The sequence below is a fragment of the Perognathus longimembris genome, chromosome 7 (assembly GCF_023159225.1).
Source record: "Perognathus longimembris pacificus isolate PPM17 chromosome 7, ASM2315922v1, whole genome shotgun sequence".
Classification (NCBI taxonomy): domain Eukaryota; kingdom Metazoa; phylum Chordata; class Mammalia; order Rodentia; family Heteromyidae; genus Perognathus; species Perognathus longimembris.
The window spans coordinates 81,602,878-81,663,244 of NC_063167.1; the positions used below are offsets into that span (position 1 = coordinate 81,602,878).

At 42.3% G+C, this 60,367-nt stretch overlaps 2 protein-coding genes across 3 annotated transcripts; one reads left to right on the forward strand and one right to left on the reverse strand.

The window, feature by feature from the left end:
- Window positions 1-1,925: 1,925 nt before the first annotated feature.
- On the reverse strand, window positions 1,926-34,007 carry Dbt (dihydrolipoamide branched chain transacylase E2). Its single transcript, XM_048352041.1, has 11 exons — window positions 33,877-34,007; window positions 28,544-28,667; window positions 22,443-22,518; window positions 19,603-19,784; window positions 16,818-16,939; window positions 13,378-13,594; window positions 12,737-12,903; window positions 9,471-9,548; window positions 7,175-7,366; window positions 6,984-7,055; window positions 1,926-2,261 (listed from the first exon to the last, which is right to left on the reverse strand). Exons 1-11 carry the CDS (start codon window positions 33,925-33,927, stop codon window positions 2,094-2,096), a joined length of 1,449 nt encoding a protein of 482 aa, XP_048207998.1. The 5' UTR covers window positions 33,928-34,007; the 3' UTR covers window positions 1,926-2,093.
- A 2,225-nt stretch (window positions 34,008-36,232) lies between these two features.
- Window positions 36,233-55,557, forward strand: Rtca (RNA 3'-terminal phosphate cyclase). Of its 2 annotated transcripts, XM_048352043.1 has the most exons (11): window positions 36,233-36,349; window positions 36,456-36,556; window positions 38,074-38,217; window positions 40,469-40,592; window positions 41,869-41,927; window positions 43,785-43,926; window positions 44,250-44,374; window positions 45,700-45,758; window positions 49,886-49,980; window positions 53,338-53,442; window positions 55,213-55,557. In XM_048352043.1, exons 1-11 carry the CDS (start codon window positions 36,305-36,307, stop codon window positions 55,312-55,314), a joined length of 1,101 nt encoding a protein of 366 aa, XP_048208000.1. In that variant the 5' UTR covers window positions 36,233-36,304; the 3' UTR covers window positions 55,315-55,557. The 2 variants fall into 2 exon arrangements, with proteins under 2 accessions (XP_048208000.1, XP_048208001.1); XM_048352044.1 differs by lacking the exon at window positions 36,233-36,349 and having other exon boundaries at window positions 38,059-38,217.
- Window positions 55,558-60,367: the final 4,810 nt, after the last annotated feature.

The following is a 60,367-nucleotide window of genomic DNA, read 5'->3' on the forward strand; positions in this document are numbered from 1 at the left end:
AACCTAGGGCCTCGTGTATCCGAGGCAGGCACTCTTGCCACTAGGCTATATCCCCAGCCCCCCAAGTAGTGATTTCTTTCCCTCTTAATGCAGGCTGGACCGTGTTCCTCCTATCTACACTTCCCACACAGAAGACATAAGGGGTGCACATCACCATGCCTAGCTTTTTATTGGTTGAAAAGGAGGAGTTTCACAAGCTTTCTGCCTGGTCTGGCCTCAAACGGCAATCCTCACAATCTCTGTCTCTTAAATAGTTAGGATTACATATGTGAGCCACCACACTCAGCTGAATATCTACATTTGAAAATCATTCCCATTTTGAAAAAAAAAGTTTGTCACAAAATTTCATTCGAACAACTAATTTTGGCATGCTATACTCTTCTTCTTTTTTGTTTTGCCAGAACTTGGAGCATGAACTCTGGGCCTGGGCACTGTTCCTGAGCCTTTGTGCTCAAGGTTAGTGCTCTACCACTTGAGTCACAGGGCCACTTCCAGCTTTTTTGGAGTAGTTTATTGTGGATAAGAGTCTTGCAGACTTTTCTGCCCAGGCTGGCTTTGAACCTTGATCCTCGGGATCTCAGACTCCTGAGTAGTTAGGATTAGAGCTGGTGCCCAGCTTTTTTATTTACGCCAGCACTGAAGCCTGAACTCAGGTCCTGGGCATTATCCCTTAGCTTTTCAAGATTGGCACTTTATAATTTGAGCCACACCTCTAATTCTGGCCTTTTTGTCATTAATTGGAGATAAAGAATGTTATGGACTGGCCAGGTTGGCTTTGAACCATGATCCTCAAGTCTCAGCCTCTCCAGTAGCTAGGAGTAAAGGCACAAGCCATGGTTACACAGGTTAATTAGAATCATCTTCATGCTACATATACATTTACATATACATACATTAATAATGTTGTAATGGGATTAGGATTTGAACTCAACACCACACTTGCTAGGCAGGTGCTCTACAGCTTGAGCCATGCCTCCAAGCCTGGTGGTATTTCTGATTAAAGTGAACCTTTAACAAAACGATCATGTGAAGTCTTCATTTCTGTATAAAATTTATTATTTCATTTTCCTGACCTTGATTTCCCTTTATCTCCACTTATCACATTCCTCTTCAGGATAAGAAGAATGAAATAGACTCTAATTCATTTTCTTGAGCCATGTTTTAGCTGAAGATCCAGAAAATGAAAAAGTAAATTAAATGTAGCGGCTGCTATCTTTAAAGTGCCTCCCTATCACGAGTGACTTTGTTGCTTTCCAACAAAATGCTGAAGCACTGTTAAATTCTAACAGCATATCTATTTAAAACCAACATCTTTAACATGTTACCAGTTATAAACCTACAATTAAAACCAGGTTATAATTTCTCTTGGAAAAGGTCAAATTTTCAGAAATAAAACATTTACAAATGATCCACAATAGACCCCTGGGTATCTTAAAAGATCAGGATAATTGCACTTAGGAAACAGTTCACATGATTGTAGGAAAATGGAAAATATTTCTGTATGTATGTAAATTGTTTTTTCCAACTAAATATAATTTAAAAGCTTCAAAAACAGTTATTTAGTACCAAATAAAGAAACAGGGCAAATACTGTATGCATACAGTGACTTGTCTCCTAGTAACAATTATTTTTCCCCGCAGTCATGGGGCTTGAACTCAGGACCTGGGCACTGTTCCTGAGCTTCTTTTGCTCAAGGCTAGCACTCTACCACTTGAGCCACAGCACCACTTCTGGCTTTTTCTGTTTATGTGGCACTGAGGAATCGAACCCAGGGCTTCATGCATGCTAGGCAAGCTCTACCACTAAGACACATTCCCAGCTCTAATTTTATTTTCTTGACCTTGACACAGACTTCTGCACCATACTACACTACAGAGCTATACTCTGACCTATATAAAATGAGAAAGCCCAGGGAAATCAGTCCACCATTATTCATTTTCCACAAAAGTTTACTGAAGAGTAGCAATATTGTGCGTTAGAACCCCAATTGCATAATACAAGTCATTTCTGGTACAAATTGTAGTGAAGAATCTAAGCTTGGCACAGGTAGGCTTTGCATCCTCCTGGGAAGTTCAAAGATGTCTTACAAGTGTTCATTTCAGATCGAGTAGCATCAAAGCTGGGTTTTCTAAGTAGGACTTCCACAAGTTGGAGAAGCGTGACATTGTAGCACCGTCAATAATTCGGTGATCAGCTGACCAGCTCACGTTGACTATGTGTGCTTTATAGACTTCTCCTTTCTGGCTAAATCGGGGAAGAGCCTAGAAATAAGGTGAGCAAAGAAACAAGGAGTGAATGTTCGGGCTGGGGATATGGTCTAGTGGCAAGAGTGCTTGCCTCGTATACATGAAGCCCTGGGTTTGATTCCCCAGCACCACATACACAGAAAACTGCCAGAAGTGGCTCTGTGGCTCAAATGGCAGAGTGCTAGCCTTGAGCAAAAAGAAGCCAGGAACAGTGCTCAGGCCCTGAGTCCAAGGCCCAGGACTGGTTAAAAAAAAAAAAGAAAAAAGGAGTGAATGTTCACCCACTCAAAAGCTCGGGATCAGATGACAATGGTGTAAGCTTGAACAAACCCTCTGCCCTAGAGGGAGGAAGAGGATGGCTCTCAAGATTCTGAAAATGCTAGCTCCCATTTGTCACACCTGGGAGGACATATCCCAAGCTGTCAGTTTCTCCACGGTGCCTCCTGTCCCTCAGGGTTTCCATGCGTACCTAAAATACCATCTCAGAGATCAAATATTTAGCAATTTTTAATGAGCACCTATTATAGGCTAAGTACTATTCCAGGCTCTAGGGAGACACAGACACCTAAAACACTTAGGATATTAAGGCTCCTCACTGAAGACAAGGAGGAAACAGATCGCATAGATGCCTGAAGCAGGACATGGCAGGGACAAGACCTGGAGTGTTGGAGGCAGGCATGGTCACAGTGCAGGGAAGGGTAAGGGAGGGAGCTTACAATTTATCATGAAAACAAAAGCACAAAGCAGAGGTGAGACAGAGGAGGGAGGAATTAAATAACATTTGTCTTTATGCAATGAAAGTCACATTAGATCATAATTAAGATTGGTTCTAAGAACTGTGCTTCAGGTTAGTGCTGGTGGCTTATTCCTGTAGTCCTAGTTGCTCGGGAGGCTGAGACCTGAGGATCAATGTCAAAGCCAGCCTGGACAAAAAAGTCTGAGGCTCTTATCCGATTAACCAGCAAAAAATTGGAAGTGGAGGGCTGGGAATGTGGCTTAGTGGTAGAGTGCTTGCCTAGCATGCACTAAGCCCTGGGTTTGATTCCTTAGTACCACATAAACAGAAAAAGCCGGAAGTGGTGGTGTGACTCAAGTGATAGAGGGCTAGCCTAGCCCAGGCCCTGAGTTCAAGGCCCAGGATCGACAATAAATAAACAAATAAATAAATCGAAGTGGAGGTATGGCTCAAATGGTAGAATGCCAGCCTTGCACAGGAAAAGTTAAGCAAGCCGGGTGCTGGTGGCTCATGCCTGTAATCCTACTAACTCAGGAGGCTGAGATCTGGTGATAGCAATTTAATTTTTCTTTTTCTTTTTTTTTTTTTTTTTGCCAGTCCTGGGCCTTGGACGCAGGGCCTGAGCACTATCCCTGGCTTCCTTTTGCTCAAGGCTAGCACTCTGCCACTTGAGCCACAGCACCACTTCTGGCCGTTTTCCATATATGTGGTACTGGGGAATTGAACCCAGGGCTTCATGTATACGAAGCAAGCTCTCTTGCCACTAGGCCATATTCCCAGCCCTGGTGATAGCAAACCATGAGACTCTAATTGACAATAAACTACTGAAAAAGCTGAAAGTAGCACTGTGGCACTGGTAGAGCGCTTACCTTGAGCAAAAGAAGCTCAGGGACAGCACTCAGGCCCAGAGTTCAAGCCCCAAGACCAGCAAAAAAAAGAAAGAAAGAAAGAAAGAAAGAAAGAAAGAAAGAAAGAAAGAAAGAAAGAAAAAGCTAAGCAAGAATGTTAGGCCAGGGGGCTGGGGATATGGCCTAGTGGCAAGAGAGCTTGCCTCGTATACATGAGGCCCTGGGTTCAATTCCCCAGCACCACATATACAGAAAATGGCCAGAAGTGGCGCTGTGGCTCAAGTGGCAGAGTGCTAGCCTTGAGCAAAAAGGAAGCCAGGGACAGTGCCCAGGCCCTGAGTCCAAGGCCCAGGACTGGCCAAAAAAAAAAGAATGTTAGGCCAAGTTCAGGCCTGAATACTGCCACACATACACGCACACAAACACACAAATGATACTAACAGTAATAAATAACAGTTGAAAACTTATTTTTGCCTGAAGCCAAAGAAACAAAAGGAGAAAAAGAAATCATTGGTGAAATGATTAAAATACTTATTAAGCAGATTCTCATGGACAGATGTTCATGTTGCAGTATTCCTAGCAGCTGAAAAAACATGAACAACTGAAATACTCATACACAGATGGACTGATTAAACAAAACATGGATTACACTGGCCCTGAGCTCAAGCCCCAGTTCAGCACAAAACAAAGCCCCAAACACAGTATACATAATAGAACATTATTTAGCCTTCACAAACAAATGAAATGATGATCCAATCTATACCATGAACTTTGAAAATACAGTAAGAGAAGTACACCAGACCTCAGGGGAAAAATGTTGTATGATTCCACTTTTATGAAGTACCAACATAGTCAAAATGAAAGACAGGAAGTAGAGCAGGAGTTGTGAGGGTTGAAAAGTGGATGGAAAGGGGGAACTGTTGATCAGGGGGAACAGAGTGCAGAGGAACGGGGATGGCTGTACCAGACTGGCAAAGTGCATAATGCCACATAATGTATACTTTAATGGTTAAGATGATAAAATTCATATTACATTTACTTACATATATACATATATATCTATGTATATACATATTGCCCAGCCATAAATATATGTATGTATATATATACACACATATGTGTGTATGTGTGTATATATATATGATGTGTGTGTGTGTGTGTGTGTGTGTGTGTGTATATATATATATATATATATATATAATACACAACTCATTTAGAAGGAAATATCTTTTTTCTTTTTTTTTGCCAGTCCTAGGGCTCGGACTCAGGGCCTGAGCACTGTCCCTGGCTTCTTTTGGCTCAAGGCTAGCACTCTGCCAACTTGAGCCATAGCACCACTTCTGGCCTTTTCTATATATGTAGTGCTGAGGAATCGAACCTAGGGTTTCATGTATATGAGGCAAGCATTCTTGCCACTAGGTCACATTCCCAGCCCCCTAGAAGGAAATATCTTAAAGGAAAGGTAAAACTAAAACTTTATCAAACCAGTTTAAAAGTTTGGAAACAAGGAAACCAAACTCTGGCAAATGCTGCCTGTGGTTGGAAAGCAAATTATAGCAATTACCACCCAGAGAAAACTCTTGGCTGGGAAAGAACAAGGTGTTTCCTTTTTTCCCTACTTTCTCTGTAAGAAGATAAAGCAGACTTTAAGAAGGGTGAGGGGCTCACAGCGAGTCTAGCAGTGGAGACAGGGAGTTTGAGGCTAGCCTGTGTGCATAAAGTTCATGAGACCTCATCTCAACCAATGAAAAGCTGAACAGGGTATTCAGCTTTCCCACCTATCATCCTTACTAGGTAGGAAATGTAAGTAGGATTGTGGTCAAGACTGGCCTGGGCAAAAGTCAAGACTCTATCTAAAAAAAATAACCAAAATAAAAAGGGATGGGGAGGCGGTCTGGGAATATGGCCTAGTGGCAAGAGTGCTTGCCTCATATACATAAAGCCCTAGGTTTGATTCCTCAGCACCACATATATAGAAAAGGCCAGAAGTGGCGCTGTGGCTCAAGTGGTAGAGTGCTAGCCTTGAGCAAAATGAAGCCAGGGACAGTGCTCAGGCCCTGAGTCCAAGCCCCAGGATTGGCAAAAAGAACGGATGGGGCATGGCTCAAGAGGTAGAACACCTGCCTAGCAAGGGCAAGGCTGTGGTTTCAAACTCTAGAATCCTGTCTCTATGTCCCCTGCCCCTCTCTACACTCCCACCCCCCAATTACAGGTGGATCACACTTGCAATCCTAGCTACTCAGGAGGTTGAGATCTCAAGATCAAGTTTCAAAACCAGCTCAGGCAGGAGAATCAATGAGGTTCTTATCTTCAATTAATCAATTAAAAAAGGGGGGTGCTGGGAATGTGGCTTAGTGGTGGAGTGCCTGCTTTGCATGCATGAGGCCCTGGGTTCAATTCCTCAGTACCACAGAAACAGAAAAAGCCAGAAGTGGTGCTGTGGCTCAAGTGGTAGAGTGTTAGCCTTGAGCAAGAAGAAGCTCAGGAGGGAGGAGGAGGGAGGAGGAGGAGGGAGAAGGGAGGAGGGAGGAGGGAGGAGGAGGAGGAGGAGGAGGAGGAGGAGGAGGAGGAGGAGGAGGAGGAGGAGGAGGAGGAGGAGGTAGAAGTGTGGAAGCAGAAGTGTGGCTCAAGTCATAGAGCTTCAGCTTTGAGTGAAAATGCAAAGATCTGAGTTCAAGGACACACACACACACACACACACACACACACACACACACACACACACACACGAAGCAGATAACATACCAGGTAGATCCTGGGGCTTGAACTCTGGCCCTAGGCACTGTCCCTGAGCTTCTTTTTTGCTCAAGGCTGACACTCTACCACTTGAGCCACAGTGTCACTTCCATCTATGAGTTTTGGATGCCATGTGAAGTAAGAAGCACATGGCTAGGCACCAGTGGCCCTGTAATCCCAGCTACTCAGGAGGTTGAGATCTGAGGATCTCAGTGTGAGGCCAGCTCAGGCAGGAAAGTCCATTTAACCACCACAAAGCTGGAAGTGGAGCTGTGGCTCAAGTGGTAGAACACTAACCTTGAGCAAAAAAGGTTAACGATAGGGGACAAGGCCCTGAATTGAGGCCCCAGGACTGGCACCAAAAACGAAAACCACAACAGCCTGCTTAAACGGCTCATAGTTATTTAATACACATACCTTAATTGATCCAAGGGCCCCGATGGCTACTTCGGGGGGCAGAATCACTGGTTTGGCATAGGTACCACCAATCTTCAAGAAAGAGCAGAGAAAGCGGGTTTTCAGGAAACATTTGGCAAACCACTATTTTTAACTGATCGTATAGTTACAAACTTAGGTGATGGGTTATGAATCTGAGCATGTGGGCTCACCGATCCGATGTTGGAAAGCGTAAACGTCCCTCCGGTGAGGTCCGTGGTGCTCAGCTGACCCGATGAACCCAGTTTCTGTAGGCGGTTCAGCTCCACAGCGATCTCAAATATGGAGCGGACCTGAATATTTTTCACGTTAGGGACAATCAAGCCCTGTTCAGTATCCATTGCAATCCCAATGTTATGAGAAGCCTAAAAGGAAAAAAAAAAAATATATATATATATATATAATTTTTTCACAAATAAAAAGGAAAGGATATACTTTCATTTTTACCAAGCCAGGTGTCGCAGTGCACACCTTTATTCCCAACCCTTAGCGAGCTGAAGCAGGATAGCTAGCAAGAGCTTATCTCAAAAAATACCAAAATAAAAAATATAAAGCAAGCTAGGTGCTGGCAGCTCATATCTAGAATCCTAGCTACTTAGCAGACTGAAGTCTGAGGATCTTGGTTCACAGTCAGCCCAGGCAGGCAAGTCTGAGACTTTTTTTTTTTTTTTTTTGCCAGTCCTGGGGCTTGAACTCAAGGCCTAATCACTGACCCTGAGCTTCTTTTGCTCAAAGCAAGCACTCTACCAGTTGAGCCACAGTGCCATATCTGGCCTTTTCTGTGGTACTGAGGAATCAAATCCAGGGCTGCATGCATGATAGGCAAGTATTCTACCACTAAGCCACATTCCTAGCCTCTGTGAGACTTTTTTTCTCCAAGTAATCAGCAAAAAACTTCAAGTGGAGGTGTGATTCAAGTAGTAGAGCACAAGCCTTGAGCAGAGAAAGCCAAGTGAGAGTATATAATGTAAGGAGTTAATGTAGAGGAGAATAAGACTGACTCCATCTTAAATTCACTGAGAACTCACCCACCCTTGAGAAATGAAAACAACTGACTAGCTTGTTACTAAAATGTTATCTCCAGTGACAGCATCCCTGTTGGAAAACAGCCAGTCTTCGTAAGCACCCCGGATTCCAAGAAAAGTCAAAACTACCCCAAACTGTTTGGCTAAGTCACTGCTTACTATACAATTGTGTAGTCTGCTTGCTCACCTGTGTTGTGGTTTTTTCCTTTATAAGCCCAGCCTAAAAACTGATCAGGGGTGGCAGTTACAGCTCCCGAGTCTGTGCTATGGCCCTGACCGGTCAGCTTGCTTCCCTATGCTTGGCGTGAAATAAACCTTATTATACTTTAGCTTTGTGCCAGTCTTGTTCCTTTGATCACAGACCCTTATCATATAACCCTGAGTTCAAACCCAGGACCAGCTCCCAACCCACAAAAAAACCTAATAAATAGATAATGAAACTATTTTCGCCAGAATAGCAATGATTTAAAGAAATTCTTTCAAAATAATTTTGAAGCCAAGAGCTAGTGGCTCTCACCTGTAATCCTAGTTACTCAGAGGCTGAGATCTGAGGATTGTGGCCAGCCCAGGCAGGAAAGTCTGTGAGACTCTTATTAATCCAATTAATCACCAAAAAGCAGGAAGTGGAGATGTGGGTCAAGTGGTAGAGCTAACTAGGTTGGAGCAAAAAAATAAAAAATAAAAAAATTAAAAAGCTCGGGGGACTGGGAATATGGTCTAGTGGTAGAGTGCTTGTCTCGTATACATGAGGCCCTGGGTTCAATTCCTCAGCACCACATATATAGAAAATGCCAGAAGTGGCGCTGTGGCTCAAGTGGTAGAGTTCTAGCCCTAAGCAAAAAGAAGCCAAGGACAGTGCTCAGGCCCTGAGTTCAAGCCCCAGGACTGGCCAAAAAAAACCAAAAAAAAACAGTTCAGAGATAGTGCCCAGACCCTGAGTCCAAGAGAAGCAAACATACACATACACACAAATTTAAAGGTTTTCCTTTCTTTCTTTTTTTTTTTTAAATATAAGCTTATGCTGGTAGATGTGTAAGACACATATTATTGCTAGAAATGTTGAGTGGTATGGCCTTTCTAGAAAACATTTGACAACCTGTACCAATATCTATAAAAAGTTATGCTAAGGCTGGGTGCTGGTGGCTCACACCTGTAATCCTAGCTACTCAGGAGGCTGAGATCTGAGGATCATAGTTCAAAGCCAGCTTCGGCAGGAAAGTCTGTGAAACTCTTATCTCCAATTAACTACTAGAAAACCGGAAGTGGCACTGTGGCTCAAAGTGGTAGGATAGCACCCAGGCCCTGAGTTCAAGCCTCACAAATGACAAAAAAAAAAAAAAAAAAAAAAGATTGTGACTTGAAGTATGATGAAGTATCTCTAACCTATAAATATATTTGTATCATATTCTATTTATAAAAAGTATTTTTACAACACATAGCCAACCTTGTATGTTACATTCTGGCAGTTTTCGTCCACAGAAGCATTAAGGATGGGAAACTGTAGCAATCCCAAAGAAGCAGCCTGTTTACCAGAAGAGAACACAGTGTTAGCACTTCAATTCAGGAAAAATATGGGATTCCAGTTAAAAAAGAGGAATACTGGAGAGAATTCTGATTTATGTTAAGTAAAATTTCAAGATTCCATGCTCTTAGGCATATTACTTCCCTTGTTACCAACAACCAAGATGAAATTAGGTCACCCTGATCATATAAGGATAAAAGATAAGGTGGTCAGTTAGCTTGTAAACATCAAAGTAACTATTTAGACTGTTAAGTGTCCAAAGGAAATGTCTCAGTTTTGAAGAGTGATTTCCTTATTTCATGTAGTCTTCAGATTTTTATGAGTGGCAAGCACTGGTGGCTCATGCCTGTCATCCTAGCTACTCAGGAAGCTGAAATCTAAGAATTGAGGTTCAAAGCCAGTTTAGGAAGGAAAATCTATGACTCTTATATCCAATGAACCTCCAAAAAGCTAGAAGTGGAGTTGTAGTTCAAGTGGTAGAGAGCCAGCCTTGAGCTAAAGAGGCTCAGGGACAGTGTTCAAGTCCTGAATTTAAGACCTCAGGATGGGGGTAGGGGAACAAAGGGAGGGAGGAGATTTCCATGGGAAGCAACCATCCAAAAGTACACAGTGATTAAAATATAAAAACGCAGGAAAGTTGTTTCCCTGAGCAGGAAAAATACACAGCAAGGACAGGATTTCAAAGTGCCCTGATCCAAAGGGAATAGTGTTCTACCTGGTACCCTTGGCCAAATGAAGCGCAGAGCTGGTCCCCTTGGGCTTTAGGACCTGAGTCTTCCTCTGTGTCTTGCCTCAGAGCCCCCCATTCCTTGTCGTTTTCCTTACGATCACTCCTCTCCTTCCCATCGTGTGCTGATTTTCCTGTTTCCCTAGCACAAAATGTTCTTGATAGATTTTCTGTCCATCCATAGACCTCACAAACAAGGTTTGCACATTGCATTCAGCAGTCATGCCTTGTATTAAATTTAAAAGGTTGTAAGACAAAAAATGCTTAAAATAATCCATACCCCCAAAGCCCTTGTCCAGTTCCATGAAAATTTCTTTAGCTGGGCGCTGGTGGCTCATGTCTGCAATCCTAACTACTCCGGAGGCTGAGATCTGAGAGTCAAGGTTCAAAGCCAGCCTGGACAGGAAAGCCCAAGAGACTCTTATTTCCAATAAACCAGGAAAAAAAAAATCTAAAAGTAGAGGTGTGCTACTAGTGGTAGAGTGCTAGCCAGAGAGGAGGGGGGTGGGGGGGAAGCTAAGGGACAGTACCCACACAGAATCCCTGAGTTCAAGCCCCTGGTATTTAGCACAAAGAAACAAAACAAAACAAAAGAAGAGTTCTTTACTCAATTTGTAAGGGTTTGTAACAAGAAAAAAGAAAAATCAAATCCTTGAATTAAAGAGAAGGGAAGATGGGCACTGGTAGCTCATGCCTGTATTCCTAGCTATTCAGGAGACTGAGATCTGAGGATCACAGTTTGAAGCCAGGCCAGGCAGGAAAAAATCTTATCTCCAATTAAGCTGCAGGAGCTCAAAGTGGTAAAGCAACAATACCTCAGGGGCAACACCCAGGCCCCTGAGTCCAAGCTCCATAACCTACTAAAAGAAAAAAAAAAAAAAAAAAGAAGGGAAAAGTTTTGACTACACAGAGGGCTTTTCTGGGATTAGTTAGGCTAGGGTTGCGGGAGTAGATCACTGGAATATAAATACAATTAAACGATTTGTTGTAGGGGCTGGGAATATGGCCTAGTGGCAAGTGTGCTTGCCTTGTATATGTGAAGCCCTAGGTTTGATTCCTCAGCACCACATATATGGAAAAGGCCAGAAGTGGCGCTGTGGCTCAAGTTGGCAGAGTGCTAGCTTTGAGCAGAAAGGAGCCAGGGACAGTGCTCAGGCCCTGAGTTCAAGCTCCAGGACTGGCAAAAAAAATAAAAAAGACTTCTTATAAATCTTTGGTTATAGGACTTGGAATCTTCTCTATGTATGAAAACAAAGGTCACACTTAAGAGTGTAACACAAAGATTCAAACAAGAAAATGCAAGAGTCCAAGGATGAGGTTGTTTCCCCCTGTGCAATATTTTGTATTCATTCTTTATTTGCAGTACTGGGGTTTGAACTTAGAGCTTTGTGATTTGCTAGGCAAGTAGCTCCTATTTTTGCTTTAGTTATTTTCAGATAGGATCTCAAATCTTTTTGTTCAGATCCTCAGACCAAGAACCTCCAACCTGTGCCTCCCATTAGCGGGAATCACAGGCACACATGGCCATGTCAGGCTTTTGTTTTGAATATGTTCTCATTAACATTTGTCTGGGTTGGCCTAGATCCTCCTGACTTCTGCTGCCCGAGTAGCTGGGATTATAATAAGCATGTGCCACTGCACCTGGCCATTTTGTCATATTTTATAAATGTTCTAAAATGTATACGCTAGTTGAGAGAAAATATCCTAATTTGTATTTTCATTATATAGATTATTTTGTTCAGATTGGAGCATTTTAGAAAAATGACAATAAAAGATATTCCAGGGATGGGGAAAGAGAGTAAGCAAGGAGATTATTCTGTATAAAATATATTTATATGAAGAAGTGACATTGATCAAGATGAATTGTATTCATGAGCTGCTTTGTTAAGTGGCAACTCCTCTGTAAAACTACTCAAAGATAATATAAGATTTAAAAAATATTTGTGTGAACTTTATTTTTTAAAAAGAGGGATATTTCACATAGTAAAAAGCTGTCCCATCTATACTTCAAGGGAGACTAAGGATCATCAGCAGGCAGTAAGAAGAACTGGGTCTAAAACACAGAGGTAGCTACTCAGCTTCTTGGGTAGCTAGGATTACAAACATGAGCCACTGGATGCTGCCTTTCAACTGTGAAATTTTTTATTTATTTTATTTTTTTGCCAGTCCCGGGCCTTGGACTCAGGGCCTGAGCACTGTCCCTGGCTTCTCTTTGCTCAAGGCTAGCACTCTGCCACTTGAGCCACAGCGCCACTTTTGGCTGTTTTCTATATATGTGGTGCTGGGGAATTGAACCCAGGGCTTCATGTATACAAGTCAAGCACTCTTGCCACTAGGCTATGTTCCCAGCCCCTTAACTGTGAAAATTTTTATGACACAAAAAGTAATGGCTAGCACCTTGTTCTAGCTCTTGGATATAAAAGTCCTACTGAAGCCTTGATCAAGATGAATGAAATCTCACCTTTAAGAAGAAGGGCATAAAGGTGAGCTTAATTCCACGAGCCAAAGCGATGGGTTTCAACTCTTCCCGTAGCTTAACGAGCTCAGTCATGTCAACCTCATCACAGTAGCCGAAGTGAGGGATCCTCAAGGCTGCAGTCATGGTCTTCACCATGGCCTTCTGAAAACCTAGAAAACATCCCGTCATTATGTACAAATATTATCATTTTTCACTGTCCAGAAACTAATAGTACACAGGCAGTGTTTTTTGTTATAGCTATGTTAACTGATCTTTTAAAAAATGTATATGCTAAATTAAGTCAGGCACTGGTGGCTCACACCTGTAATCCTGGCTACTAAGGTGGCTGAGCTCTGAGGATCACAGTTTTAAGCCAAATGAGATAGGAAAATCTGGGACAAAGTGGAGCTATGGCTCAAGTGATAGAGCACCAGCCTTGAGCAGAAAAATTTAAGGAATAGTGCACAGGGTCTGAGTTTAAGGCCCAATAGAAGCACAAAAGAATAAAACACAAAATCAAAACATACTGCAGAATTTGAATTTTTCCTTTAGTAAGAACAGAAAACATCCCATCCTAAATATTCATCTGTAGATTCTTACCAAATAAATTCGCCACTGCCTTCTGTTACTGTTGTCCTGATTACCTGTGACAGGCTGGGTCTTGTCTTTGCCTGTGATGACTGGTGGTGAAAATGCAGGTGAAGGGACAGTCCTGTCTTCTGGTTTGGATGCAGGCAGTATGATTTCAGCTTTGGGTGAAGGAGGCAAAATGGCTCCTGTCTGCTTCTCCAAATAGTTGAGAATATCTTCTTTAAGTATTCTGCCATCTTTTCCTGAGCCAACAACTTCACTCAGCTTGATCTAAAAATAGAACACATTTTCCTGCTATCAGTGAAGTTTAAACATGGAATCCAATCAGTGGAAGGTACAGCTATCTCTTTGCCCAGTAAATTAAAGGAAATATAGGGTTTGAACTCAGGGCTTCCTGCTAGGCAGATGCTCTACCTTGAAACCATGTTTCCACCCCCCCTGCCTTTTGACACTGATTATTTTGAGGTAGGGCCTCATTAGTTGCACAGGTGTGTGCTGGAACTACAACCTGCCTACTTTATGCTATCCATTATAGCTGACAGGTCCAGCTTCTTCTGCTCAGCTGGCCTGGAACCACTGATACAACCCATTCCAAGCTCCTACTTTACTGCAATGGCACACACATGTCATAGCTCCCAGCAGGTGGTTTAGAAGAAGTCTTGCCTGTATGCTTGGGCTGGCCTCACATGGCTAGCCTCCTTTCTCAGCCTTACAAATACCTATGATTATAGGTGTGAGGTACTGGCCCTTGGCTATATTTTATGTCTTTTACAGCAATGTAGTAACTGACAATTTCATTTGATGATCTGAATAGCCTAGTTTTCATATTATGGTTGTCATCATATTTGAACACAATTATAAAATTTCATGAAAAGTAGGCGTGAGTGCGATGCTGCATACCGGTAATATAAGCACCTAGGAGGCTAAAGTAGGAGAACCAAAAGAGTTCAAGGCCAGCCTGTGATACATAAGCAAGATTCTATCTCAAGAAACATCAACAAAAAATAAATCCATCAAAAGTATAACACGGGATGTAAAATATCACAAGAAATGTACACACTGCCCTACTATGTAACTGTACCCTTTTTGCACAACACCTTGTCAAAAAATTTGTGTTCAATTAATCAAATAAATTTTTTTAAAAAGTGTAACACGATTAATATTAGCATTTGCCCAAAATTGAACATATATGTATCTTCTAGATTTGGGGCCATTTAAGGAAGCCAGGCATAGTAGTGTAGGCCTGTAATACCAGCACTCTGGTGGCAAAGGCAGGAGCACTACGAGTCTGAAGTCAGCCTGGGTCAGTTATACAGTTAATTTCTGTCTTAAACACACAAACAATGAAACTCCAACACCTCAAAGAAGAATGCATCCGAGATGATTTTCTTCGAATAGTTCTCTGATGGCAGGGTAACTGGCTGGCTGGATGTGAACACTCTTCTATTACCCATTTCTAAAATGCAAGCTTTGGCTTTTCTCCCACTGTAACTTAATTACTTTCCTCAGAAACAGATGGAAAGTCTGCATTATGGAGCTGTGGAACTAGACAGGTTCATGACCCGATTCCCAGTTCAGCTACTTTACCTGATTTTGAACAAGGTGGTGGACTTCCTTAACTCTTCTCATGAGTAAATGGTGGTAATTCTCACAGGCACCGTGAAGGTGGTTGTGAGGATTGGAGATGAAGTGTGTACAATGCCTGGCACATACATGTTCCCACAATCAAGGCAATGATTGGTCAGGCAATGTGTTAATGAGGGATACCATGAGTTTTGCAGTGCAGACCCTGCTGTTAAATTCTGCTCCACTGCCTTACTAGTCGTGTGCTGTCAGACTAGTTACTTTATCTCTGTCAGTCTTGGAACACTGCCTATTTTACAAGTTAAATGAGATATTATGTAAACACAAATGGCATGGTCAGGGGCTGGGGATATGGCCTAGTGGCAAGAGTGCCTGCCTCATATACATGAGGCCCTGGGTTCGATTCCCCAGCACCACATATACAGAAAACGGCCAGAAGTGGCGCTGTGGCTCAAGTGGCAGAGTGCCTGCCTTGAGCAAAAAAGAAGCCAGGGACAGTGCTCAGGCCCTGAGTCCAAGCCCCAGGGCTGGCCAAAAACAAAAAAACAAAAAAAAACAAAAAACAAAAAAAACAAACAAATGGCATGGTCAGGTAGCCACCTTGCTTACATTTTATCCTCCACAGGGTCAATTATCTTGCTATAGTTTGGATCTGGAACATTTCTTTAAAGGTCCATGAGAGGGCTTGGTTCCTAGTTTGGTGTTATTGGGAGGCATGGAAACTTTGGGGTGGGGCCTAGTGGGAGATTTTTTTCCCAGTTACTGAAGGAGAGGACTGTGGGATACAATCCCTTCTCTTGATTCCAGCTATGTGGTAAAATGGGTTTCCTCAGCCATGCACTGCCCCCGCGACGTGCTGTGCCCTCACAAGAGCAAAGAATGGGGCCACTGATCATGAATGCTGCACTTTTTTTCTTTTTAACTTGTTTATCCCAGGTATTTGTTATAGTGATAGATAGCTAACACAGATGGCAAAGGGAATACAAACGGTCAAATTCCCTGCCTCCACCCCCTTAGGTCACATGACTTACTACCACATTCATGCCTCGCCTGTTTCCTTTCTCTTTTATTTCTTATCATAACTTCTTATTCCCTTAACCAGTTTTCACTCTCAATAAAATCAAGTATTCAAAATCCTATCTCAGGGCTGGGAATATGGCCTACTGGCAAGAGTGCTCGCCTCACATACATGAAACCCTGGGTTCAATTCCTCAGCACCACATATATAGAAAAGGCCAGAAGTGGCGCTGTGGCCCAAGTGGCAGAGTGCCAGCCTTGAGCAAAAAGAAGCCAGGGACAGTGCTTAGGCCCTGAGTTCAAGGCCCAGGACTGGCAGGAAAAAAAAAATCCTATCACAAATCCATCTGACCTGATACTAGTACTGGGAAATATTCAATAGTGACTTTTACTATTATTAGACACTAAGAAGACTAAAACCACATTGTTCCATTAAGGTGAAGTACAAAGTTCATGAACCAGGCACCAGTGGCTCACACCTGTCATTCTAGCTATCCAGGAGGCCTGAAATCTGAGGATTGTGTTTTCAAGTCAGCCTGGGCAGAAAAGTTCAAGACTCTTATCTTCAACTAATCACCAAAAAAAAGTTGAAAGTGGAGCTGTGGCTTAAGTGGCACAATACCAGCCTTGAGCAAAAAAAGCTCAGGGACAGTGCCCAGGCCCTGAGTTCAAGCCCCAGGACCAGAACACACACACACACACACACACACGCACGCGCGCATGCGTGCACATACCCCCACCCTCATAATGTCTTCTCATCTCTCCCAGGTGTGCATGTGCTATTATTACTTCTCATGAATCCCAGCTTGAGCCATTTCACTAGCCCACAGAAAGTGGCCTAGTTTTTCAGAGCTAGATATGGACCCTAGATTTAAACAGCAAGACAACTTACATTGTTTTCCATTGCCAATCGGCGAACTGCAGGAGTTGCCAGTGTTTTTTGGCCCTTGATCTCTTGGTGTGTGTGTTCCTCATGGGACACAGCAGGAGTTTCAACAACATCTTCTTCAGAATCTGGCAATAAGGAAACACTTAACTTTAGCAAAAATGTCTGTCTACTTATCTATCTATCTTATTCTATCTATCTATGATCATATTTATCTATCTCCATGATAGATATGAAAGCTTAATGGCCTATAATAACTAAAACACACTGGGTGCCATGGCTCACACCTATAATCCTAGCTATTCAGAAGGCTGAGATCTGAGGAACATGGTTCAAATCCAGCTTGGGCAGGAAAGTCTGTCAGACTCTTATCACCAATTAATCACCAGAAAACCAAAAGTGCAGCTTTGGCTCAAAGTGGTAGAGTGGTAGCCTTGAGTGTAAAAGCTCAGGGACAGTGCCTAGGCCTGGAGTTTAAGCCCCACAACAAACAAAAAAAACAACAAAGAGAGAGAGAGAGAGAGAATTAAATGTGAAGTAATGTATATGAAGAATCCTATAAAAATAATGTATATAAAGAATCCTATAAATCCTATACCCTAAATATATGCCCTAAATACTCCTCTTTCTCCCTCCCTCCCTCCTTCCTTGAACCCAGGGTCTGGGTGCCACCCCTTAGCTTTTTTTGTTTAATGTTGGTGCTCTGCCACTTGAGCCATAGCCCTACTTCTGGCTTTTTGGTGGTTTATGGGAAATAAGAGTTTCATGGACTTTCCTGCATGGGCTGGCTTCAAATAGTGATCCTTAAATTTCCATCTCCTTCTCACTTCCTGCCCAGGGAAGGACTGCAATTTGCCTGTTCTGTTTCCAGTTGTAACTGAGATGAAAGACATATACCACCTCCTCAAAGCTTCTGTCATTGAGATGGAGACTTGTGGACCCTTCTAGCTGGGCTGACTGGAACCACGATCCTCCTGATCTCAGCATATATGTACCACTCACACTTGGCTCTAATGGATTTATACCTTATTGTGTTTTTTTATTTCCATTTTCCTAATTCTTATTTACATTAAGATCTCCTTCATGTACTCATTGGTCATTTGTATGTTGTCTTTAAAGACATTTCCATTCAAGTGAATAATACAAGTGGGGTTTAATGTTGGAGTGCATAGCATGTGCACTCTCTGTCCTTTTATACTATAAAGTTTACACAGGATAGAAACTCAGGTCAATTTTGGAAATGAAGCAATTGTAGAGAATTGCAACACACTGAGAATGCCTTCTCAGGCCAGGACACTGTACTGAACACTCTGAATATAATAAATCTTCAGAAGTTTCTTTTAACATGTGAAAACTTTTCAACAAAACTTCCTCATTTTTCTACCTCAGAAATCTATAATTGAGGGGAAGTGTCAATTTATGTTATTTGGATGTTTATTTTCAAATGCAATTGTTAAATGTGATATTGAAAATTATTTGAACATATATGACAATTAGTAAATATGAATGATGAAAAAAAATTTCAACCTCCTGAATAGCTAGAATTACAGGCATGAGCCACCAGTGCCCGGCTAGGAAAGCTCTCTTAATTAATACAGCATTACTTTCTTACATAACATTTCAAATAATTTCCAAAGTGTTTACACACATTGTTTTCTTTGATGATCACAAAAATGCTATGAGTAAGCAGGGAAGATTTCACTATATTACCTGTGTAATATACAAAGAATGCAATTAAGACTAAATTGAAATGTTATCACTTTTGAGTTGTAGGTGTGGCTCAAGTGGCTGAACATCAGCTGAATAAGCATGAGGCCTTGAGTTCAAAACCCAGCACCAGGGCTGGGGATGTGTCTTAGTGGTCGGGTGCTTGCCTTGCATGCATGAAGCTCTGGGTTCGATTCCTCAGTACCACAGAAAAAGCCAGAAGTGGCACTGTGGCTTAAGTGGTAGAGTGCTAGCCTTGAGCAAAAGAAGCTCAGGGACAGTTGCCCAGGCCCTGAGTTCAAGCTCCAGGACTAGCAAAAAGAAAAAGAAAAAAAAAAAAACAACCACAAACAACAACCCAAAAAACAGTACCAGGAAACAGACAAAAAACCAGACAGATCACTTCTCTCAACAGATCCGATTTGTGTAGTCCTAGACCTACACTCTTGGGTGACTCAGGTTCTAAATGTGGCCATGTTGGAGCTGTGAATATAACTCAGTGGCAGAGTATTTGCCTAGCACACTTGAAACCATGGGTTCAATCCTCAAGATTTTACATTAATAAAGAATAATGGTCAGTAATATTGACCACTGAGCAAACCAAGTAAATTTTCTAATTGTGTCTTTATTTCTTTATTAAGCCAAAATCTATCACATGGATAGACACAATAGGTATCAGATATTTTATAAATTCTACAAATGTGATTCTGAAAACCGATTGTAATATTAATTATTAATGCACAGACTACAGAACTAAGAGCCAACCAACTGGCTACTGCAACTCAAATGCTGCTTCTCAACTTCTGTGTGTGTGTGTGTGTGTGTGTGTGTGTGTGTGTGTGTGTGTGTGTGTGTGTGTTGGTACCGAGGCTTGAACTTGGGGTCTTGTGCTTTCCTCTAGCTTTTTCACTCAAGACTGACGCCACAGCTCCAGATCTAGCCTTTTGCTTGTTAATAGTTACAAGTCTCACAGGCGTTTCTGCCTGGGCTGGCTTTGAACAGCGAAGGGTCATTGTCTGTGGAACCCACTGGCAAAAGGACAGTAGTAACCGACTTGGTCAGCAGATGAGCACATTTCCAGTACCTTTGAAAGCTTCAGTCTCTATGTCCACTAATGGCTTCCCCACATAGGCAATGTCATCTAGGTTATAGTAGAGTTTTTTAATGACGCCATCATAACGACTCGTGATGGTAACCGAAGCTTTATCGCTCTGAACTTCACATATGCTGTCAAACTGGGACACAGTATCTCCTTCTTTCACATACCTGAAAGGAAAAGACATGAACCATAGGGCATTTTTACATGAGGAGTCACCATTGTGCTTGCCCTAATGATGTAAATGCCACACTGAGATCCACAGGGAGCTTCCCTGTCCACAATTTACAGCCACATGGAGCACCAAGAAGTGTTTTGAGATGACAATGGCATCCAGGTTCTCCCTGACATAGGCTAAAATTTTGCAAATCCATTCATGGATTTAAACATTGTATACACTTTCAGGTTTTCTGATTATTTTTTTAAGACATTCTTTTTGTTTGGTTTTGTTTTTGTTGCCAGTCCTGGGGCTTGAACTCAGGGCCTGAGCACTGTCCCTGGCTTCTTTTTGCTCAAGGCTAGCACTCTGCCACTTGAGCCACAGCGCCACTTCCAGCTTTTTCTCTATATATGTGGTGCTGAGGAATTGAACCCAGGGCTTCATGTATATGAGGCGAACACTTTACCACGAGGTCATATTCTCAGCCCTGAAAGACATTCTTAAATTGTTTAAAAGTAGTATTTCATGTGGGGTGCTGTTGGTTCATGTCTATAATCTTAGCTACTCAGGAGGCTGAGATCTGAGGATGGTGGTTCCAAGCTAGTCCAGACAGGAAAGCTTGTGAGATTTTTTTTTTTTTTGGCCAGTCCTGGGCCTTGGACTCAGGGCCTGAGCACTGTCCCTGGCTTCCTTTTGCTCAAGGCTAGCACTCTGCCACTTGAGCCACAGCGCCGCTTCTGGCCGTTTTCTGTATATGTGGTGCTGGGGAATCGAACCCAGGGCCTCATGTATACGAAGCAAGCTCTCTTGCCACTAGGCCATATCCCCAGCCCCCTTGTGAGATTTTTATCTACAGTTAAATATCAAAAAAGCTGGACTAGGGCTGGGGATATAGCCTAGTGGCAAGAGTGCCTGCCTCGGATACACGAGGCCCTGGGTTCGATTCCCCAGCACCACATATACAGAAAACGGCCAGAAGCGGCGCTGTGGCTCAAGTGGCAGAGTGCTAGCCTTGAGCAGGAAGAAGCCAGGGACAGTGCTCAGGCCCTGAGTCCAAGGCCCAGGACTGGCCAAAAAAAAAAGCTGGACTATGTCCCTGGCTGGTCAGCCTGCTTTTTTACAGTCACAGTGTTAGCTCCTGAGTTTACACTGTGTCTCTGGCTGGTCAGCCTGCTTTTTCACTGTCGCAGTTTCAGCTCCCGAGTCTGTGCTGTGTCTCTGGCCGGTCAGTTCTCTTTTTGCTTCCCCAATAAATCCATCTTTTTGCTTGAAAAAAAAAACAAAAAACACACAAAACAAAACTGGGAGTGGGAAGTGGCACTGTGGCTCAAGTGGTAGAGTACTAGCCTTGAGCTGAAGAGCTCAGGGACAGTGCCCAGGCCCAGAGTTCAAGCCCCACAACTGGGAAAAAAAAAAAAAAAAAGCTGGAAGTGGAGCTATGGCTCAAGTGGTAGAGAGCTAGTCTTAAGAAGAAGAAAAACAAACAAACCCTCAGGGCAGTACTCACACCCTGAGTTCAAGCCCCAGGATCAATAATATAATACAAATAAAAAGTGGTATTTCATTCTTTTTGTTTTGGCCAGTTGTGGGGCTTGAACTCTGGGCCTGGGTATTGTCCCTGACACCCTTTGTGCTCAAGGCCAGCACTCTACCACTTGAGCCACAGCACCATTCCTGGCCTTTTCTGATTAGTTTATTGGAGATAAGTCTCATGGACTTTCCTGCCTCGGCTGTCTTTGAACCTCAATCCTCAGATCTCAGCCTCCTGAGTAGCTAGGATTACAGGCATGAGCTACTGGCGTTCAGCTTTACTGTCTTTCTTCACAAGATGTGCACATGCTCAAGAAAGATGTGAGAGAGCCCTGATCTATCACCTCTGATTGGCTCTGTGGAAGCAGAAAATAAAGGTGGGAGGAGGGCTACAAATTGCTAGAGGGTTGAAGGTATGTTCAATGTGCAAACAGAATTTCTTGGCAAAGGGTTGAAGCCTTATTGGCTCAAACTATGTAAGGAAATCTGTCTAATCATTTTGCTAATTATAGGCTTTGGCAGCAGCAGCAAATAAAAGAGAAAACAGACTTTTCAGAATTGGTCTAGGAAAGTCACTAAACAAACAAACGCATGACATTCCACCCACCTCACACCCTAAAAGCAACAACAAAAATCTTGGGAAGAAAAGGAACTGATTTTTTGATTTGCTACATTATTTTTAAATGTCCAGCTTTCAATTTAAAAAATAGACATTCAAAGAAACAGAAAAATATGGTTGAGCTGGGTGCTGGTGGCTCACACCTGTAATCCTAGCTACTCAGGAGGCTGAGATCTGAGGACTGAGTTTGAAGCCAGTCCAGGCAGGAAGTCTGTAAGACTCTTATCTCAAATTAACAGCCAAAAACCAAAAAGCAAGCAAACAAAAAAGCCAGAAATGGAGCTGTGGCTTAAATAGTAGAAAGCCAACCTTGAATAAAAAAGCTAAGGACTCTGAGTTCAACCCCAGTATCTCTGTGTGCATCAGGAAGAAGTCATTAATTAATTACATAAAATGCCTCAATGTATATGTTTTCTCCCAGCATATTATCAACACAAAGTAATTACATTATTATAGAAAGACATTTCTCAACTTGATTCCTTATTTCCATTTACTTAAAACATTTTCAGATTAGCTTACCATTCTTTGACAGTTACTTCTCGGATGCCTTCTCCAATGTCTGAGAGTTTGAACTGAACAACCTGTCCTTGTAGAGCTTCAAAGAGAAAGGAGAAATTATCTCACTAAATATGAATAGATTGCCATTAGTTGTTCTTACATCTAAAATTAGAAAACATTCTCAAGCAGAGCTAAAAGTGGTTTCAAAATTGCCAACATTTTCTCACTTTTTAAAAACAAAGCTATTTTTGATAACTGTTAAAGATCAAAATAATTCCATGGTACCAACCTAGTGACACAGAATTTAGGTTTTCCAAATTCCTAAGTAATATTCCTGGATATGAGAGCAATGTGACTGACATCAGTCACCATGTTCACTACCAGGGTTGATTTGGCTGATCTGGCTGACTAGGCAGGGGCTTCCCCTCCTCTCTCACTGTGAAAGACCAAAGTGATTCCATTTTCAAAAAGAAACAGCCATGTTAGAGTTAAAACTGACTCTGAGAAGATGAGAGTACAGTTGCTGGGAAAAAAACCTCAAGTATGGGCCCAGTAAAAACAACAGATAGGGGGCAAGCTAACCTAGCCAAGGATAAACCATTGCTGTTTTGAAATGTGCAGATGGCCCCAGTCAAGTTTGGACATATCAGGCATTGCTGAAGGTTGACTAATGGGATAGCTGCCAACATGGGAAGCCCCTGAAGTTATTTGTTCACTTGCATAAAAAGTATGCAACCCCCTTCCTCAGGGCCCTCGTCTCTCAGCTGCGTCTGGTGAGCACGTTGGCCCAAATGCGCATTCGCTAATAAACGGCACCTTTGCTTTTGCATCGATCTCAGTCTCGGTGGTCTTTGGGGTATCTGGATTCTGGCACAACTGGTCCACACGCATCCCTCCTGAAGTTGAAGAGGACAAGCAACCGGAGAAAGAGGGACTCTGATGTTGCCAAGAGTGCACAGGTGGCTGTGGTTCTGCTAGAACCCCAAACCAAACAAGCTTTGTCCAAAGTCCTTAGCCACAAACCAGTGACATTAGAAACAATAGTTGTGAACAGAAAATGGAACAAAGATATATACAAAGAGGGACCTGGCAGAATCCTCATTTTATTTTATGAAATGAAAACAATTAACTATCAGTAGCCAGATCTTAGTTAGATCTCTCTTGACTTTCTATAACTTTTTGATATACAGGTGTGCCGGTCCTGGGTCTTGAACTCAGATCCTGGGTGCAATCCTTTAGCTTTTTTCATTCAAGGCTAGTGTTCTACTACTTGAGCCACAGCTCTACTTCAGCTTTTTGCTGGTTAATAAAAGTCTCATAGACTTTTCTGTCCTGGCTGTCCTTTGAACTGTGATCCTGAGATCTCAGCGTCCTGAATAGCTATAAATTCAGGCACAAACCACAGGTGCACGGCCCATTTTTATTTGTATGTGTGTGTCCGCGCGTGTGTGCATGTATGTGCCAGTCCTAGGGCTTGAAATTAGGGCTGGGGTGCTGTCTCTAAGCTTTTCTTGCTCAAGGTTAGTGCTCTACCACTTATACCTCAGCTTCACTTCTAATTTTTTTGGTGGTTAATGAGAAATAAAAGTTTCATGGACTTTCCTGCCTGGGTTAGCTTTGAACGAGGATCCTCTCCTCTCAGCCTCTTAAGTAGCTATGATTATAGGCATGAGCCACCAGTACTCATCCTATTCTTGATGGCTAAAAACAAAACAGCTACACATCTAGCTGACTTGATGGAAATTCTTATATGCCTAAGTTAATTTCTGTCAAATGATCCCTAACACTTCTCTTTCCTCTTTTCATTTTCTGTCTTTTTATATAATACCACAATGCCAATGGTACTACAGGATAAGCACTCCCAAAAGGCAAAGGATTCCTGGTTAATACCTAGTAGGTATGGCTTTCTCACTTTTCCAGACCAACAACACTCTGAACCTATTCAGGAGTGCACCTCTATCTTCAGACTGCCACTAACCATAATTATTTATAAAATACACAATTTTAGATTCTAAAATTTTCTTTGATATATGAGTTAAGATTAATAGTAAACATAAAATACTGTTTGACATGAGTTATTAAATACCTCTTCTTTCCTCACTAACGCTGGGCCCTCTCACAGCTGTTCAGTTTGTATACTGCTGCCTTTCTACAGGGAGTTTGGTATGAGATATTAAAAACTGTGAGAGGGGCTGGGGATATGGCTTAGTGGCAAGAGTGCTTGCCTTGTATACATGAGGCCCTGGGTTCGATTCCCCAGCACCACATATACAGAAAACGGCCAGAAGTGGCGCTGTGGCTCAAGTGGCAGAGTGCTAGCATTGAGCAAAAAGAAGCCAGGGACAGTGCTCAGGCCCTGAGTTCAAGGCCCAGGACTGGCAACAAAAACAAAACCAAACAAAAAACTGTGAGAGCTAGGTGTGGTGGCATATGCCTATAGTCCAGTCACTTAGGAGGCTCTGACTAGAGGATTGTTACAATCCAGAAATATGAAAGCAGCTTGGGCAACATAGCAAGACCCTGTCTCGTAAATAAGTATTACATTTTTTGAGACTCCACATCTTAAATTTAATAAGTAATTCTACTTTTCACAAAAGAAATAATTCCATCTCTACAGAGTGACCATGGGACTGTGACAGTACTTACCACGGTGAAAGAATATGTCTGGGGACAGGGTATGTGGCAAGTCAGCCCAGATGTAAGAAGGCTGTGTGTATCATGTAAAGAGGCTTGAACTTTATCTTAAAGGTTATCAGGAGCCACAGGTTAAAATTAATGTGGTCATAAATTTTTTATAGCTGCTCCCATAAAGAGGTAGAATCTATTTTACCACCTCATAAATCCATGCTAAGCTTACTTGCCTGTATTAACAGAATGTAGATCTGGAGTTGTGCAAATTCAGGGGCCCAGGCCTTGAAGATTTTCATAGCTTCTAGGTTTTCAGAAGCTTCTATGAAGCTTTTTTTTTTTTTTTTTGGCCAGTCCTGGGCCTTGGACTCAGGGCCTGAGCACTGTCCCTGCTCAAGGCTAGCACTCTCCACTTGAGCCACAGCGCCGCTTCTGGCCGTTTTCTGTATATGTGGTGCTGGGGAATCGAACCTAGGGCCTCGTGTATCCGAGGCAGGCACTCTTGCCACTAGGCTATATCCCCAGCCCTTCTATGAAGCTTTTATAGTACCTAAGGCCAAGTACCTGGGACTCACAGCTGTAATCCTCACTACTCAGGAGGCTGAGATCTGAGAATCACAATTCAAAGTCAGCCCAGGCAGGCAAGTCCATGAGACTCCTATCTGCAATTAACCACCAGGAAACCAGAAATGGTGCTCTGGCTCAATTGGATGAGCAATGGCCTTGAGTGAGAAAGCTAGGTGAGTGCTTAGGCCCTAAGTTCAAACCCCAGGACTGGCTCACACACAAAAATCCACCAACAAAATAAACAAGAAAGAGAGACAGAAAGAGAGAGACAGACACACAGACAGAGACAGAAAGACCAAGACAAACAGAGACACAAAGAAACACAGAGGGAGACAGACAGCAACATGTCCTATGTACAACTGATAGACTTTGGTAACTGACTTGATGTGAGACAGGATGCAGGACAACTCTAGGTGTCTAGCTGAACTAGTTATGAGGTAGGCAATACAGGAAGAAGAGATTTATAGGAGACAGAGTTTGGAGAATTTGAATTATGCATAAGACACTAGAATAGAGATGTTCAGCTAGAACTGGTGAGATGTCTGAGCTATAGCTAGAGTCCAAAATTCTCCATGAATTGGTGGGAGTTGAAAGCATGAGTGGAGATGGGACAGGAGAGGAATGGCAAAGAAGGAGACCATCTCAAAAACTGACACTTAAGAGAAGAAGCCAAAGAAGATGATCTTAAAAAGAGAACGAGTGTTGAAAGAAACTAGGTGCACATTTTCAAATTTATTTAATCCTCCCAAGTATGAAGATCTTTGTTTTGCATACTGATACACTGCAGCCACCCTGGAACATGGTGATTAAGCAATAAATACTGAACAAATGGATGGACGGATGAATGAATTCTTACAACCACAGAATAAATGAAATACTATTGTTATTCCAACTTTCCAGATGATGGAATTGGGAAAAATTAAATGACTTGTTGAAAACCACACAGATAGTAATTGATAAACCAGGAACCCACATAAGTTGGGATCCATGTATCTAGGAACTCAAAGCCCATCACAAGTATTTAAGGATGGAGCAGAAAGTTGGAGTTCCTGCTTAAATAGCTTCTACTTTCTTTAGAAAATAACAAAGAGAGGGGCTGGGAATATGGCCTAGTGGGCAAGAGTGCTTGCCTCATATACATGAAGCTCTAGGTTCGATTCCCCAGCACCACATATATAGAAAATGGCCAGAAGTGGCACTGTGGCTCAAGTGGCAGAGTAGCCTTGAGCAAGAGAAGCCAGGGACAGTGCTCAGGCCCTGAGTCCAAGGCCCAGGACTAGCAAAATAAATAAATGTAGTCTTCAATTTTTTTTTTTTTGCCAGTCCTGGGACTTGGACTCAGGGCCTGAGCACTGTCCCTGGCTTCCTTTTTGCTCAAGGCTAGCACTCTGCCACTTGAGCCACAGCGCCACTTCTGGCCGTTTTCTGTATATGTGTTGCTGGGGAATCTAACACAGGGCCTCATGTATACAAGGCAAGCTCTCTCGCCACTAGGCCATATCCCCAGCCCCTAGTCTTCAAAATATTAAAAAAAAAAAAAAAAAGAAAAAGAAAATAACAAAGAGAGATCACATTTAGAAATAGAAATCTTAGCTTGGGAGGTATAGCTTAGTAGAAGAGCACTTACCTAACATACATTAAAGCCCTGGGTTATATCCCTAACAATATGCAAAATTACACATACGTATCTTGAAGAAAAAGTGGTGAAAGTAAGGTTTACTTGTCCAAGGTTGTTGTGGGAGCAGACATATAAAAAACATGGAAGGTCAGTACTGGTTGCTCACTCCTAAAATCCTAGCTATTCAGGAGGCTAAGATCCAGAGAAACTTGGTTCCAAGTCAACTTAGGTAGGAAACTCCATGAGATTCCATCTCCAAATCAACCAGCAAAATGTCAGGCTGGAGGCATGGTTCAAGTAGTATAGTACTAGCAGAGCAAGCTCAAAGCCCTAAGTTCAAATACTGGTACTGGGGGTAGGAGGAGTGAAAGCATGGAAGAATAGAGTTTGCCTGGAACTCCTTGATTTTTCATTGCTCGCATATACTAAGGTTTTATATGTCTGTCAAAAATCTATGTAACAAAAGTCTAGGGAACTTGATAAAATACCAGGAAATCAAAGTTCTTATGCCCTTCTTATATTTAATTCTTAATCTCTCAAGTTATTTACAGAGGTGAGAAAAGTTGGAAATATGATAATTAAATCGTCTATTTAGCCATAGGCTCAGGTGGCTTCATCACCTTATGGTAAGATGAGAGCAAGCAACATGGCAGCAGGTACTAGGTCTTGAAGATGTTCCTGTGAGCTTGACTGGAAGCTCCTCTCAGTGCTACCACACTTGGGAGAGTCAGAGGATGAAGAACAGAATCCCAACAGAATAAAGACACAAGCACTTAAGGAAAGTTGCAAGTTGGAGGATAAAAGAAAATGAGAAATAGATTGACATGGGGAGAACCTCAAGAAGCATAAGGTTTTATTTTGGTAAGCATTCAAATTACAAAAAAAGGGGGGCTGGGGATATGGTCTAGTGGTAACAGTGCTTGCCTTGTATACATGAAGCCCTGGGTTCAATTCCCCAGCACCACATATACAGAAAATGGCCAGAAGTGGCGCTGTGGCTCAAGTGGCAGAGTGCTAGCCTTGAGCAAAAAGAAGCCAGGGACAGTGCTCAGGCCCTGAGTCTAAGCCCCAGGACTGGCCAAAAAAAAAAAAAAAATTACAAAAAAAGAAATAGAGAAACAAAGAAGCAAAGAAAGAAAAGACAGACAGAAAAAGGAAGTGGACCTGTAGCCCAAAGTGGTAGAGCACTAGCCTTGACCAAAAGAGCTCAGGGACAGCATCCAGGCCCTGAGTTCAAGCCCCAGAATGACCCCCCCTCTCCTCCCCCAAAAGACATTATTTCCATGTGCTGTTCTGAGATCACACTTACCAGCATATGTTTTTAGGAAGCACCGTGGATGGCCATACTTGAAGGAGGGATATCGGACGAAACATATACATTTTGGCTTCAAAACGTGCACATTACTACAGGTTTGAAAATAGCGAACATAAATCTACAAGTGAAAAACAAAAATTGCCTTTATAAGTTAACTTAATTGCTTCTTATAATTTCATTTTTAATTATTTTATTGTAGTGGCACTGGGGTTTGAAGTTAGGGCCTCACAAATATTAAGCAGATGTTCTACCTCTTCATCCATACCCCAAGCCCCAAATAAGTTGTTTTTTTTCTTTTTTTGGTGGTACTAGGGTTTAGGGTCTTGTGCTTGCTAGGTAGGCCTTCTATCAGCCAACCCAGGAACTGGCCCTAATGGGTTTTTTTTTTTTTTTTTGCCAGTCCTGGGCTTGGACTCAGGGCCTGAGCACTGTCCCTGGCTTCTTTTTGCTCAAGGCTAGCACTCTGCCACTTGAGCCACAGCGCCACTTCTGGCCGTTTTCTATATATGTGGTGCTGGGGAATCGAACTCAGGGCTTCATGTACGGGAGGCAAGCACTCTTGCCACTAGGCCATATTCCCAGCCCCCCTAATGGTTTATTTCTTTAAGAACATATTGAACTTGTTTTGTTTTAAAACGTGTATTATCACAGTGTCAATAAGAAATTATCTAGGAAAAACTCAATACTTGGCAGTGGGAACAATCAAGTTTATGAAAACTGGTTATTTTCTGAAATATTTGTGTTCAAAAACATCAAAAGAACTCGAACTCTACCATAAAGAGTTATTCAGTTATTTAGGATCATTGCCCAAATTTCCTTTCATTCCTGCTTAAGTCTTTAAACTTCCTGAAACAAGGATACAAGATGGCATCTCAACAAGTAAGCTGGGCACAAGGGCTCAGACTTGACATCATAGCTACAAGGGTGAGACAATGAGCAGCTTGATTTGGCTAGGTCAAATTTATAAAAAGAAACTTCAAGGGGCAAATTGTTTACAACTATAAACATTTGAATGCATGTGGTATGTTATAGGGGAAAAGGGATTAGGAAAACAATCTAGTAAACCTCTATTGTGCAGATTACATCCAGTAAAGTCTGGAGAGAAAGGAAGGGGCTAAGGTATGATTATAAGATCTGAGACATGAAATAACAGTGCCTAGTGCTACAGACAGAGAAAGAGAGAGAGACAGAGACAGAGAGAGAACAAGAAAAGTTACTGCTTTAAATGTATTAAAAGGCAATAGAGTCCATTTAATCCTAGCTACTCGGGAGGATGAGATCTGAGGATCCTGGTTTAAAGCCAGCCTGAGTAGAAAAGTTTGTTCAATTCTTTTCCTTAATTAACCAGCAAAAAGCTGCAAGTGAAAGTGTGGCTCAAGTGGTAGAGCACCAGTCTTGAGCAAAACCACTAAGGGACAGGGCCTAGGCCCTGAGTTCAAGCCCCAGTACAAGTGCATGCACGTACGCACACAGGAAAGAAATTCAAGTCTTCTAGCTAAAGAAGACATTGTTTTCTAGAATCAGACTTAAAGTAGTAAATTAAGTGTATACCTTTAAACCTCTGATTTTAAAAATCATGCTTATGGAGTTTTCATATATTTTGTAGTTGGGGCAATATTAAATTTGTAATAGGGAGGCCAGATCTGATCAGTGCCATCATTAACTGTGGAGGGACTTCAGGTTGACTCCAGCTCAGATAAGAGCAGAAGCCAACTCCATCTCCACTAAGCCCTCCCCCACCCTATTCAAGGAAGCTCCCCTTTACTATGTTAAGTTATGTAGACTGACTACCTGAGGCCTGGGAGCTTTAAGGGAACCTGCTATGAGTAGGTGTATCCACCTGCATCATGTGAGCCCCGCCAAATTTGTAATAGGGAGGCCAGATCTGATCAGTGCCATCATTAACTGTGGAGGGACTTCAGGTTGACTCCAGCTCAGATAAGAGCAGAAGCCAACTCCATCTCCACTAAGCCCTCCCCCACCCTATTCAAGGAAGCTCCCCTTTACTATGTTAAGTTATGTAGACTGACTACCTGAGGCCTGGGAGCTTTAAGGGAACCTGCTATGAGTAGGTGTATCCACCTGCATCATGTGAGCCCCGCCAAATCCATGCGTCAATTCTAACTACAATGATAGGTTAGTTCAAATAGATATTATGAGACAGACTATAACTCTACTGGCCACCTGCATGCGGCCTAGCGTGCTCTGTAAGTGTTGTATCTTCATTGGTCACCTGCGTGTGACAAGTTTGTCTGTGATGTTTGCCTTATAACCAGGCTGGAAGGCCACACGGACATGTGGTCCCAGCTCCCGAGTCTGGGCTGCACAGGTGTACGCGGTCCCAGCTCCTGAGTCTGGGCTGCACAGGTGTGCGTGGTTCCAGCTCCTGAGTCTGGGCTGCACACGTGTGGGCGGTCCCAGCTCCCGAGTCTGGGCCCTGAGCCTGCACTCGTGGCCGGCAGTTTCGGCTCCCGAGTCCCGGCTGCGACCAAGGCCGGTCGGTTCACTTTTTGTTCACTTTTTACTTCCCCAATAAATCTGTCTTTTTGTCACCTTGTAGCTGGAGACTGTGTGGTGGACTCCTGGGGGAACCAGGAATCCCCTTCCCTTGGGGGGGAACTCTGTTTCATTGTAGCGAACCCCCACTCTACTTCAAAATTCACCTATGAACAACACTTGATGACAAATCCTCTGGAGATTCTCCAGCCTACTTTTTCTGATGCAATCTCATTCTATACTTTTGTCTTAGGTAATTATTAAGTCGACATGTACAATCAAAATATTAGAGTTTAGCCAATTAACATAATAAAAAATATTCAACAGGCAATCATTGAACACTCCTAATACCTGACAACTGTGCTAGACTCAGAAACTCAAAGCTAACAGATGGGTGCTGGTGGCTCATGCCTGTAATCCTACTCAGGAGGCTGAGATCAGAGGATTGAGGTTCAAAGTCAGCCTGGGCAGGAAAGTCTCCGAGACTCTTATCTCCAATTAAACACCAAAGGCTATGGCTCAGGTAGTAAAGCACTAGCTTTGAGCAAAAAAAGCTTAGGGACAATGCCTAAAGCCCCAAGACCAGTGCCAAAAAATGAAAAAGAATTCAAAGCTAAATACAATGCAATATGTAGTTTTCAGTATTCATATTACCTAGTTATTTCTCAAGATAGCACAGAAAAACCCAAGGTGATAGGGTTAACAAAGGGCACAATATCTTTAGGGAAATGGAAATAAAGCCCTTATAAAGCCACTGCATCTGATCAATTTACTCTAGCTGATAAGAGCTCTTGTTGCTTATAACTTTTTGCCCAAACACTTTTACTAAGTCACTCCACAAGTATTTGCTAGCACTTCAATGTGCCAGGCACTCAGAATTACATACAAAACAAGAAAGATGTAATCTTTCCCTAATAGAAAGTATACAGGGTTAAAACAGACCAATAGCAGGGTGGGTTAACTCATTACTCCTGTGGGGAAAAGCAGAGTACACATTAAGGAAAACAAAATAAAGGGAACTTGCCTGGAGAAAGTTATGTTGAAATAAAACCTGAGCAAGCAGTAGAGTGATGGGAGGAGGATGAGGAATAGGGGCAGATAAGGCCAAAGGGTTTAAGGTAGAAGAAATATCTGTGCAAAGGTAATCAAATGAGAGCATGACATGTGGTCAGTCAATTCTAGTCTGGTTTACTATGGGGGAAGCATCAGATTTATTTTTTAATAAGAAACGAAGCCTGGGAAGTTGGAAAGGTTCAAATCATAAATTTCCTCAGCTGTTAGAATCCTGGACACTTCATTAAGGGCAATCTTATGCAAGAAAATGACATTAAATGTGTGACCACTCTGGCTACCCCTATGGAGAATGGGGAGGAAATAATGGACCAGAGGCAAAAAACTGAATGAGAAAGAACTAGGACACCATTGATTGAGGATAGAATAAAAACCAGTGACTGTACTGCTTCAGAGTTACTGGCTAGATGCAAGAAAAACAGATTTGAGGGTTGAGCCTAGTCTTTGAGGCATCTTTGAGGTATCATGGCATACTTTTCCGGGCTCCTTTGTGCTAGCACTGGCCATGTAACTCTTCTGACCAGCTAAGACTCCAGCCTTTCCTCCTTTTGGCCCTAATATTGTGTAAGAAGTTGTAGAGTTCTCTTGTAATCATGATAGAAAGGCCAAATGAACTGCTGAAATGATGAATGTTCATGTAATCAATGCCAGCTGTTATCTAATTTTGAAATGCTCTATCTGTATAGATGCTTAATTTCCTATTTGTTAATTATAGTTTTAATAAGTTACAGATAAAAAATACTTCAAATGTAGATTTGACAGTATGTAGATTTGGACAGTATGAAGACAGCTTTCACGCAAACATCAGGAGTATGCTTACACAAACCAAATGGTAGCCTATTACAAACCTAGGCTTTATGGTACAGCCTATTATTCACTCTTACGTTGCAAAATCATTGTGTTACTGTTCTAAATACTGCAGGCAACTGTAACATAATGGTGTATGAAAGGGTATATTGTATGCCCTTTCCTATCCCAGGATTTCACATGCTGATCTGTAATTGTGTCCCTCTGTCCTCTGCCCCTACTATTAGAATGCAATCTTCTATTTGTGTCCTGAGAGCCTAGCCTAGTAACTGCTACAGAAAGCAGGCCCTGGGAAGGCCAGAAATCAACCACGGCAGAAACCTCTAGGGAAATGGGTTTGTGTGGGTGGGGAAACATGCAAGAAGAAGAAGGAAAAAAAAATAATAAGATGAGTAAATGGGGTGAAACAGTCTCCTTAACCGGAATCTCTAGGTGTTTGCTACTACAAGAATGAGAAAGGAGTCATTGTAGGAGAAATGAAACAGGACACAGGAGCGAACTACAGACCAAAAAAAGAGAAGTTTAAGCCTGTCCATTCCTCAAGGGCATGATCAATCTCTTTCTCTAGTCTAAATTCGGAGGTGAGGGGTCATTAGTACTAATGTCAGGAAACTGTGGGAACTCGACAAATGCCCGGGAGAGGGTACCTCGGTCAGTATGCTGGCGCTTTTCAACGCCTAGCATCCAGAAGGGGATCAATGAAAGGTTAGCAGGTGAAAGGCTGGCCTAGCCTTGGGGGTGTCGATAAAGAAAGCCTGGCGACCTAATCCCGCCGGGGTTAGAGGAGGGAGTGTTTTCCAGACCCGAGCCCGCGCCGCCTCTTCCCTTTGCATTCCCACCCAGACCTGTCCACACGCGTGGCCAGCGCCCCAAGCGCAAAGTAAGACACCACTTCCGGATGACTCCAAACAAACCTCTCCGTCCCAACTCTCGACACACCCAAACCTGCCTACCAGCCGCCCAGCATTCCGGCTCCAGGTCCTGAGAACACGCACTGCAGCCATCTTACTCCGGAAATCGCTCCCGCGCTACAGCTGGAGCGAGGCCTCTTCCCAGCGGCCTATCAGGAGATGAGAGACGCACCTCCTTAAGAGGCCAATGGGGAGCGCAGGAACGGGCCTCCTACTCCTTAGCCAATCAGGGAGAAGGAAGTATCGGGAACCGCCCACGAGGTACCCAATTAGGGAGCTGGAAGAATCCACGCCTCCCACCGGGCAGCTAACCCCGCCCCTGAGCGGTGGTGAAGTGTTCGGGCTGGAGGGCGGAGGACTGGGGCTGCCGGGCGGGGAGGGAGAGGGAGGTCAACTCAGATTTAAATTCCGCGGTGCGCTGCCGTGTTTAATGCAGGTGCATCAACAATTTTTTTTTTTAAATCCTTGTAAGGAGGAAATAGAGTGTGTTAAGCAACACAAAGGAAGGGCAACTCACCCAGAAAAAGTTAGGGTAGAAGCCTGTGTGATGAGAAAGCATTCTTGGATTATAGGAAAAGGAAACATTTTCATGCTTTGTTGCAGGGCTCCGTACTGTAAGACGACGCAAGGCCGGAGAGAAGGGACGACTCCCGCCCAGCCCTGCCTTACTTAGGGCAGAGCGGGGAGGTATGGCCAGGCGGAGCTAGCTACCCCTGGGTATGCCAGTTACCTTGGTAACACGGGTACTGGGTGGAGACTTTAGACAGGAAGGGGCATCTGCATGGAGCCCTCCCGGGGTGGATTTTAGATGTACTACTTCTTTCCTAAGTCCATACTGGAACGTTTGCCAGGAACTAGCACCTCTTACTCCCATTGAGTGGTTTATTATTTTAGTTTTGTAGTGTTTATTATTACTACTATTAATTTTGTATATGTAATAGGTCTTGAACTCTGGACCTGGGAGCTGTCTCTGAGCTTCTTTGCTAAAGGTTAACACGCTTACCACTTGAGCCACCCCTCAACTTCTGTTTTTTTATGGTTAATTGGAGATGAATTTAACAGACTTTTTTTCTTTCCAGGGCTAGCTTTGAACTGTGGTCATGAGTTGGAGCCAGGTCTGAATTACATAAGTAGTTACTTAACGGTGAGCCTGGGATACTGAGTTGACCACATATCAAAAACAAACAAACAAACAAGAACAAAACAAAACAAACTGGTCTGAAGCTGCAAGTCAGTTGCAGTGTTCTTACCAAGCACGTGCAAGGGTTTGTATTCCTACCAAAACAGTTTTCTTTAACAGGTAATCTTTCTTCTGCACAGCAATCAACTATGAAACGAATTTCTAGAAATGTCTAGAATGGCACTGTTATTCTTGTTTCTTACATGGGGATAAAACTGTGCAGATATCTAAGAATTATTGGGGGGGTCACTTGCCACTGAGTTTCCTTACAACATTATGAAAGCTGTACTGCTCATAGAATCTTCAGCAAAGGATGCTAATAATATTCTCTGACAGATCTGAACAGCATGTGCTTTCATCTTGAGGCTGCAGGCCAGTGCCTTGATTTACCAGCACTCCTATCTTATCCTCTCTCCTTGACCCACTGTGACCCTTTTGGCTGGCAACAGAACACAGCTTTGAAGAGAACAGGGCTTTGAAGGAAAGGCTCAACTCCCTTCCCTTCTCCAGCTCAGACCGTTTATCTATGTCCCACCATTGGTTACTTTGATACCAACCATCAGACAACTCCAGCACTCCCTTGGACCCACTACACACACCCCAGACCGTAAGCGAGGGGGAGTCTCAAACTTTGGCTGAAAGCTGCTATCCAGGTATTTCTCCCCAACTAACCTGTCCTAGTGTTGAGTTGTCTGTCTGTTTATTCTCTGCGCTTTTTGAACCTAACACTGCCCACACACGCAAACACACACATATACACACACACACACACACACACCACGGCAAATGTGGACAAAGGTGTCGATCAGTGCACTAGGGCATAAACTTTGGGAGATAGGCTGCAGAGAACTCTAATCCCACAAGGCTCAGTGCATTGTGAAATCCAGCTCTGGGTGGACCAACCTCATGGAGAGAATAAGAGAAAGTAGAAAGGGCTCCAACATGCGGGACAACTGGCGGATTCCTTTAAAGTTGAAAACGTTTCTTGTCCTCAGGTCCAAGTCCTCCAGGCCCAGGCAGCATGGAGTCCGGGGAACAGAATTGCAGCAACGCCGCCCACCCCCGGCGCTACCAGTGCGCACGCGCACTGGCCACCGGACCGACAGTCCCGGGAATGCGTTGCCGCGGAATCCCTTTCCGGTGGTACCGCTCTTTCCGCCTTCCCTCCCGACTCTGCCTCCTAGGGCGCTGACTGTGGTTCCCGAGCTGTGGAAGCTCAGCGGGCGGCTCCTCTTTCTCCTGCCTGGGTGGAGGCGCGGTCACTGCGGGCCGGGTCCCAGGGTGTCCCCCATGGCGGGGCAGCGGGTGGCGGTGGACGGCGGGATCATGGAAGGGGTGAGTGCGCGCCTGGAGGCCCGGGCTGTGCCCCGCGGGAGTCGGGTGGGGGTCTCACCTGACCGGGAGTCTCACGCCCCTTCTCTCCGCACCCCGCCCTTGGCAGGGCGGCCAGATCCTCAGGGTCTCCACAGCTCTGAGCTGTCTGCTGGGCCTCCCTCTGCGGGTGCAGAAGATCCGCGCGGGCCGCAGCACGCCCGGCCTGAGGTAACGAGCGCCGCTCTGGGGAGTGGGGATGGCGAGGCCCGACCGCAGGACTGGGGGCCTAGGGGTGGGAGCTAGGGGCTGGCCGCCGCACCCGGAGAAGGCGTCGGAGCAGTGGGACCCTGGAGGGGAACTGAGGGCCCCGTTCAGGGGAGTGGTGGACCACGGGTTCCCTTTCCTGGCGAATGGCCTGATTGTGCGGCCTCGGAAGCCTCAAAGAGTAGACACAGAAATAGACTCGCTCGAGTTGCAGTTGCATTGTTTGCCCAAGAATCTGTCTTTTACAAAGGTTTCTCCGCTCCATTGGGCATTCCTCGTATTCGAAGGTAAGCTAGATCTGGGCAGAACTGCCTCTACGGCCGGAGGAAACTCCACTTTAAAACCTCTGCAGTCTGTGCTGCGTATTTTGGAATCCCACAATAGGTAAGGATTCCAAGCGAGGATCCCAGGAAGTGTTCTTCAGGCTTATTCATTCCGCTCTCCAAGAAGATATGAGTACATCCAGATTTATCTGTTGTAGGGAGGGAAGTACATTGACACGTGACAGGGTGTGCCACTAGCTGCATTTTCAGATGTATATGCACCTGTTAGAAGAGAGACCAACCGGACCCTTTGTGTGTATTCTTTAGTGTTATGTTTGTTTGGTTTTGTGTGTGCCAGGATTGGTTCTTGAACTTGGCCTGGGCAATGTCTTAGCCTTTTCACTCAAGGCTGGTGCTCTGCCAGTTGAGTTACAGCTCCATTTCTGGATTTTTAATTGGAGATTAGAGTCTCATGGACTTTCCTGCCCAGGCTGGCTTTGAATGGTGACCATCAAATCTTAGCCTCCTGAGTTACAGGCATGAGCCACCAGTGCCTGGTTTAGGATTGCTTTCCTTTTTTTTTTTTTTTTTTTTTTTTAGTTTTGGAGGCTGAGAGTCCAAAGTCAAGGTGCTGGCAGGGTTGTTTTTCCTGGGCCATAAAGGAGAGATCTGTCCCATGCCTTCGAGATGGAATTCCTTTTGTTGCCCTTTTGCAGAGTGGTTTCTTTGTGGATTCTGTTAATCATGTTTCTCTGCGTACCCTAATCTCTTTTTATAAGGGCATTAATTAACTTATATTAGGCCCTACCCTCTATGAACCACCCTTCAAATTAAGTCCGATTTCTAGCAATCCCACTCTGATGCACTGTGGTTTGGGAGCTCAGCACACAATTTCTAGGGAACACAATTTAGGCCAAACAGAGAGTTCAGTGAATGAGGGAGACTGGTGGCTCTTAGGTAGTTTTACTAGTATTCTTCCTTTGAACCCGTACAGTTTTCAGCAGTTCATCAATGTGTGTATTTATAGCAAAAACAACTGATCCTGAAGGAAACGTAAAAAAAAAAAATGCTACCTATTAGTAGTTAGTCTAGGTACATTAAAAACCCCCATGAAGCTTGTTAGGCCTTGCTGTTTTGACAGTTTTATAAATGTGTTATAAAATATGGGGAGAAGGCAGTCTGAATGCACACGTTTTGATGCAGTATTATGACCTGAAGGCCTCAACATTTATCTGGACTGGAAATGGTTCGGGATTTGTGTGATGGACAGCTGGAGGGGGCAGAAATCGGCTCAACAGAAATATCCTTCACACCAGAGAAGATCAAAGGGGGAATCCACACAGCAGACACCAAGACAGCAGGGTATGTATCACTTATGTGGAATGTGAGTATAGATTTTTCAGAGTTAGACCCGACTTCAAAGCTAGATTCTTTCACTTACTAGATACGTTACTGAACCTCTCTGGGCTTCCTTTTCCTTACTCTCACCATGTAGCTAAAACATCTTTTAAAGTTAAAGACAATAGGTATAATAAAATTTTAGGTACCTGGTTGTTCACTTATAGCCATTACTATCTCTGGAATGTTTCATTGACACATGATCTCAATGTATAGTCCACACTGGCCTCCAACTTGAGATCCTTGGCTTCCAACTTGAGACCCTTTTTCTTTAGTTCCCTGAGTGCTGGGATTACAGACATGTGCCATTATACCTTGGTATACCTCTGGAATGTTGTTTTGTGTGTAGTATGAAGTGGTATTGTTTCTTTACTTTTTATTATTTAAAAATTGAATACCTCAAATTTGCTTGATTTTGTATGTTCTGTAGTTATTGTATTGTGACATTCAGCTGACTATGAATCATAATCTACTTGTTTTAGTCTAGGTCTTTTTAAAGTCTTTTATTTTTATTCTTTTAGTAAAGCTGAGGATCAAGTCAGGTATTCTTCCAGTGAGGTCTGCCTCACCCCAGTCTAGCCCTTTATTTCCTTTTCTTTTTTTTCCCCCTTGTGTCAAGGGCTGACTTTCAATAGATCACAGTGAGGGAGAATGTCAATGAGCACCAACTAGCACTTTATTTCCTTTTAATAGATACTTGTGCAGTCCAATTTATAAATGTTTTGACTATAATCTTTTTAAACTTTTTTTTTTTTCCAGTCCTGGGGCTTGGACTCAGAGCCTGGGCACTGTCCCTGGCTTCTTTTTGTTCAAGGCTAGCACTCTGCCACTTGAGCCACAGCGCCACTTCTGGGGCTGAGGAATTGAAACCAGGGCTTCATGTATATGAGGCAAGCACTCTTGCCAGTAGGCCATATTCCCAGCCCCTGGATTATAATCTTGATTTAAAAAATTCTCATGGAAAATAGGAATTGGGTGCTCATTGGCAAAGCACCTGCTTATGATGTTGAGGGATATTTTTTTCCCAAGAAAATGATATTTAACAGTTTAGTTGAGTCTCTTTTCTGGGGTGTCAATCCTGGGGGTTGTACTCGAGGCCTAGGTGCTATCTCTCCCTGAGCTTTTTGTATTCAAGGTTAGTGTTCTACTACTTGAACCATAGCTCCACTTCCAGTTTTCTAGTAGTTAATTGGAGATAAGAGTCTCAGACTTTCCTGCTTAGGCTGGCTTTGAACTGTGATCTTCAGATCTGAGCCTTCTGAGTAGCTAGGATTACAGGTGTGAGTCACCAGTGCCTGGCATTTTTTTTTATCCTTTTCTAATGATGCCTGCTTTCACTAACAAAAATGTGGAGAGAGATGGGGGCTGGGAATAAAACCTACTGGTAGAGTGCTTGCCTCGTATGTATCAATCCCTGGGTTCGAGTCCTCAGCACCACATATATAGAAAAAGCCAGAAGTGGTGCTGTGGCTCAAGTGGTAGAGTGTTAGCCTTGAGCAAAAAGAAGCCAGGGACAGTGCTCAGGTCCTGAGTCCCAAGCCCCAGGACGGGGAAAAAAAAAATGTGGAGAGAGAAATAAAGTTATAGTTACTTTTTCTGAGCTAGTTGGCTGATTGAGTCTATTGTTAACTTTTACCCAAATTCTGTCTATTTACTAGGAAATTTGGCAAAATAAAAAATGGTGCTCTAAACCTGTTGCCATGATTGCTTTTATTTGTTTTTTCCTGTGCTGGGTACCAGATCAGGGCCTTGAGGCTGTTGTGCAAGCATTCTGTCACCCAGCTATTCTCCTAGAGAGATTTGTGTACCACGTAAAGATAATTCTTCCTATAATTAAATACTTTTAAGATTCTGAATTTTATCCATCAGACACTGAAGTGTTTTGATTTTTTTTAACTTTTTTTGCCAGTCCTAGGGCTTGAACTCTGGTCCTACCTAAGCAGTGTCCCTGGCTTCTTTTTGCTCAAGGCTAGCACTCTACCACTTGAGCCACAGCACCACTTCTGGCTTTTTTCTATATATGTGGTGCTGAGGAATTGAACCCAGGGCTTCATGTATACAAGGCAAGCACTCTACCACTAGGCCATATTCCCAGTCCTGAGGTGTTTTGTTTTAACTTCTCAATTGTCTATGCTTCAACTGCTTTGTAATAAATAATAGAACTTTTTGAGACTGAAAAGACAGTTCAGCTAAGCCTGTTCTGCCTTCTCCTCAGGAGTGTGTGCCTCTTGATGCAGGTTTCAATGCCCTGTGTTCTATTTGCTGCTTCTCCATCAGAACTTCGTTTGAAAGGCGGAACTAATGCTGAAATGGCCCCCCAGATTGATTATACCATGATGGTGAGGGCTGAGTCTCCAGTCTCTGTTCCAATATGTATTAAGTACTTTGTGTGTATTCCTGGGTATGGATTCATGTTATCTAAGAGAGTAGGGAATTATATTTAAGTTTTGTGTTATATATTGAAGTGGTGTCCATGGTGAATTTTTAAAACCTAAAGTGCAATGATATAAATTAAATAAATTATTTTATTTTGGTTTTTGCCATTCCTGAGGCTTGAACTTGCACTCTGTCCCTAAGCTTCTCTGTGTTCAAAGCTAGCCCTCTACCACTTGAACCACAGTGCCACTTTCAGCTTTTTAGAATAGTTTATTGGAAATAAGAGTCTTACAAACCTTCCTGCCTGGGCTGGCTTTAAACCATGAACTCTGCCTCCTGAGTAGCGTGAGTGTCATGAGCCACTGGTGCCTGGCAAATCAATTCTTAATTAATTGTTATTTAGCCAAAAAGTCTAAACATTAGAATTGGGAAGGAAGCTCAACATTTCTTACAGTGACAAAACTCAGTACTAGCTTGAAAAGTGTGCCTGCTTGCCTGCCTTCCTTCCTTCCTTCCTTCCTTCCTTCCTTCCTTCCTTCCTTCCTTCCTTCCTCTCTCTCTCTCTCTCTCTTTCTTTGTCAGTCTTGGTGCTTGAACTGAGGGCCTAGGTGCTGTCCCTGAACTCTTTCACTCAAGGCTAGCATTCTACCACTTTGAGCCACAGCTTCACTTTGGTTTTCTGGCAGTTAATTGGAGAAAAAGGTCTTATGGACTTTCCTGCTGTGGCTGGCTTTGAACTGTGATCCTCAAATCTCTGCCTCTAGAGTACCTAGGATTGCAGGCATGAGCCCTCACTGCCTGGCTGCATATTTTTCTTAATCTGAAATGCACAATATTCTAAAATCTGAAACTTTTTCTGTGCCTGTACTTGCTTGTTCATGGATGGTGCTATACCACTTGAGTTATGCCTCTAGCCTAGCTTTTTTGGAAATGCAGTCTGACTTTTTTAAAGCTCAGGCTGGTTTTGAACATCAGTCCTCCAGATCTTATCTGAGTAGCAAGGATTCTAAATGTTGAGCCACTGGTGGAATTACTTCTAAAGTTTACCTTTAGTAACATACCAGGTTTTTGTTGTTTTTACTTGAGAAAATGAGCTAGCATACATATTTTGATGACAGTGTTTACCTGTATTATCTAATCACTAGCTTGGTGCAGAGCATTTTTGATTTAACTGTTATACTTGTTGTTCAGTCAGTGAATATTAGTGACTACAGTAACATCTGATTTTCTTTTTTTTAGGTCTTCAAGCCAATTGTTGAAAAATTTGGTTTTAAATTTAATTGTGACATTAAAATGAGGTAAGTTACTCATTTCCTAGCTCTTCTGATATATTACATGTGCTAAAAAAAGAAATGGAAAACTAGACCTAGTATACATACCTACATTATACTTGATATTCGATTCCTTGTAGAAAATAATTGTACTTTGTTCAAGCTGTAGGGCTATGGGATGTTAAAAGCAGCTCCGTGTGATGTTCATCTGTTTCCTGGTAGAAATATTATGAAGGAATTTCTACCTAGGGCAGCTTCACATCTGGTGTGATCCATGCTCCTGCATAGACTAAATAATAATGCTATGCACACAGCCAGGCTTAGCACTATGGAGGCCTTAAAAGAGATTTTCTTCCACAATGTAGTCAGTTATTTTCCTCAACTACATGTCAAGCATCCAGGTTATTATTCTCAGAGGCTGCCCCTAGTAACACCTTTAAATTTCTTGGTTTCGCATGTAAATGCTCTTCACTTTGCTCCCATTACCTTCTCGGACATCATCTCCTCCCCTCAGCTCCTTTCATCTGCATGGTTTTCACTGTCCCTTAAATGCTTTGGACTTCCTTTATTCATGTTATTCTTCCCCTTCCCTCTTAAATATTGTAAATCCTGGTTATTTTTTTTAATGAAAATGATAATTTCTTGTTTGGATTGTCCAAGAGTGTGTCTCAGTTGGAATGCACATCTGAGCTGCTATTGTAATACTTCCTTACAGCCTTCCTTCTCTTCTAGCAGATGGTGTTTGGAGCCATCTCTACCAGATGGAGAATTCTTTGTGGATAAGAGCACTTCAGTTCTTAGCATTTGTGATAGAATTAATGACACTAATTTATGGAGTTAGAATTTGATTAGTGTTCAGCTACTTAGTGTTCATCAGATATTTATTTGAGCACAGGTCATTGTTTCAGGCCCTGGAAAATAGAAACAAAACAGATCTAGCGGAGCTGGGGATATGGCCTAGTGGCAAGAGTGCCTGCCTCATAGACATGAGGCCCTGGGTTCGATTCCCCAGCACCAAATATACAGAAAATGGCCAGAAGTGGCGCTGTGGCTCAAGTGGCAGAGTGCTAGCCTTGAGCAAGAAGAAGCCAGGGACAGTGCTCAGGCCCTGAGTCCAAGCCCCAGGACTGGCCCCCCCCCAAAACAACAACAACAACAACAACAAAACAGATCTAGCTGTCAAAGAACTTCTGTTGTAAAATAGCACAATAGAACTTTCCACACTGAAGAGTACATTTCCTTTTTGTGGTGTCTTGTTGGACAGTCACTGGCCAGATATCACTTTTTTTTCTTTTTCTTTTTTGGTAGTACTAGGTTTGAACTCAGAGTTTGACACTTAATCTTGCTTGTGCAGCCACTTGACCCATCCTTCCAGTCTGGCTTTTTTTTTTTTTTTTTCCTGGTTATTTTGGAGATAAAATCTCACGGATTTCTCTGCCTGGGCTGACTTTGAACTGAGATCCTATAGATCTCAGCTCCTGAGTAGCTAGGATTACAGATGTAAGCCACTAGCCCCTGGCCCAAATGTAAGTCTTGAGCACTTAACATAAGCTTTATGTATTTGAGAAGCTGATTGCCTTTTAAAAAAAAATTCTTAGTTTCTTTTAATTTTAAAATTTGTTGTTGTTGTTGGGGATAGAGCCCAGGGCCTCACACATGCCAAGTATATACTCTTCCAGTGAGCTGTACTCCCAGCCAAATACCTTATTTAATTTGAATAGTCATATGTAACTTGGTGTCACCATATAGGACAGCAAAGACCTAAAATACAACTTAGGACTTTCCATGAATTATATCTTGGGTATCAGCCATGCTATTTTTGATGTCATGTTTGAATTCACTTTGGTTGTGTGGTCAGTTTATTGGGTGTTACACTCTCCACAGGGGCTATTACCCAAAAGGAGGTGGTGAAGTGCTCATGCAGATGTCTCCAGTTAAACAGTTAAACCCAATAAATTTGACTGATCGTGGTTCTGTGACAAAGATCTATGGGAGAGCATTTGTTGCAGGTGTCCTGCCATTTAAAGTAAGTTGTCTGAATGTTCTTGGTCAGTATTTTGTCATCTAAGTTTAGAAACTATTGAAAGGGTGTTTTTTTTTTTGTTTTTTGTGTTTTTTTTTGCCACAGTACTGGGGCTTGAACTCAGGACTTTGGCACATATAGGCAAATGCTAGAGATAACTTATTTTTTTATATACCTTTTCATAAAATTTTTCCTAACATGTAATCCTCTCTCTAGTCTTGAAAATTAAATAATTTAATAATGCATATAAAAGTTAACTATTTTATGTGACTTTGAAAGCTTAAAAACAATTGTCCAAATATTTCTTTTTTCCTTTGCCAAAATAGGTAGCAAAAGATATGGCAGCAGCGGCTGTGAGATGCATCAGAAAGGAGATCAGAGATCTGTATGTTAACATCCAGCCTGTTCAGGAGCCCAGGGATCAAGCATTTGGCAATGGCAGTGGACTAATGTGAGAAATAGACCTTTCTTAGACATAGTTGGAAGACCTGAAGTAACTTTTCTGTTTAAAGATTTAGGGTGTTCTTGATCAATTTAGGATTTGAAGAGGGTATATTTTTATTTCCCTGAAACATTATTAATTAAGATGATTATTCTGGCTGGGCCTGGGGTGATACATTCCAGTAATCCTGTAATACAGCCCATACTACATAACAAGATTTCAGTGCCAAAAAAAAAGATTATTCTGGATTTTTTAAAAAGATGGTTTGCTGGCTGGGGATATGGCCTAGTGGCAGGAGTGCTTGCCTTGTATACATGAGGCCCTGGGCTCGATTCCCCAGCACCACATATACAGAAAACGGCCAGAAGTGGCGCTGTGGCTCAAGTGGCAGAGTGCTAGCCTTGAGCAAAAAGAAGCCAGGGACAGTGTTCAGACCCTGAGTTCAAGGCCCAGGACTGGCCAAAAAAAAAAAAAAAAGATGGTTTGCTTTCCATGTTATAATATCTTCATTGCCTTCTTTGTTTGTTTGTTTGTTTTGTTTTTGGTGCCAGTCCTGGGGCTTGAACTAAGGGACTAGGCACAGTCTGAGATTTTCTTTTTCTTTTTTTTTTTTTTTTAAAGTCAGCCCTTGGGGCTTGAATTTAGGGCCTGGGCACTGTCCCTGAGCTCTTTTGTCTTTTGTTCAAGGTTAGAGCTCTACCACCTGAGTCATAGCTCCACTTTTGGTTTTTGAGTGGTAAGTTGGAGTTAAGGAATCTCAGGGGGACTTTTTGGCTCTGGATGGCTTCAAACTACAATTCTCAGATCTCAGCCTCCTGAGTAGGTAGGATTCACAGGCCTGAGCCACCAGCACCCAGCATACTCCCTGAGCTTTTTGTGCTTAAGGCTGATACTCTACCACTTGAGCAATAGCTCCACTTTTGGCTTTTTTCGGTAGTTAGTTGGAGATAAGAGATTTTTCCTGCTTGGGCTGACTTTGAACCATGATCTTCAGCCTCCTAAGGACCTAGGATTACAGGCATAAGCCTCCATGGCTGGCTAGATCCTCATTACTTTTGTAAGCTCTCCATCACTATTGGGTTCTCTATCTATGGATTCAAACAACTATTGATCAAAAATATTTGACAAAAACACTGTATCTGTACTAAGCATGAATGAAATTATCATTCTTTGGGTAATATAATAACTATTTAGTTATCTACATTTTATTAGATATAAGTAATCTATAGATGAATTAAAGTGTAAGAGATGAGATGCATAGCTTATATGTAGACACTACACTTTTATATAAGGGATGTATAACATGAATAGTAATGCTTCCTTTCTCTATATAGCATTATTGCTGAGACATCCTCTGGCTGTTTGTTTGCTGGATCAGCACTTGGCAAACGAGGTATGGATAAAGGGAATCGATAATAGTCCCTGATATTCCTGAAGGAGCATTAGCTGTCAGGAGTAGAATATTATCGAGAATGATAGAGGACATATTTAGAAGGATAAAATTAACTGTGTTTTGAATTTCATATCTTTTTTCCCAATTTCCTACTTTGAAAGTGTTCAAACCTATGGAAAAATCATGTGACTCGTTCACCTAGACATCCATATTCCTGTCCTGTGCAGTGGACATATGTTCTATGTGTCCCGAGCTGGTTCATTGTTAGGTTGCAGACACATGCCTCGCTCCTGAGTGCTGCAGCATGCCTGTCCAAACAATGTAGTGACTGTGGCATTTTTTAAATTTTTTTTTTTTTGGCCAGTCCTGGGCCTTGAACTCAGGGCCTGAGCACTGTCCCTGGCTTCTTTTTGCTCAAGGCTAGCACTCTGCCACTTGAGCCACAGCGCCACTTCTGGCCGTTTTCTGTATATGTGGTGCTGGGGAATCGAACCGAGGGCTTTATGCATGCTAGGCAAGCACTCTTGCCACTAGGCCATATCCCCAGCCCCGCATTTTTACACCAGGAGAATTTTTCTGCTAGAGACTGGCATACCAGACATACTTGGACCTAACAAGTCTATCCTTGTTAAGATCAATACATATGGGTTTTAGGTATATATATATTTCTTTTTAAGCACATAGCATTTAGCTGTCATGGCTGTTTCATCTTTTCATACAAAATGCTTCCCCCCTCCCCCCCCTTTTTTTTTCCATTTCTTCCTTGGACATTTTGAAAAGTCCAGGCCTTTTTTAAATGGAATTTTCCATTACTTAGATTTGTCTGATTGTCCCATGATTAGATTGAGATTAAGCATTTTTAGCGTGTTGCATAGTTGATTCCATTTATATTCCAGTACATTGCATCAAGGAAGGGGAGGTAAAGTAGTTTGTGCCCTCTAGGTAAGGCCAAGTGCACACGTGGTTAAGGAGCTACCCTCCACCACTATCTGCTGTGCATGTTCCTTTTTACCTTATGATTGACAGGTGGTCTGAGAAAAATCCCTTGAGATCACCAGATTATGCTGTTCTATCACAATTTACAGGCACTAATGATTCTTCTCTGTACTAGGTTTTATGGTGCCAATGGGAAAAGGTTGATTTTGATTTTTTGGGTTTTTTTTTGAGACAGTGTTTTACTGTGTAGCTTAGGCTGACCTCAAGCTTGTGATCTTCCTGCCTCAGTCTCCCAAGTGCTATGATTAAATCACTAAATATTTTCAGGAATAGGAAACCTGTTTAAAGTGCTGATTGGGGGTCACAGAAAGATAAGAGCAGAGATGTTAATGAGGTAATTTTACAACACTAGATATTTTTGTGCAGGAAACAGTTTCGTGGTGTGGATTTTTTACTTCTCTACTTCTCTGAGCTTGTGTTGGGTGTGTGGTTTATATTGTACTATGTAACTTAGCACCTGACTGTGCTCTGATCAGTAGAGGGTGGGGTGGTTATAGAACCTAGCCTAATCTCAAAGGGATGGAGGTGTGGCTCAGTTGGTAGAGCACTGGCCATTGAGCAGAAGCATCAGGTACTGAGTCTCAAACCTGAAAAGAAAAGAAACTTAACTGTTCTCTAGTATGTGACTTTATGTTTTATCAGCAAAGGAGTCAGCAGTATTCAATACTAATATTATTAATAGTCTATTATGTGTGATCTTAATAATGGGTGCCTTATAAATGTTACCTTATTTTCTGTAGTAACTTTTCAACATAGTTATTTTCTTCTCTAGCTGAAAGTGGAACTGAAAGACACTAAGTAGCTTACTCAAGTGTGGGGTAGGGTTAGGGATAACTCATTGGCATGCGCAAGACCTTAAGTTTAGTCCCTAGAACCAAGAAAATTAAAAGCTAGGGGCTAAGAATGTGGCTTAGTGGTAGAGTGCTTGCCTAGCATGCATGAAGCCCTGGGTTTGATTCCTCAGTACCACATAAACAAAAAGCTAGAAGTGGTGCTGTGACTTAAGTGGTAGAGTGCTAGCCATGAGCAAAAAGAAGCTTTAGGGACAGTGTCTAGGCCCTGAGTTCAAGACCCAGGACTGGCAAAAAAATCACCAAAAAACAAATTTAAAAGTTGAGATCTATAGCACACCCTAAATTATTCCATTCAGTCATGTAATAAACATCTGATGATTTAAAAGTAGGGAGTTTATATTCTGATAATAACTGCTGTAATGGAAGAGTTAAAATTCTGAACATTTTAATTTTCTGGAAAATGTTAATATATATGTAGATATGAAGGGAGTAGATAAAATTGTACAGTGTGTATGTTTGTAAGAAACCATATATATGATATATAGATAGATATCTACATATAGATATGTAGCTATATATATATATATATTCAGGTAAATTTGCAAGAATTTGAGGCAGAAACAAAATTAGCCACATTCCGAGTACTTAGGACATTTCCTTTTGTTTTGTTTTGTTTTTTTGCCTGTCCTGGGGCTTGGACTCAGGGCCTGAGCTCTGTCCCTGGCTTCTTTTTGCTCAAGTCTAGCACTCTACGACTTGAGCCACAGCACCATTTCCAGCTTTTTCTGTTTATGTAGAATTGAGGAGTCAACCCAGGGCTTCATGCATGCTAGGCAAGCACTTTACCACTAGGCCATATTCCCAGCCCCAAGACATTTCCTTTTGAGGATCAGGATTTTTGTTGTTGGGAGCCAGTGACTCATGCCTGTAATTGTAGCTACTCAAGAGACTCAGAGAATCACAGTTCTTAGCCAGCCTTGGCTGGAAAGTCTATGAGACTTATCTCCAATTAATCACCAGAAAGGCTAGAAGTGGAGCTGTGGCTCATCTGATACAGTGCTCCCCTTGAGCACAAAAGCACACATCCGCTCCCCCCTTCCCTCTCCCCGTTCCCCTCTCCCCACTCTTTTCCCCTCCCCTCCCCTCTCCCACCTTCTCTCCCCTCTCCCTCCCCATCCTTTCCTTTTGCCAGCTCTGGGGCTTGAACTTAGGGCCTGAGCACTGTCCCAGAGCTTCTTTTGCTCAAGCCTAGCGTTCTACCACTTGAGCCACAGTACCACTTCCAGCTTTTTCTGTTCATGTAGTACTGAGGAGTCAAGCCCAGGGCTTCATGCATGCTAGGCAAGCACTCTACCCTTAAGCCACATTCTCAGCCCTGTTCTTTCTTAAATGATACTTAGCATCCTCACTCTTTTTTTTTTTTTTTTTTTTTGCCAGTCCTGAGGCTTGAACTCAGGGGCTGAGCACAGTCCTTGAACTTCTTTTTGCTCAAGGGTAGCACTGTACAGCTTGAGCCACAGTGCTACTTCTACTTTTTCTGTTTATGTGGTGCTGAGGACTAGAACCCAGAGCTTGAGCATGCTAGGCAAGCACTCTGCCACTTTACCATATTCAGAGCCCAGTATTCTTACTTTTAAAGTTCTTTAATTCTGATATAATTGCCTATAGACTAATTGTACCTTACATAAGTTACAAGTTTTAAAATTGAAGTTGAAATATGTGTATATACATTAATTAATATATATTAATTATAACATATTAATTATAATATATTTATAATATATTAATTAATATACATTAATATATAATTAAGACCCTAATGATATATATGTGTATATATATTAAGACCATTAGGGTCTTAATTACAAATTGACATTATAATTGGTAACTTGTATACAGACACAAAGCAAATTTTCCATCACTAGTATATTTGAAAATAAAATCTGTTTCCCTGTAGCTGGGCTCTAGTGGCTTACACCTTTTATCCTACATACTCAGGAAGTAGATATCTTTGGATTGAGGTTTGAAGCCACTCTGGGAAGAAAGATCCTTGAGATACTGTGTCCAATTAAATAGCAAAAAAATACAGAACTGGAAATGTGGTTGGAGTGGTAGAGTGCCAGCTATGACCAAAAAAACTGAACATAAAGCCAAATGAAAGCTTGAGGCCCTGAGTTCAAGCCCCTATGTCAAGCTTTAGAAAAATAACAACTACAGATCTTTTCTAACTTGTGTTGGATGAAGTCAGAAGCCTGACATGTTATATCAGGGCTACTGGGGCATATCAAACTTTTAGCTTTTTGGTAATTTTGGGTTTTTACATTGTTCCTGTCTTAGGTGTGAATGCTGACAAAGTTGGAATTGAAGCTGCTGAGGTGCTGTTAGCAAATCTTAGACATGGTGGAACTGTGGATGAATACCTTCAAGATCAGGTAATGATAATGAACACTTAGTAATTATATCAATTGTGTATCTTTTTTTTTTTTTTTTTTTAGGTCATGAGGCTTGAACTCAGGGCCTAAATACTATCCCTGAGCTTTTTGCTCAAGGCTAGTGCTGTACCAATTTGAGCCATAGTTCCACTTCTGGTTTTTTTCTTAATTGGAGTTTAGAGTCACGGGAACTTTCCTGATGGGGCTGGCGTTTAACCTGTGAATCCTCAGATCTCAGCCTCCCGAGTAGCTAGCATTACAGGCATGAGCCACTGACACCTGGCTTGAAATGTACATCTTGATCACTGACTCTCACATACTAACTAGCAAGCCATATTTCAGTCATTTCCTACAGTTTTCAGGGAATTATATTCATCATATTCCAGCCCTCATCTTACTTGACAAATCGTTAGCATTTAAAGATGTACTTTACTTGGTTTCTGAAATACCCTTATTTTCCTTTCTCACAGTTCATTATATGTTAGTTGTTTTATTTATTTATTTATTTATTTTTCTGTGCTAGAAGTTGAATGAATCCAGGACCATAGGCATGCTAGGCAAGAAGGAAATTTTTTTGTGTGCTGGTCCTGCGGCTTGAACTCAGAGCCTAGGCATTGTCCTTGGGCTGCTTTTGCTCAAGGCTAGTGCTCTACCACTTGAGTCACAGCAATACTTTCTGCTTTTTTGGTGTAATTTAGTGGAAATAAGAGTCTCATGGACTTTCCTGCTCAGGCTTGTTTCGAACCACAATCCTCAGATCACAGCCTCCTGAGTAGCTAGAATTATAGGTGTGAGCCACTGGGTGTCTGGCTATGAAAGAACTTTATTGCTGCACTTTACTGCTATTCTAATTAATTCTTTCCTCCTTCTCTCCCCTTGTCCCTTTCTCTTCTCATTTGTTTTTTTCTCCTTAAGTAGTTATACTAAAGGATTTCAATTTAGCATATGAATTTATGGTATATCTTTTTTCTTTTTTTCTTTTTTGCCAGTCTGGAACTTGAACTCAGGGTCTGGGCTCTGTCTTTGAGCTTCTTTTGTTCAAGGCTAATAACTCTGCCACTTGAACCATAGCTCCACTTCCTTCTTTTTCTGAGTCCTTTATTGGAGATAAGAGTGCCATGGACATTCCTGCCAGGGCTGGCTTTGAACTATGATCCTCAGATCTCAGCCTCTTGGGTAGCTCGGATTATAGGCATCAGCCAGCAACTGCTGGCTCAGTAGGATGCATCTTGATCAATGTCACCCATTCTATCATTCACCCTCATCTCTCCCAACCCACCCATCTCCTCAAGTTATCTGGTTTCATTTTCACATAGGTATGTTGAATATTATGGCTGCATTTACCTACCCTTCCTCTTTCTACTCCCCTCTTCTTGGCCTCAACCACCACCAATATATGTTCCAAGTTCCTGGTAACAAGTATATTTCTCAAAGTAGACTTCTGACTTCTCTTCCAGGGTTGGGACTCAGGGCCTTGTGTTGGTTAGGGAGGCATTCTGCCACATTAGCCATGCCCCCATCACTTTTTCCTTTAGTTTTCTTTTGAACTTGAAGATAACTAAATCAAGCCTAAATGGTGATTCTCTTGTTAAAATATGAAATGTAGTGGTTTGACAGGCATGTACTACCATGTACAACTTTATTTGCTAGAGATTGGGGGAAGAGGGTGTCGTTTTACTTTTTGCCTGGGCTGATCTGAAATCATGATCATCTAATCTCAGCTTCGTGAGTAGCTGGAATTGTAGGTGAGCACCACTGTGCCTGTCCTCTGGTCAGGCTCATAACTCTATCTGATTTCACTCCCTCAAATGCCTTCCTTCACTCTCATGGCTTAAGTACCATCTGTGTGCTGCCCGGATTAATCACTGCTCAGAGTTTGCTCCTAATTCCTTACTCATTATAATCCCTTAGCCACCAGTATGGATATGTCTTACCCTTCCCAAATTAAGACTCTCACATCGACAGGTGTTGATGAGTATTTCTGAATAAGCATCTTTCCTCTCTCTACCATATTTTCCCTCCCTTTTTTCTCTATTTCCCTTTTCCTTTCCTCATTCTTTTCTCTTTCTTTCTTTCCTTTTCTCCTTTCTTTCTCTCCTCATCCTCCTCTTTTTATTTTTTAATTTGAAAAAAGTTTTGCTGTATAGCCCAGGCTGGCCTTGAACTCTCCATCCTCCTAACTCAGCCTCCCTCCCAAGTGTTGGGGTTACAGTTGTGTGCCATCATGCTTGGCCAATTAAGACTTTTCCTTTTTTCAGTTTGGTGTATTTTCCTTTCTCTAGCAGTCTGCTTTTACAAATAGGTATTAGCTACTCAGGAAGTTGAGATCTGAGGATTATAGTTTAAAGCAAGCCTGGGAAGAAAAGTCCCTGACTCTTAACTCCAGTTATCCAGGAAAATCCAGAAATGGAGATGTGTCTCAAATGATAGAGTGACAGCCTTGATCAGGAAAAGCTTAGGGACAGCACCTAGGCCCTCGGTTCAAGCCCTAGTACTAGCACCAAAGGAAAGGAAAAGGGCGGGGGGGGGGGGGGGAGGAAGTATATTTCAGGCTAGGAGTATGAGTCCGTGGCTCAGTGATTGAGTTTTTTTTTTTTTTTCTTTTTACCTCAATTGCCTAAGACCCTGGGAAAAGAAAGAATTTAATGATTGAATTAGGTGTGAGGCTATTCATTAAAATGCAACATTGCTTTCAACTCTGGACCTTTCTATTTAAGATAAAAAGAAAACAGTAAAGAAGGAAAAGGAGGCAGAAGAAAGGAGGCAGGGAGAAGAAAGGAAGAAAGGAATCTAAGATTTCTTGAATATTTTCTTAGGATAGTTTTTCTTTCTTTCTTTTTTTGGCTCATCAGAGGGTTTGAACTCAGGGCCTAGCATTATCTCTGAGCTTTTGTGCTCAAGGCTGGCACTCTACCACTTATGTCTTGTCCCTTGCCTCTTGCCCAAGTTTACTCAACACTCACTCCTAGTAATTTGTATTAGTCTACTCATTCACCTTTTGAAATGTAATTTTAGAAGACTAAAAAGAACTTGTCCCATTATATATGCCAGCATGCAGCAATGGCCTGTCCTTTTAATACATCAACTTCCAGCTCCATATTTTACTTTTAAGCATTGATTTTTAAAGTTCTGTCTTGAATATTGCTGCTAAGCACTTCTGACTTACACCGTAGGTATTGAGTAACACAAATTTCCTATCATCTTCCAAGTCCTTCTGGAAACTAAAGAAAGAGAATGTTTTTTTTTCTTTTTAGTTTTTTTGACTTCTAATGTATTATCATTATAGACAGTAGTGAATTTGACTTTTAAGTATTAGTAAATTTGTGAGATTTTTGTGCCTGTTCTTTTTTTCTATAGCTAATTATTTTCATGGCACTAGCCAATGGAATTTCCAGAATAAAAACAGGACCAGTTACGCTCCATACACAAACTGCTATCCATTTTGCTGAACAACTAGCAAAGGTGAGTATTCCATTAGAAAGAGCAATTGGGTTACATTGTATTAAATACTCTGACCATTTTTGTCTTATTTTTCAAGTAGTGTCTTGTGTTTACCCCTGGGTTCTCCTTTTATGCTTCCTGTGAAGCTGGGGTGACAGATACATGCCATACTCCAAGCTATTGATTGATTGTAGGGGGCAGGGCAGGAGGGTGTCTCTTGAATTTTGTGCCTAAGCTGGCTTCTTCTTATCTCTACTTACCAAGTAGCTAGGAAAGTAGCTAGCAACTGTACACAGCTTTTGGTATATTCTTTCTTTGTGTGTGTTTGTATACTGGTCCTGGGGCTTGAACTCAGAGCCTGGGTGATGTCATTGAGCTTTTTTTGCTCAACCACTTTTTTGCTCTATCACTTGAGCTACTGCTCTACTTCTGGCTGTTTTGGTGGCTGATGGGGAGATAAGAATCTCCTAGACTTTCCTGCTTGGGCTAGCTTTGGATCCTCAGATCTCAGCCTCCTGGGTAGCTAGGATTACAGGTATGTGCCACCATATTTTGCTTGGTCCTGTTTTAAGTAGTTGACTTGGGGTGAGTTTATCTTTCTGTGTTCCAGTGTAGAGAATTCATCTGTAAAATCAGAGTCTTGGTTAGATCGTCTTTTAAGGCTTCATAAGCAGCTTGAAGCTGAGACTTTAAAATAATTCCTTCACTCTTCTTTGTGTTTCCCGTTTCCATAATGTTTGCAATTTGGAAGGTACACACATACACATAACTGACTACAAAACCTGGCTCCCCAGCTCAGCATTCAGTACTGATTGTTCCCAGTAATTGCAGACACCCGTGTGTCAGCATCCTGCCATGCACACTGATTGCAGGATCTGCAAACACTACATTCAGTAAGGCCCTGCTGATGGCTCCCAAATAAGTACCTGAGAATTTTAGTCACACCTGCCATCTTTTTGCCCCAGACTCAGTCAGCCTCTCAGTTGTTTTGTTTTTAAATCAGCTTTGTTGAGATAAACCACATTTGCTTTAGAAATGATCATGTTTCCAGAACACAGTGACGCAAGTCAAATACTTGAAAAGCTGACTTCAGTTAACAAGTGAAAACTCCAATGTTAGCCTAATCACGGTGAAAGAGGTTAGTCACCATTGCTGGCCTTCCTCCCCGCCCACCTTCCCTTCGTCAGATCCTTTCAATAGTGAATCCAGGGAATTAAAGTGTCAGGAGAAAATGAGATTCAGTGATTTCATACTTGACAGATAAAAGTGGATGTTCCAGAGCCACATTTTAGAAAAACTTTTTAGGGGCTGAGAATGTGGCGTAGCAGTAGAGTGCTTGCCTAGCATGCATGAAGTCCTGGTTTGATTCCTCAGTAACACATAAACAGAAAAAGCTGGAAGTAGTACTGTGGCTCAAGTGGCCAAGTGCTAGCCTTGAGCAAAAGAAGCTCAAGGACAGTGCCCAGGCCCCAGGACTGGCCAAAAAACAAACCCCTTTTTAGAAAAAAGATGCTAAATTTTTTTTTTAAATAGAAAAAAGATGCTTTACTAATCTCACTCAACCAACAGTTGAGATTTCAGGGTTTTGGTTTATTTCGGTTGCAGGGTCTGTGATGCACATAGCTCTTGTATGATGTCTGTTTGACAAACCCCAAATGTACAACCCCTGAAGAAGCAGTACATTCTTACAGGTTATCAGAGTTCTCAGACTGTTTCCCGCAGGTGAGTTTGCTGTTTGCCTCTCCATCCTCTCCTTTCCTCTCTAATACTGTAATGCTCTTCTGGTTTCAGGCCAAATTCACTGTGAAGAAGTCAGAAGATGAAGAGGATGCCTCTAAAGAAACTTACATTATTGAGTGTGAAGGAATTGGGATGACCAATCCCTATCTATAGGGTGTTTGCTTCAGTGATGTATTGCACTAAGTGTTTCACACCTGCTATAATACAGCAGATTCGAAGCATGTTCTTAAAGGGCCCGACTGGACTTGAGGATGAAGTATGATGTTCTAGATTTGCTTTACCAGTATCTTACTTGGAATCTCTCCTGAGATATGGACAATGCCATAAGATTTGATGGATATGTATGATTTCAGTATTTAAATATTGAAATAAAAGTTTCTTGGTACCTGAGGTAAATGACTTTGTTTTTTTTTTTTTTTTTTTTTACCATTATTGAGATTTGAACGCAGGGTCTCATGCATCTGAGGCAGACACTATACTATTTGAACCAACCTCTAGACCTTTTGCGTTTTAGTTTTCAAATAGGCCTTGGACCACGATCTTCCTGCCTAGGACTCTTGCAGAGCTGGGATTATAGGCATGAGCCACATTACCAGACTAGGTATGCAGCACAGTTGTCTACCTGCGTGAGAAAGGCCACAAGACACAGTGGATGTGGGTGTTGCTTTTTTTTCATAGCAATGTCCAATGCCAGTGAAGACAAAGAGATCTGAGCCTGAACTCTGGCTTGTTTGTTGATAGAGTTTTGCTAACCTTTTCTCCTGGTTTACCCTGCTACTGTGATTCTACCATTTTCTGCCTCCTGAAGAGCTGGAATTACAGGTGTGGACCACTATCCCTGTTAATGTTTTTCTTTTTGATATAGTAAGTCAGGAATATAGATTTGATCTTGTATGCAATAGGTCCCTTATTCAGTTTTTGTTTATTTAGTGATATTGGGATTTGAACTCAGGGCCTCACTCTTGCTCTTGATCCATGCCCCAGTTCTACAGTTTGACTTCCTGATGTTTCAGATACCAGGCATCCATAATACTTGATCCAATTTTGGAAGGAAAAAAAAAGGCATCAATCTTGTTAAGATTTAATTCCAATAAAAATTTACTTCTTACATTAAATAAAATTTCAGAATGTAACTTTTTTTTTCTTTGGACAGTCCTGGGGCCTGAACTCAGGGACTGGGTATTGTCTCTGAGCTGCCTTTGCTCAAGGCTACCAGTTCAGGGCCACTTCCGGCTTTTTCTGCTCATGTGTTACTGAGGAATCAAACACAGGCTTCATGCGTGGTAGGCATATACCCTACTTGTAAACCATCAGAATGTAACTTTTATGCTTAATTGATTAGTAATATAATTAATCAGGTTAGGTCCCAGTATGTGCACAAACAACACCAAAAGAGGAAGCAATGGGAAAGAATCAACAGAGGGCCAGGCAGGACGGCAGGTAGCTTACCTGGTGGGGACCCCCCTCATATGCACCCTCTGCTGGTGATTCTCACCATGGCCTCTGGCCACTGAGCTCCCTCCCAGGGGATCTTCAAGTCAGTATTTCTTACTCTGGTAGGTCATCTTCTGTGGTCATATCAAGTCAGCCATGTGGCCCAGGCCATCACTAGGAAGACAGCGTTTTGACATAGGAAGCTCTGGTGACCTCACCCGTGGTTGGAAAATGTGTGTTAAGCACATAACTGGCCTGTCCTTAAGAATTTAGAGAAACGGGGGGCTGGGAATATGGCCTAGGGGTAGAGTGCTTGCCTCGAATACATGAAGCCCTGGGTTCAATTCCTCAGCACCACATATATAGAAAAAGCCAGAAGGGCGCTGTGGATCAAGTGGTAGAGTGCTAGCCTTGAACAAAAAGAAGCCAGGGACAGTGCTCAGGCCCTGAGTTCTAAGCCCCAGCATTGGCAAAAAACAAAAACAAGAATTTAGAGAAATTGGAGTTGAGGGCTAAAAATTCAGCGGCAATAGTTTCTAAGAATGTACAAATGAATCTTCTACCAAACCATTCAGGAGGCTTTTCTTTACTGCTGAATGTTTTAGTGGTCCCAAAGGCCATGATCAAAACTATATATATATATATATATATATATATATATATATATATATGCGTGCACGTGTACATATGCATATATACATGCATAGATATGCATGCGCACATGTGTATTTTTGTGATTTTCTAAAGGATTTTTTTTTTTTTGGCCAGTCCTGGGCCTTGGACTCAGGGCCTGAGCACTGTCCCTGGCTTCTTCCCACTCAAGGCTAGCACTCTGCCACTTGAGCCACAGCGCCTCTTCTGGCCGTTTTCTGTGTATGTGGTGCCGGGGAATCGAACCTAGGGCCTCGTGTATCCGAGGCAGGCACTCTTGCCACTAGGCCATATCCCCAGCCCCAAGGATTTTTTTTTTTCCAGTCCTGGGGCTTGGACTCAGGGCCTGAGCACTGTCCCTGTCTTCTTTTGCTCAAGGCTAGCACTCTGCCAGTTGAGCCACAGTGCCACCTCTGGCCTTTTCTATATATGTGGTGCTGAGGAATTGAACCCAGGGCTTCATGTGTATGAGGCAAACACTTGTCACTAGGCCATATTCCCAGCCCCTTTCGAAAGGATTTGTAAATGTTATTATAGAGGTGACGTACAGAGAGAATGCACTTGCACGCATCAGGTAGTGAGGACATTTCCTTCCATACAGTGTCTTCTGTTCCTCACTCTCTCCCAATTCCTCCCTTCTGTCAAGCTGCAGTTGATATTGCAAACAGAGGTGATCTTATACTGGAAGATAGCCATTTCATTGATAAAAGGCTAAAAGAGCAAAAGTTTCCTAGAGATAATAAGTACAAGAAAGAGCTGGAGAAATAAAAGGTAAAGAGGGTGGTAACAGAGCCTAAGAGTTTGAAGGAGGGGCTTTTGGGGGCTGGCAGGTTTCAGGAAGGACGACCACTTCTTAGCTGGTGATCCAACACTCGGGACACCGAAGCTCACGGGAGGTGCATGATGGCAGGTGCTTGCGTGGTTCAGGTGGAATGGCTGGGCACAGGTGACGGAACATTGTGGAGGTGATATTCCTACTGCCCACCTTGGAACACAGCAAAGATGAGTGCTGAAGGAAATCAGAGCCAGTTTGTCATGCTGCTAAACAAGCCTGATTAAAAACTGGAAACAGGAAAATCCCTTCCTTCCTTTCTTCTCTAGTTTTTAAATGCAGAACCAGAAACCAGGTGGCAAGGGTGTTTGGAAAGTATAGTTTCTAGTTCAAGTGCTATGAAATAGAGTTACACACACATACACACATGTGCATGCATGTGTCTAATTGGGGTTATATGTGGACCTGTGTGCTTTTCAGCTTTTTAAATTATGTGTTTAGAAAATTATATTAAAGTAAATTATAAATGTGTTCAAAGATAGTTTCTAAGTGTGGTGATAACTGATTTAGTCATGATTTAAGATCTATTATTTTTAAGCCACTTAGTTAGAAAGTACTACAGCTAGTCAGTGATATTTCTCTGTTATCTAGGGTAACCTGCACCTTCAGGAGATAGAAAAATAAAAGACCCTGCTGGGCGCTGGTGGCTCATACCTGTAGTGCTAGCTACTCAGGAGGCTGAGATCTGAGGACCATAGTTTGAAGCCAGCCCACGCAGGAAAGTCTGTGAGATCCTTATCTCTACTAAAGCACTCAGAAAGAGCTACAAGTGGCACTGTGGCTCAAGAGAAAGAACGCTAGCCTTGAGCAAAAGAAACTCAGGAACAGTGCCGAGACCCAGAATTCAAGCCATAGGACTGGAAAAAAAAAAAAAAGATTTAGGAAGAAACAAGTGCAAGCTGTTCTGCTGTCAGTAGCATCAGATTGCAGAACAGAACTAGAAAGACAACCCCAAATCTTTTTTTTTTTTTTTTTGCCTTTGTTTAGCATTGATTCAACCCAGGAGCTCACATTACCAGCCTAGTTATACAGCACAGTTGTCTATCTGCATGAGAAAGGCCACAAGACACAATGAATGTGGGTATCCAGTTCCTTTCATAGCATGTCCAAAGCCAGTGAAGACAAATAGATCTGAGCTTGAATACCAGCTTGTCTACTTGTGAGGTGTCTACTTTGATTTACTAAGCCTTAGAACTTACATAGGATTAATATTATCACCTGCTATGGGAATATAGCTTGAATTAAAATAGTTAATCATTTTAGACCTCAGTTCTTTAAGAAGACTAGAATTCCTCTTCTTTCTCTTTCCTCATTCTTCTTTCTTCCTTACTCCCTCCCTTCGCCATTCCTCTTTCCTTCCCTTATTCTTTCTCTCCTTCCTTCCTTCCTGCCTGTTTTTCTTCCTTCCTACCTACCTGCTTTCCTTCCTTCCTTTTTCTCTGTCTCCTTCCCTCCCTTCCTTCTTCCACTCCTCCCCGCCCCCTCTTCTTTCTACTATTGGGACTTGAACTCAGGGCCTGGTCACTGTCCCTTAGCTTTTTCACTCAAGGCTAGCACTCTATCACTTAAGCTACAGCTCCATTTCTACCTTTTAACTGGCTAATTGGAGATATGGATTTTCCTGCCTTGTCTGGCTTGGAACAACCATCCTCAGATCTCAGTATCCTGAATAGCTAGGGTTTCAAGGGTGAGCCACCAGCTCCTGGATTAGTATTTCTTAATTCTTCATAAATGAGGTTCTTATTCCTATTATCAACCAAGTAATAAACATTCAAAGAACAGCAGAAAACATAAAATCACAATATTAGAATTAAAGCCCTTCAAATAATTCCACTTCTATGTGCATAAAACATTTACTAATCCTCATATTCCTAAGCTGAGTTACTGATGGGTAGGCAGTAAATGCTACAGGTTAAATGAGTCTCTATAGTTACACTATAGGGTCTCCCAAACTAAGGGCACAAACTTTGGCCTGAATAATCACTGCCTTATCAGACACATCCTGTGAATGGCTTTGATGACTTTCTGTCATTGACAGAGCATTCAGTGATAAGAAACTGGAGATGTGTCATCCTGACCTTGTTAAGAGCCCCCAAAGTAATGAGGAGGCTCTTAATGAGAAACGACGCTCCCTTTCTGAGGTGCCTTTAAGCTGAAGTAGGACGTGGTATCTCATCTCACTCCTCATGTGTCTCAGATTTCCCCTCAACACCCTAGACTCAGAGACTTGAGACTTGGCAAAGGGAAGATTTCTCTATCAAAGCCCAAAGCCTGCATCCCAGCCTTTTC

What these genes read in the sequence shown, in the direction of transcription:
- Dbt (XM_048352041.1), bottom strand. Translation starts at nt 33,927, where the DNA reads ATGGCTGCAGTGCGTGTTCTCAGGACCTGGAGCCGGAATGCTGGGCGG. An exon ending in GCCAGAATGTAACATACAAG is followed by an intron (nt 7,367 to 9,470) that starts GTTGGCTATGTG and finishes TTTTCCTTTTAG; the next exon opens with GCTTCTCATAACATTGGGAT. An exon ending in GGGCCCTTGGATCAATTAAG is followed by an intron (nt 2,262 to 6,983) that starts GTATGTGTATTA and finishes CCTTATTTCTAG; the next exon opens with GCTCTTCCCCGATTTAGCCA.
- Rtca (XM_048352043.1), top strand. Translation starts at nt 36,305, where the DNA reads ATGGCGGGGCAGCGGGTGGCGGTGGACGGCGGGATCATGGAAGGG. An exon ending in GGCAATGGCAGTGGACTAAT is followed by an intron (nt 44,375 to 45,699) that starts GTGAGAAATAGA and finishes TTCTCTATATAG; the next exon opens with CATTATTGCTGAGACATCCT. An exon ending in ATGAATACCTTCAAGATCAG is followed by an intron (nt 49,981 to 53,337) that starts GTAATGATAATG and finishes TTTTTTCTATAG; the next exon opens with CTAATTATTTTCATGGCACT.